Source organism: Cherax quadricarinatus, chromosome 22, assembly GCF_038502225.1.
Source record: "Cherax quadricarinatus isolate ZL_2023a chromosome 22, ASM3850222v1, whole genome shotgun sequence".
In the NCBI taxonomy this organism is placed as follows: Eukaryota; Metazoa; Arthropoda; class Malacostraca; order Decapoda; family Parastacidae; genus Cherax; species Cherax quadricarinatus.
In genome coordinates, this window is record NC_091313.1 from 24,561,286 (window position 1) to 24,630,573 (window position 69,288).

The 69,288-nt window shown below is 36.7% G+C and overlaps 1 protein-coding gene across 1 annotated transcript; it reads left to right on the forward strand.

Annotated features, from left to right (window-relative positions):
* The first annotated feature begins 3,751 nt into the window (after positions 1-3,751).
* LOC128689695 (hemolymph clottable protein-like) lies at positions 3,752-59,090 on the forward strand. The gene is made up of 37 exons (XM_070087560.1): positions 3,752-3,908; positions 6,827-6,984; positions 7,670-7,813; positions 8,031-8,123; positions 10,489-10,574; positions 11,650-11,754; positions 13,109-13,322; positions 14,072-14,242; positions 15,356-15,466; positions 15,805-15,888; positions 16,423-16,601; positions 18,320-18,491; positions 18,619-18,825; positions 19,059-19,244; positions 19,449-19,654; positions 20,668-20,773; positions 21,232-21,345; positions 22,236-22,364; positions 25,712-25,814; positions 27,043-27,155; positions 27,836-27,930; positions 30,886-31,063; positions 31,731-31,853; positions 33,483-33,577; positions 36,426-36,532; positions 38,064-38,203; positions 38,525-38,621; positions 40,172-40,350; positions 40,771-40,917; positions 46,094-46,243; positions 46,407-46,537; positions 47,996-48,179; positions 53,363-53,560; positions 54,005-54,130; positions 56,241-56,487; positions 56,930-57,054; positions 57,609-59,090. Exons 1-37 carry the CDS (start codon positions 3,878-3,880, stop codon positions 57,744-57,746), a joined length of 5,172 nt encoding a protein of 1,723 aa, XP_069943661.1. The 5' UTR covers positions 3,752-3,877; the 3' UTR covers positions 57,747-59,090.
* The last annotated feature ends 10,198 nt before the right edge of the window (positions 59,091-69,288 follow it).

Genomic DNA, 69,288 nt, shown 5'->3' on the forward strand with positions numbered 1-69,288 from the left:
CACTTGTTTAATGGGAGATAATTAGGGCTGTTCAAAAAAAGATTACAGTAGCTCCAATTTCTTGGATCAAGAGCCCTTAACCAACATGAAGGGAGCTCGTTCGGAAGACATGACATTATTCGATAATGAATCTGCTATAAGGTAGGCGTACTGTACTCCTTAGAGCATAGGCGAGAAAGATACATCATAATCTACACCTGGAATATACTGGAGGGATTAATCTCAAATCTGTACACTGAATTTATTGATTATTATAACAAGAGGCTTGGAAGACTGTGCAGGATACCTTAAGTGAAAAGCGTGAGGACGATGAATACATCGAGAGCAAACTCAGTAATTGTTTAGGAACAATGACTCTTCAGTACCTTCCCTTCATGCATAAAGATTACTAGCAACCACCCCAGTCGCCTTCAAGAGGGGACGCGACAAATTCCTCAAAACTGTTCCTGATCAGCCGCGTTGTGGTGCATACGGATGGGGGTTAATAGTATAAAATACCGACACGATGGAAAGAGACGAGAATGCAGTATAATGCGATCCTTTATTAACATTGTTTCGTCCACACAGCGAGCGAAACGCTGATAAAGCCTACTGTGTGGGCGAAACGATGCCAGTAAAGGATGGTATTATTCTGCATTCATGTCACTTCCATTCCATGACGTACGTTGGACTACGGCGACAAGCACCAACAGCTTGATCGATCAGGCCAGCGACTAGGGAGCCTAGTCTGGGGCCGGGCAGCGAAGGCAGTGACCTGCAAAAGCGAATCTAGATAAGTACCAGACTGTGATGGATATGTAGGCCAGCGCGCCGCCAACAGCAACTGCCTGGCTGATCAAGCAACCAGCAAGCACTGATAATGGTATGCAACACCGACAAGTTGATAAGACGCATATACAACAGTTCTTTATTCCGAAATTATTCTACAGGCCGAGTGACTGACCACCTCAGAACTATATCTTCGAGGATGATGGACTGATGACATCGTCTTTGCACCTCTACTCTACTGCCTGGCTGGTGGAGTAAGAAAACTCTCGAGACCCAGCAAAGGTATCAGAGGTATCAAACTTTTGTATGGGTATGAGGCATAGACCTTAAATATTGTAGCGAAGACTAGGCTGGGAAATTGACAGCTTGTTTGAGATCTATGTATTTCATATATCTGAGGTAGTTGGAGCGTTTAGATGACCGAGCAAGGAAGGGTTTGGAGGATGTGAAGGACGTATGAGGGATAGGGATTTAAACATCTTGTGGCATGCAAAGAGTACGTAACCTTTATTCGGCGCATGGACACACCCTCATTTACAGGCTATCTCCCCCAACCAGCGAACCAGGTTGCTAAGAGTTGATGATGGGGCCCCATCGTTCAACTAGTGACCAGGTTCTAGCCAATAAGAAGGTGGGATTGACAATCTCAGAGGTTATGTGGATACCGCTCTCCTGTCTGCCCTTGTCATTCCCACTCTAGAGCTGGTTGAAGCACGGTCTGCTATCTTGTGGCTTCTATTTCTGCCTTGCTTACCGTGGAGTGCACTATATTTATCACTGTACATAGTGTACATATTGCTGTTATAATTGGTGAAGGATAATATAAGTCTAAACTTTTTCTGCTGTGTTTATTTGCTCCCATTACACCTGGGATAACAGGCCCTTTGAAATCCTAGGTTGTAATACATCTACAACAGGCAGGTGTAAGCGTTTTAAATCGGAGACGGCCAGTGATTTTTTTTTTATAGAATTTAACGTGTTGCTGGAGTATGAGCATTTTTTGCAACTGTGAAAGGATTCGTGTAACCAGTTAGGAGAACTTGAGTTTTGGAAGTTGGAAATAAGGCTCCTCATCCCGGTGAGTTGAGGTGGGATGTTATTTGTTGGTTTATCGTTGAATCGTAATGTCTTCTTCCTTTTTGAAAGACAGAAAGAAAGCAAGTTCTTGTGACTGTATCTTGTTTTTGGGTCGCTGTGTGTTAGTGGGAAACGACTCTCGAAAATAAATATATTGAAGTAAACATATGAGAGTTAGTCATTAACATAAAGGATATAAATAAGGTGCTGAAAAACCAAACCACCAATGTATCAAAACTAGAAGAAATCAGATGTAGAAAAGATATAGAAAAGCCTGTAGTTTAACAGGAGCTGAGTTGTAAAACAATCAGAGGAGTGGAACAAACGGCCACTTAAGGTCATTAAAACGTGTGCTTTGGGCAGCTTTAAAGATAGGCTCGACAAGTAGATAAGTGAACTGATTTGGTTAATGCGTATGACCTGTCAAGTGTGTGCCACTAGGCCTACTGCAGTGGTTTTGATCTCAAGTTATTATTAGGAACATTTTCGCCTTTCTTGAAGAAAACGTATTTTTTTCTATATCATCAGCTCCGAGGAACTGAAACGCAGTGAGATCACTGTTGAAGGGATGGGGTGAGGCGGGTAGCTGAGGGAAAAACAAACAATCCCACTGTCAACAGTGGGGTTGTACATGAGTACTCATGGTACGCTGGCTCTGCCTGGCGACAACACTCACTGTTACCACCCGCCTCGACAGGACGATTGTGACGCATTTATCTTATTTGCTTCCCTTATAAATAATAAATTTTTTAATCATGCACGATGTGTACCTTGAGAGGTATGTATATCTCAGTGTAGAAAGTTGGTAAGACTTGTGAATAATGTGTTCTGGTGGCCCGCTGGCATTAGCATGTTCCTGGAGGGGTCAAAAGCGTGTCATAAATTGAATAACTAACCAAAGTGTAACGAATACTTGTCAGTAATCAGTAACCCACACGAGGACAGAAAATCAGAAGATTAATTGGTCTGTATATTTCGATCTCCTTTCTGGGGTCCATTTCAACAGAAAAGTTCTCCAGCAGGGGGTCGAAATATACAGACCAATTAATTTTCTGTTTTTCTCTCTCTTTGTTGGTTATTACTGAGAACGTTACAAATTCTTTAGGATAATAATATATAAAATGACAATCGATTATGGAGTTGTCACGTTCTGACGTCTGGAAATGTTTGAGGACACAACGTATACACAACAAATAATTCAACATCTCTTGTATTATTCGGCGGCTTTATTATTTTCGGTTAATTTGTACAAATACATTCAGTTGGCTGTTTTACGAGATGGACCTACAAGTTTATCTAAGCTCGGCCCTAGTAATATTCATTTACAGAGGATATGCACCGAAAGGTGTATGTCTCTCGGTGTATATACGATGAAAGGTTATTTTAATTTTTTTTTTTAAGGAATTGAAGTATTCTTGACAGGTGGTGAACAGATTATGAACTATTAAGCTTTCGTGAACAGGTATTAACGTACGTATTTTCAGCGTGTCTTTGTCTTGAAGAAATGAAGGTAACTTGCAACACGCACTTTTATTCACATGTATTTTGTACACAGATGCCGTCCAGGAAATATAACTCACAGCAACTTAAGTAAATCATTTTTTATTTATCTTAAAATGCGTAGCATTCGCCGGTGACGAGACGTTTATACTTACTCATGCCTCTCTTTACATTAATTTGTTTGGATAATTTTTAACAATTTTTAAAAAAAAGATCAAGAGGCGAGTACTTCATTTAACTAACGATGACATAATATAAAAGGAAAAAATCATTACAGTTTGAAATGATTAGTAAATAAATGTTTTGAATGCTGGAGGTGGCACGCTTGACCTTAGTGCCCGCGATCTCTGGTACCAGCGTCCTAGACCTTGGCACTAGAACTAGAAGGTTATATAAGAACTGGCTGTGAACCCAGCCTCACTCCGCTGCACCGGCCGGGCCTCTCACCACACCGGCCGTTCATCTCACCACACCGGCTTTCCGTCTCTCAATACCGGCCCACCACCAGGACATCATCACTGCTTCCGTCATCATGAAGGGAGTGATCCTCCTTATGCTGTTAGGTAAGTGATCCAAGAATCATTCAGAATTCACATGCCGATAAAATTTCGAAATACCTCAGCCTATCCTTGAGGTCTCTTCCGCATACGAGCTTAATTTAATCGTTCAGGTGACCCGTAGCTCATCAGCAGTGCTTTCGGTTCCCAACCGAAAGGATCTGGGTTCGAGTTGAGACTTATTGCCCAGCTTTGCCATAAACCTACTGCACCATTTGCCCTAGCAGTAAATACGTACTTAGGAATTAGTCGACTGTTGTGACTGGTATTTACGCTTGGGAAGAGAACCGGAGAAAATATGCCACACTGCTTGGTTATCTTGGGTTAATAATCCGAACTTTTTTCCTTAATCTGCATCATCACTGTTTTTCAATGCTGTTTTATAAGGACTCGTTCTATCCCAACATATTATATGACAATGTTTCTCGATAAGATATTTGTGACTATGGATTAAGACAAAGATTTTAGTGTTCTTTACCATGACCTCAGTAAGGCTGTTGACAGGTTCCTCAAGGAAGCGGTTAAATAAATTGGCAGAGCACTGAACTGTAGAAGAAAATACAGCTCACGGATGTCACACTGGCTAACATGCAATATAAATTATGATTCATGTAGAGCTCCACAGGAATTAGTGTTTGGATCATTATTGCTCCCAGTCTGCATAAACGAAATTGGTGAGGTGGGATGAGTCCCTACGAATCACCGTCCCCATCAGCTTGATCTCTACAGTGGACATCCTTCAAGGGAGGGTTGCATTAAGGTCAATGAAGGGCTCCTAAACCAGGAAACTGGAACTGTATTTTCCTTACTCTCTCAGTGCTTCCCTATGAAAAATCAGTAATAATAATAATAATAATAATAATAATAATAATAATAATAATAATAATAATAATAATAATAATAACAATTACAATTAATAACTGGCAAACAACTGCAATAATCTTTACGATAAAAATTTAATGTAGGACGTAATTCGAAGTCATTTTGATAAACATAATTTGGTTATTGAATCTCATCAGCTTGAGAGACTTAAGGAAGGATTTGGATAAGTTAATATTGTGGTCAGAAAAGTGAAGGTTGCTGTTTAAATTGGATAAGTGTGGAATCCTAGTCCTGGAGAAAAAATAACAACAACACTAGTAAACAATACAGAGCTTGACCACAACAAATGGTTAGTGGAAATCTGAAGCCAAAGCAGCAGTCCTCAAGTGTTTGCAATAAAACTACTTAGCTTACCTAAATTTATACCGAGAATTATATGCAACAGAGTTTTGAGCTTCTACTAAAAAGCTATACATAGTTTATAAGTCCTAATTTAATTTAAGTTGGACATACAATATACACCGAAAAGAACAAGAACGATGATAAAAGTAATCTCTGGCATAAATTTTTTTCCCTGTGAGAAATTATGTGGGTGAATTTCACAGGAACAATAATGAATTAACATTCCATATAACTGGGGAGAACTCTGGCACATCTAAGCGGATTACATTTACTTATATAAGTTATATCTCGGAGACAGGTGGGACTTTAGGAACGGTGGGTCACATCACTGTCTCTCCTTCAGTGCCCACCTTCTCAGCTCCCCAAACTCACACATGTAAATATATAGTTGTTAAATTATAAGAAAAAAATTTTGGCCATTAACACTGAGAAATTATGTGTGAACTATATAAAAATTATTATTAAGTATAATTATTACAACATGGGTGTTCATAAAAATTAAGACACCCTTGGACTATATATCCTAAAGCCTCTATATAAGCAGGCAACTAATATTTGACAATAAATAGTTACAATACTTATTGTGTGATAATTAAAACTCAATGGGAGGCGAAAACAGAAAAGCGAAAATCCAACAAGCACTTGATAAACTGGATTAGCGGACGACTTGTTGCCAAAGAATACCCATTAAATCAACACTAATCACTATTCTCAACAACTGCAACCAGAACATCGGTTTGTACAATTTAGCTGAATCTCTTGTGAAAAAAAAAAATGAACGCTCGGAAATTGGTGTGACCTAAGTGTTCCCCACTTGCACTTCACCTGACTGTTACTCTTCATGTGTACTTCACCTGACTGTTACTTACTCTTTATATATTGTTTATCTCCTTGCGACATAATGAAGATATTTAATTATTATTATTATTAGAAGTAGAGTAGTAGTATTAGTAGTAGTACAGCAAATTCATGGAAAAGTGCTAAATTCGTATGTGCTACACAGTACCCTAAGGCCAGATGAAGTGCTGCACTTTCATAAGTGCTAACTCGGATGCCTTGAGGATCATTCTTGGCTAACCAGTTGACTAGCTTGTTCAGTAGACCAACTTCGATGCTCTCTTTTCTTACGTTCTTACGTTTACAATGGTGTCAGTGTTCCAGTCAGACTGTCACGCAATTTCATAATAATTCTGGAACTGTTGGGAAGCTTCGTTGCGGTTATTGGAGGTTATGAGACTTTTGTTTAACGTATAATAATGCTATAATTATTTCTATGTTCTTGCAAGCCTATTGTGATTACAAAGTAGCAGTTTACTTCAGAATTTCAGTCTTGGAGGGCTTGCCCAAGGATTTCAGTCTTGAAGGTCTTACGCAAGTCTTTCAATCTTGGGAGGGGAATGTTAAAAATCATAAGATTCCTGAAAAAACATGAAATCGTTTTAAAAACATATGATTCTCATTATACACATGAAATTTCTTAAACCTTTTTCTCTTGGTCAATTTAATACAATGAAAATTGGTCATTAATCGAAAATAAAGTATTTTCATATGGTGGGGAGGGAGGCCTTAGGCCCATTAGCTCTCTCTTCCCTCCATCTATAAGTGGCTGTGCCACTTAAATGTGTTAGCCATTTTGCTCTTTTTTATGATTATTGATAAAGATGTCAGCGTGTTGAAATATCTGTTGTGTATATTCACAGGAGCTTGCTGGGGCTTGCGTCCTAACCTGGAGTACAAGTACCGGTACAGCGGAAGGGTTGCCTCCGGTATTCCAAGCCTTTTGCACCAGTTCGCTGGAGCAGGTCTCCAGGCTGATGTTACCGTCCAGGTGACCGGAGATCACAAGATATTTTTCAAGGTGAGTAACTAATGAGAGACATTCTGTAAAGATAGGGCAATTTGCGTGAGACACTCTACCAAGGAGAAAAATGATGGGATACATTCTTCCAACTAGGGAGGTAAAAAGACAATCTTGCAGGTGAGTACATTATATTAGATATTCTTTCAAGTGGCTAGAGGTGTATGACGATTCCAGAGCTGAGAATGATGGGAGATATTGATACTCTCTTTCAGACAGGCAAAGAGGCCTTTCTTCATGGGGCAGAAAGTGTGGAACGGTATCATAATATAACTGTGGATACAACACATATGTTAAGAATGCGAAAGTATTGTCACAGTGTTATCAGGTATCTTTCCAAAGGTGAGAGGGTTGTCTGAGTGTTGTCAGACATTTTTATAAGTGGTACAGATGATGTGATATTTTCCTGAAAATAAAAAAAAATGGCAGAGGATGTGACACGTTCTTTCAAGAGAAAAAAACTGGGGAGAAAATAATTCCATAGGGAAAAAAATATGAGACGTTCATCGATGTGTGTGAGGCAGGCGATGTGATACAGTATTCCTAGGAAAGAGGGAAACAATCTTCCAGGGAAAGAATGTTTGAGACAATCTTAAAGGGAAAGCCTGAGACAATCTTCCAGGTGATCAGATCGCGTGACTTCTTGGAGGTATGAACACCAAGCAATAATTTCATGTCTTTACAGCTGGACAACATCGGAGTTGGAGAATACCACGACGTACTGGAATGTGACCATACTCGTGCTCCTCTCCCCATACATTACCATCCTCTGGTGGAGGGCAAAGAACTGCTGGAGAAACCCTTTGAGTACCATGTTGGTGACCATCCGGTGAGTAAAGAGAGGGAGAGAGAGAGAGAGAGAGAGAGAGAGAGAGAAAGAGAAAGAGAAAGAGAAAGAGAAAGAGAGAGAGAGAGAGAGAGAGAGAGAGAGTGAGAGAGAGAGAAAGAGAGAGAGAGACCAGCAAACATACGAAAAATGACAAATAAAAAGTACAGCAAATGACATCAAAACTTCAAATATAAGCTTCTTTGTTCTTCCCATGCAGGATAAAGAATGTCTGAAGCTGCCCGAGGAGCCCGTGTGGATCACCAACATCAAGAAGTCAATTGTGAGGATCTTCGGGATCCCTCCCATCTTGGTGAGTGACCAATACAACCTCTGTCAGATGTGTCCTTTACAACAAAGACCTGACTTTTAACCGTGTACCGAGTAAAAAAAATTTAACCTAATTGAACCTAGGCTTGCTTTAGAATAACCGTGCACACATACGCATATATATATATATATATATATATATATATATATATATATATATATATATATATATATATATATATATATATATATATATATATATATATATATATATATATATATATATATGTCGTGCCGAATATGTAAAACTGGTCAATTAGCAAGAACTCATTTAAAATTAAGTCCTTTCTAAAATTTTATCTTATATGTTTAAAGATATTTTTTTTTCATTAATGTTGATGTAAAAATTTATAATTTTGCACCAATAGGAACTTAGAAAACTTACCTAACCTTATTATAACAAGAGCAATTTATTTTAGCCTAGCCTAACTAAATATATTTTAGATTTGTTTACAATAATTTAATACTAAACAAACACAGTGAAATATATTTTTGTCGTTAGGTTCAGAATGATTTTGGCGAAATTATTGCATACACAAATTTTCACTTGTCCTATATGGCAAGATGAACGTTGCTATTTAAGCCAAGATCGCAAGTTCTGCCTATTCGGCACGACATATATATATATATATATATATATATATATATATATATATATATATATATATACTGATACCTATCTCCAATACACCAGGGAGGAAGGAGGGGCAGCTGCCAGCTTTAGGGAGTCCCAAAAGTCTAGAAAATATGGAGAACTTGCCCATCATTATATGTTTGTTCCCATAGGCTCAGAGACCCTTGGCTCATGGGGAAAGAGTGCATCTAATTTCCTTAAGGAGTTGGGAAAAAGACTCATCAGGGTAACTAGGGATCCCAGGGCAGCTAGTTTTCTGTTCCAGCGGCTCAGTGCGGCTGTTCAAAGGGGTAATGCATGCTGCATTTTGGGCACACGCCCCAGCTCTGAGGAGCTGGATGAGATTTTCGCCTTATAATCGGTGATACACACATAGCAACATGTACCGTATATGCCACCTTTATATCAACAATGTATCTCTTAAATCTTCTGTGCCATATTATGTAATAATATATACATATATATATATATACATATACATATATACATATATATATATATATATATATATATATATATATATATACATATATATATACATATACATATATATATATATATATATATTTATATATATATATATGTATATAAATATAAATATATATGTCGTGCCGAATATGTAAAACTGATCAATTAGCAAGAACTCATTTAAAATAAAGTCTTTTCTAAAATTTTCTCTTGTACGTTTAAAGATATATTTTTTTCATTAATATTAATGTAAAAATTTATAATTTTGCACCAAAAGAATCTTAGAAAACTTACCTAACCTTATTATAACAAGAACAATTTATTTTAGCCTAATCCTACTAAATATATTTTATATAAGTTTACAATAATTTAATAATAAAAAAACACAACGAAATATATCTTTTTCGTCAGATTCAGAAAGATTTTGGCGAAATTATTCCATACACAAATTTTCGCTTGTCCTATATGGCAAGATGAGCGTTGCTATTTAAGCCAAGATCGCAAGTTCTGCCTATTCGGCACGACATATATATATATATATATATATATATATATATATATATATATATATATATATATATATATATATGTCGTGCCGAATATGTAAAACTGGTCAATTAACAAGAACTCATTTAAAATAAATTCCATTCTAAAATTTTCTCTTATACGTTTAAAGATATATTTTTTTCATTAATGTTGATGTAAAAATTTATAATTTTGCACCTAAAGGAACTTAGAAAACTTACCTAACCTTATTATAACAAGAACAATTTATTTTAGCCTAACCCAACTAAATATATTTTAGCTTTGTTTACAATAATTTAATACTAAACAAACACAGTGAAATATATTTTTTTCGTAAGGTTCAGAATGATTTTGGCGAAATTATTGCATACACAAAATTTCACTTGTCCTATATGGCAAGATGAGCGTTGCTATTTAAGCCAAGATCGCAAGTTCTGCTTATTCGGCACGACATATATATATATATATATATATATATATATATATATATATATATATATATATATATATATATATATATATATATATATATATATATATATATTATTAAAAAATTGCGAACAAGAGATACAAGATACAAAATAAACCACAAAAAAAATTGTTTTACAGAATGACAATTTTTTTTTATTAACACTGACATTAAGATTTATATTTTCGGACTAAACCTGACTTAAACAAATTCATAAAGTGAGGTAACATTAATTGTGGTGTTGTCTCTCAGGGCACCATTCGCAGGAATGTTGACATCTTTGCCAAGTCAACTTTTAGTGTGAAGGAAGACAGCATACATGGAGACTGTTTCAGTTGGTAAGTTGCTATTACTACATTCACTGTGCTAATACTTCTGCTATGACTTCTACTACTGCTGTATTAATACTGATGCTACTACTGCTACTATTACTGTAAAAAAGACATCATCAACTTGAGACTAATAATATTACTACTATTAATACTAGTACTACTGTTGCGGCTACTACAGTTACTGTCATTATTACCAATTTTTTAGCACTACCGTTGCTACTGCTATTACTAATACTACCACTTCTACTACTACTACTACTGTTCCTATATGTACTACTACTATTTCTATTACTGCCACTACTACTACTACTACTACTACTACTACTACTACTACTACTACTACTACTACTACTGCTGCTGCTTCTACTACTACTACTACTACTACTACTGCTAATAATAATAATAATAATAATAATAATAATAATAATAATAATAATAATAATAATAATAATAATAATAATAATGACATGGGGAGCATTTAAATCTGTAGGGGAAGGAAGGCGGGGTAGGGGTCGTCCTCGAAAAGGTTGGAAGGAAGGGGTAAGGGAGGTTTTGTGGGCGAGGGGCTTGGACTTCCACCAAGCGTGCGTGAGTATATTCGACAGGAGTGAATGGAGACGAATGGTATATGGAACTTGACGATCTGTTGGAGTGTGAGCAGGGTAATATTTAGTGAAGGGATTCAGGGAAACCGGTTATTTTTATATAGCCGGACTTGAGTCCTGGAAATGGGAAGTACAATGCCTGCACTTTAAAGGAGGGGTTTCGGGATATTAGCAGTTTGGAGGGATATGTTGTGTATTTTTATGCGTATATGCTTCTAAACTGTTGTGTTCTGAGCACCTCTGCAAAAACAGTGATTATGTGTGAGTGAGGGGAAAGTGTTGAATGATGATGAAAGTATTTTCTTTTCGGGGATTTTCTTTCTTTTTGGGTCACCCTGCCTCGGTGGGAGACGGCCAACTTGATTAAAAAAAATAATAAAATATTTTTGAGGAACGAGGGATGAATTTTCAGCAGATAACTGCTGGAATACATATTGACATATATGTCTCATGAATTCTTGTATCTACACCACCAGGTACTCACTTTTCCGTGTGCCTGAGGAAGAGGCGGCTAGGGAGAACAGGGAGAGGGATACAGAGGTAGAGCAAGACGTCCAGCGAGATGAACAAGATTTGGGAAGGTGAGTTTCATACTGTAGAATTTCTTCCTCATTAAGATTATCTTGCATCTTGAAGTGTTCAGTCCTTTGATGATGTTAACATTGCCTCAGGCAATTTAGAATGCAATAAAATCTCGTTGAAATGCTATCCTCGGAATCTCAAGTGAATGTTGGTATTACTCGAGCCCCGACTTCAAATGTGGCAAATGTTAGAGTCAAGAAATGAAAGAGGTTTTAGAAATAGATTGTACAGATAGTCAGTAATTACTGGTGTTAATAATAATAATAATACTGTCAAGTGGGTTTTCGATACGTGGATGGGTAAAAATACTCACGTAGGCTGGTAGTACGTATAATATATAACAGGGAAGTATGGGAAGCGCCAACAGCCGACCTGCCTCTCTCTGCTCCCTAACTTCGAGTGACTCTCAAAGTGCCTACGGGTGACGGGTGTTTGAAATCCTGCTATGGTCAGCAGCAATATGAATAATCAGTCAGTGATTCACGCAGACGGTTGGTAGTGAGTCATCTACTGGTACACTGGTTACTGGTAACTGGTACTACTACTGAGAATACTGTGCTCCACCATTTATGTAAAGTCTTTAGAATCAATTGCATTGATGCCGAAACGTTGATGGAGTTTAATAATTTGCAGCAGAATAAGATAAGGGAATCTCTTTAAATTAGTAATATTGTAGCAGAACGCTTCGCTCTTGTGTAGAACTCGACACAGCCCGATACGCTGGATTCATTGCGGTCTAGCGATGCCGTTTCACTGTCATTAGTGAGTTGTTGTGTGTTCCGATGTGTTCTGTGAACAGTTCTTGCTCTGTGGAGGAAACTGACAGTTCCTGTCATCTTTAAAGAAAAAGCTCTAAATCTCATCTTTTTCTTCAGCTAGTTTACGAGTACCATGTGTCGAAAATCAGCTGTACACTTACACCAGAACACTTTTATCCAAATAGACAGAGATTAAAGTAATCTCTTATTGGATATACTCTGAATGATACACACGTCCTATTGTATATACACTGCGTGATACACTTCAGTTAATGTATACTGAAAGATATATACCATGGAGGAATTGACACTAAGATATATATCACTTCAAAGTGTATTTACACAGATACACACGTCAAGGAGCACATACACTGAGACACCCAACTCAGGGTGTAAGTACATTGAAAGATACTTCTTGTGTTATATATAGACATACGCAGTTCTCCTTGTAAATACACTGATAGAGACACCCTCTGTATACATCCCATCTGCACATTATTTCAGAAACAAATTGTGAAATAGTCGTTAAACTGAGCTGGTGAGTGTCCGCTTTGCCTGATATGACGATTAACTAATTTTATATATTTTTTTACAGTTATACATCATCAAAGGTTCCTTCCAAGACCACTTCTAAAACCACAAAGACGACAGGCACGAAAACATCAGGCACGAAGACGACAGGCACAAAAACAAGCACAAAGACGCCATCGCCTGAAAAGTTAACAACGCCTGATCGAATCGACAACACACTCTGGTACCTGTCAAGAACTGTCGATTTCGATTCCTGTGAGGATCTTGTCAAATGGGAGGTAAGGACCTCCTTCAGTACTTCGAAAGGTGATGTGGATATGAATGCACACACTTAAGACATCTCTACTGGAACCTTGATCAGGATCCCAGGGTCGAAACGTCGTCAGTTAAGATGTTCTAAATGTATGCATTCGTGTCTCCTACCCCTCTAGTTGTCGGCATTTACTGGTATCTTACTACAAATATTCGGAATTTCCTTTATAATGCTAAGAGTATTTCAAAGCGGATATATCAAAGTACTTGTGAAGCAAATGGGTTCTTCATATGTATGGATTCTATGATGTTTATCCACACTTTTTGACTAATCCAAGAAAAAAAATTGCGGATCAAGCCTTTGCTGGAAGAAACATTCGTTAGGTGTAAAGCTTTATCAAGGTAGGGTTTGATAAAGCTCATTCAGAGAGAAATTTTTCAATTGAAGCGTGTTTTGTAGCTTCTTGTTGTATTCCTACCTCTCGGTACTTCAACCAGTTTTCGACTAGCCGTGATGTCAACTATCTAGTAGTAAAAAAAATGACTATCATTTATCTGGGATAACTTATATGAGTTATTACTGGGCCGGTTCATTTTTCTTACTCGTCATCGTTGTAGATTCAATTAGTTACAGTTTATCTTAAGTAACAATATCACTGTAGGAGATGCAGCAGTAGTTTTTTTATTATAGTAGCACCGGTAGTAACAGCAGGATTATTATTATTAATATTATTATTATTATTATTATTATTATTATTATTATTTTCATTTGCAGATCCACGGTAACACGAATACTGACCACAGCATCCGTCGTACCTCCATCGCCTCCTACCTCCTCCGTGGTAATCATAGAGACATACGTATCGAGTACGCCCTCATCGAGGGTTCTATTAGTGCGTTCACAAGCAGTGTTTCTGAAGAACATATCACAACCTTCACCAACCAGGTAATGTGGCTGTTACGGAGTACTGTAGAAAAATATGTAGGTACGTATATAAAATAACGCTCCATATATAATGTCATTTTCCGTGTAGTATACTGAAAGCGGACGTGTATTATTCCCTGAAAGCGAACGCGTTTTATTTCTGTCAGTCAGGCAGTGGCCAGGACAGGAGCAGATGAGAGGTGTGTTTAGATCAGTACCAGACGGGTGGTGACGGGGGTAAAGTCATCATGTTTGGGCGGTATTTTGAGTAATTTTGGTAAGCTTTTTTTAGTGTATATTATAGGTGTTTGTGTTTAAGTGTTCTCATGTTTATTTGTAAGGCCCTAGTGTGCAGAGGCCTGTTTATGCGAGAGTATTTGTAGATGAATGGTTCAGAGAACCGACATGTTGATAAATTAGACACAAGTGCAACTCTTGGGTATCTTTATTGAGGAAATTCTATTCAAGATTGATGGACTGAACACATCGACTCAAGGTTGAGGGACTGATTACCTCATTCTTCTCCTGTTCTTCAAGTTTCTCCTACGTATGGACTGATGAAGCCACTGTGTGGCGAAACGTTTCCTCAGTAAAGATACCCAAGAGTTGCACATGTGTCTAATTTATCAACATGCGAGAGTATTGTATAGTGTATATTGCCTGCTGGTAATTAGTCTACCAGACAGAAGTGAAGACAGGGGTGTGTATGTCATGGAGCCTCCCTGATGATTTACTTTGTTTAATTCATTACTAGCAGTGTGCTAGTGAGCTAATGTGAACTGGAGTGTGGTGGTTTTTTGTAGTAGTTATAAGTTGTATATAAGTTACTATTAATATAGATATATTTTTTTATATAGGTTAGTTTTTGTCCTTCCTTCCAAATAATAATTAATATTATTTAATATATGAGTACATGCTGGCCCAAGGTTTGCTGTGTATTTCAGTGCAATTTTATAACCCCTAGACAGCAGTGTGAGCAGCCTTTAGGAGCCAGGATCATTTTAATAAGTTACGACATCAAAATCGTAACAGTGGTTCTCCCTTACCCTGTCTGTCTAGTCAATAATTTTATATAATGTGTCTTTTCACGAAATGCGTCAGCATCACCTCACACCTCAACTTTGCGTCTTGCAGACTCTGGAGTTGAGAGCAGTACGACGCATCTCTCAAGTGTTTACCATCGACTACCCGTCGGTGAACCACAACTCCTTCCACTATGAAGCTGATCATCTCACCGACTCACAGGTACACTTCCGTCACAGGTATTCTTCCTTCACGGGTATTCTTCCCTCAAGATAGGAAAAGGTAATAAAAAAAGGTAAATCTCAAAGTCATGTGTGCAGCCAATTGTCGTATGTGCAACACGTGCAAAAAAAAGTCAAATGTGTAACACGTGCAAAAGACAAAACTAAATGTCCAACAGTAAAGCCATGTATTCATCAGTAGCTGTGTGACCCTAGTGGGTTTAGCGCTTGTTTTTTTTATAATAATAATAATAGCATGCGTCAGTAAAGCTATGTGCGCATCATTAATAAAAATAAGGAGTGCAGCATCACTACAGTTATGTATGTTTCCTCTACCAGGAACCAGGTCATGAGTTACATCCCAGCCTGGAACAGCTGGTCACTGGAGTCCCCATCGACGGTCATGGCATTACTGAAATCAAGGTGAGTGGGAACACTGATATATGTCCACTCGGGAAGAGGTGTACATGAAACCCAGGTGTTGTGTACATAACATCCAGATGAGATGTACATGTATGGTGAGGTGTGTACGCAATCTACGTAAGGTGTACGTGTCCAGCTAAAAATGCGTGAATCTTAGGTGAAGTGCACATGTGGCTGTGTAGTGGTGTATGTTACATTATATCATTTTATGTAAGTGGGAAGCAGGGACAGAAAGGGGGGAAAGGTAAAAGTGCTAATTGATCATTCTTCGACTGACTCATGTTTGGAACATGTTCTCATAGCAAATCCATTCAAGAAATCAAGTCACTTGAGCAAATCAGAGTTGTGGCTAGCTCGAAGTAATTTCTTCTTATTCACTATATGTTGCTTTAAAATAAACAAAAGCCAGTAAATTACTTCTGAAATGGAGGCTTTTTCGGACCAGGTTTTAATAAGAACTGAAGTGTTGTAACAACTTTGAACTAGTATAATTCAGGAAAATAATAGTAATCTTTATTAAATCACTCATTCCAGAATCTTATCATCAGTCACCTTGACGTGTTAGCCAAAAGAACAACAACATTCCCATACAGCAAAGAACCACTGGTGAAGGAACTGAAACTCTTGCTTGAAGCCGCAGGCTTTCTCAGTCGACCAGAGATCGAGTCCGTGTTTTCCCAGATTGGACATGGTGAACATCAAGCCAGGAAACAGTAAGTGAATCTCTGATGAGTCTCCACTTTAATATGGAAGAAAGATAGCATCTTTAATGCTGATGTAGAGCTCATTAGGAATGAATTTAAAGCCACCCTCACTTTTCCTTGGATCAAACATGATTTCCTCCCTACCTTCTTATTCCCCACGCTGTGTGACCCATACCGTTTCAACACTTTCCGGTTGTGATAATAAAAATCTGATCCAATATTATGCAATGACCTTCTGCAGGAAATTATGTAGAATATGACTCCTGCTTTAGTTGCTTTCACTGTCGGGGTCATTAGTAGCTTTTCGTCAATTCTCTTGATTCCCAATTAGTTGATTTTCTCATAACTGATACTACTTTTAAATAATTTTATTCATTAGACTTTCATCTGAAAATGATTGCTTATTGGCAATGAAATACCAAAAAGTACACTTGTAATCACAGCAAGAGAACTAAAACACCGATCAACGAGTACGTAAATCCCACAAGGAAGTTAAATCAAACATGGAGAAAACAACAACAAGCTGTCAGGGAGGCTCTAGTCTCCTGTCATATAGTCTGAAAGACAACAGCAATCCAGGGAGATAGTAGGTTAGTAGACATCAACCATTCAGGGAGGTATTTTTATGTGGGATAAAGACTAAGATGAACGGTAGCAAAAAAAAATCAATGAATTAATGGTTTTCTAAATAAATATATCTTTGTGTTTTTTTACTACTAGGTATTAATGCTAAACGTTTTGCACTCTGATACTAGAACATGTAAGACAGTAAGTAAACTTTACCTTAAATACCCAGGACGAAATACCATGAGATTAGCTTTGCTCTTGTAGCTACAAATAGGCAATAACAAAAAGGTAATTGAACTTAACCTTTAGAATTACGTTACAAACTCCTGGAGATTAGTAAGAGAAGGATGGCCAGACTTCATTTTCTCTTAGAGTGTACGAAAGCCTTAGACACTACCACATAAGACTCATAATTTCCTTGAAAACTACTTGTAATGAGCCTCTGTCTTTTTAATGGGGTGGAAAACCTACTATCACAATATGTGATAGTATATCCATATCCAGAATATCCATAGAGCGGGTCATCCCATCACTACGATCAGCGTCAGCAAAAATTTTATACATTTCAACTTACCCAAAATAAATAAATACTCCTGATGAACAAATTAGTAAATTATTCCTAAGTAACAGGGAAAGTACTACAATAATATCATTTAATGAAGATGTCTGGCTGTTAGTGAATCCTAGAAAAATTGAACAACCTTCCTCTTTCTTAACTTGAACCTGATAACCTCCGGTTTCCGAAGTAATTTTTGCAGCCTTAGTTATTTAGTGCTCCTCTTGCATATATTAACAAAAATCTAAACTTGAATTAATGACGAAAGAAAAACAATAATTTTCTTGGCTTAGTCAATAGCACATGTGTCTGGTGGTCGAACAGAGTGAATTTAGTGCAAACCAACAGAAAGTTAACAGGTACATGAGTGTATGTACAGGGCATCTCAGCCAGGTACCTACACTCACATCTCCCTTGTCGGAGTTCATAGGTTTGAACCTAAAAGCTTTACACACGGGAAACTACTATTCAAACCCACAAATTCTACTAGTTAATTACAACATGATAATTATACACAAACACTTACGCAGACTTTCTGATGAACTTTCAGACACATAAATGATAAGCAAATTTATATATCTGTAATTTAATGTTATACTTTTAGACGAATCTTCTACGAGGTGTTGATCTCAGCTGGAACTGAACCAGCCATAAGCTACATCTTGGAAAAGATCAGCGACCCATATTTCAGAAGAATGCATGATGCAGTTGCGCAATATTTCTTCGACACTATTCATCTAAGCGTCAAGAATCCGCTGCTTGTTCCCAAAATCTTCGTAAGTTTCAGTTGAAGTCTGCAGGTGTTTTGAAGTGAAAAATCTGTCTGATATAATTACAATTTTAATTGTTGTATGTTGTAAAGACAGATTTAAATTGCAGTCTCATTTTGTATGCCTTTTCAAGGATGTTGTAAAAGAACTTTCTTGGGAAGAGGAAGACAAACAGCTCGTAACTACCGCCCTGCTGAACTTCGCTACGCTAGTCCATGAGCTGTGTCTTTCTTCTCACAAGCGGGAGGTGTTTAGTGACAATACTTGTGACATGCAGCATACCTGTGACCCAGATATCGTCTTCGACAGCTACCTCCCAGTGCTGACACAAGGTATACAGGTAAGTTATTTAGCATTTACACCTCTTTGCTGCTCATTGGGAGTTACTGATGCCCTTATATATAAACGCTGATTCATGTTCATGGTCTAGTAAGCTGTCTCTCATTCCTCTTGCTCGTCAAAGTCTTATTCTAAAAAAAAGAAAAATATTTTGGCTCTGAATATTTTTAATTCTTAGACTAATGAAAGATGTGTTTCTTTAATTCAAGTTTCTAACATATTTCGTATTTACAGAATGAGGAGTTCCCTGTGTGGATAAGACTCGTGTACCTTCAGGCTGTTGTAAATCTGGGCACTCCTCAGATAATAGATGTTCTGAAGCCTATCGCCCTTGGAACCAATAAAGAGAACATTAACCTAAGGATAAATGCTATTGTGGGCTTGAGTGGTGTGTACCTTCCCAAAACCGCTCATAATGTGGTAAGACATACCTCTTTCCTAGATAAAATGAATGCTATAGTTATAAGAATCTGGATTGCATTATACGCTTCAAGAAGAATATGATGCAAGCCTCTTTCTCAGCTGATAAAATAAATTACATAATATTATTCTCAAACCTTATTAAATTGTTCCTAATTTCGCTAATATTTGATGGAGAATGTAATGACGATATGTCTCACTCAGGCATTCGACATCCTGATGCCAGTATTTGAGAATACTGGAGAAAACACTGAAGTTCGCATGACTGCCTTCATGGCTTTGTCATTCCTGGAACCCAGCATTGGTTGGTGGACACGAGTAGCGGTCTCTACCTGGCACGAACCATCCTCCCAAGTGGCCAATTACGTCTCTGCTACCATTACCGCTCGTGCGCATGGTACCTCTCCCTCGTAAGTGCCCAAAGCTATGGATTACAGTCCTATTATGTACTAAAAGTATTTGTTAAGATATAGCTTCTTCAGGACTGTACCAGATCACTAAAATTTCCAGAAACTACTGACACTCACCTCATAGACGTGTCAGTAAATAGGAATATCAGTCATTCTCTGATTCGTGGCCTAGCTTTCTTGCCTATCTCTAATAATTTCTAACTATCTTTTTATATACCAACGAATATAGAAATTATGAATCATTGTCATTGTTGTCATTTAATATGAATTGAGGATGAGGCAACAGATGGCTATGTATGTTTGTTACCACAAATTTTCAGACGTCTATTAATTAAAATGTGAGTTACAGCACAATTTGAATTTTGAGTACAAATCAAAGAATACCATATCATTGCCTGAGTTGGTATACAAAATTATAATTTTATTGAAGTTTCGAAGATTAAATTGTCGGTGTTCGAGTGACACTTGATTTTGGTCTCCTGATGGTAACTATTTCTGTGGATCTAAATAGTTTATTATCCCTTATTACCCCTTTCCAGTGAAAAGACTTTGTTATAACATAAAACGCAATTAGAGAATGCTTTTTTTTTTACCATGCTCTGAAAAATATGGATTATACTGTATCCAAGTGGTGCTGATGTTGCATTTATAACGAAAGTTCATAAAATAAATTGTTATTTTTCAGGTTCTCAAATTCTACATTTGTTTCTTAGTTTCAGAAATTTTTTATTTATGGTATTCCACATGTTTACCAATGTTACATTTATAGTACTTATCATGTACACAAATGTTGCATTTAAAGTACTTCTAAGGCCCAGAAATGTTACAGCTTTGGTACTTCTCATGTCCAGAAACATTGTAGTTATGATGCTTCACTGGCTCAGAAATGTTACATTTATAGTACTTCCGACGTCCAGGAAGATTGTATTCATTACGCTTCAAAGGTCCAACAACAACAACAACAACAGATACTGTCATTTCTCAGTGTCTGAATTATTGTACTTTACCCTCAGGTCCAAGAATGCTGCTCGTGTGGTTCACCTGATCAAACCTCCAGTCACTCTCTCCCTCAGTCACTCTGCTAGTATTTTCTTCCAAGACATTCTCAACAATTGTGAGGTAAAAAAAAGAAAAAGATTTAAAAAAAAATATTCAAATTTCATGAATAGAAAGAAACGATAATCCATTAACAGTAATAAGTGAATAATTATTTAAATATGAATTATATAAAATTTTATAATCAGTCTTTATTCTTCATGTGACATTAGAATGCTTAAACAAAAAGATTCCTATAATGGGTTTAAAAAGACAGATTATGCACAACATCGTGCGAGTGTATATATATATATATATATATATATATATATATATATATATATATATATATATATATATATATATATATATATGTATATATATATATATGTGTGTGTGTGTGTGTGTGTGTGTGTGTGTGTGTGTGTGTGTGTGTGTGTACTCACCTATTTGTGGTTGCAGGGGTCGAGTCTTAGCTCCTGGCGTGTGTGTGTGTTTGTGTGTGTAATAATTATATTTTTATTTCTTTTATTAATACTCAGGAGGACTCAGTCTTGTCCATCGCTTGGTTGACGAGTGCCAAAGGTCTCTTCCCATCAAAGATCTTCTACCGTCAGACAATAAAACTTTTCTTCGGTTTCGGCGCAGAATCAAAGGTATGTGTTTATATATAGTATATATATATATATATATATATATATATATATATATATATATATATATATATATATATATATATATATATATATATATATATATATATATATATATATATATATATATATATATATATATATATATATATATATATATATATATATATATATATATATATATATATATATATATATATATATATATATATAGATAGATAAATAGACAGATAGATAACAAGCCATTAGAGAACTGAAAAATAGCTCATGGATAAATCTGATAAATGAGTCAGAAAACAGACAGCAACAAGACTGCTGGAAATGTTTAGCACTATAATAATAATAATAATAATAATAATAATAATAATAATAATAATATAATTGAGTCTCTAATAATTTATTTGCTTTGTAGAACTTAATTTGGAATACATACACACACAGTATATGCTGAGATTTGGTAAAACTCGTTTGTTGAGAGGCTTAAAGGCCCAGCGAGTACACACAGAAGACAGTATATTAACTATTGATCAATGCCGGCCTAATAAATTCATCTAACACCCAAGCTTCTTCACACACCATAGACATGTTACCATGGGCCCCCTTGTCCCATCATGTTAGCATGGGCCCCATGCTAACATGGTGTCTCGTTCATTTCTTATCATTCTAATGCTAAGTACAGTGATAATCTCAATTATCCTATCACTGATACTAGGATAACTTAGCTGGGTTCTTCATATTAACAATCTTAGTAGTTTTTGAACAGCTACTAATAATTCTGAAAGCCTCGTTTTCCATTGTCTCTAAGGACCGGAGAGAATATTCTCTTAGCAAACATTGTCGTAGGCTCAGCGAACACAAAGCAATAATTTTTAACCTGTTGATTGTCTTTCCAGATGCAAATTGGCCAAGATGAGATCAATGCACTTATCAGGAGATTATACGGACTTCTTCAGATAGAAAGTCACAAGGATGCGAGAGGCAGCGAAGGGGAAATCGTTCAAGAAATGTTTGGTGAGATCTTGGTAAGTAAATGAAGGTTTTGAAGGTAAGAGAAGGGGATCATATGTGGCTTTTTTCAAAGAATTTGTAAATATTTTTTAGTAAGAAATTTAAGTATCTTTTTTTAGGTTTGCAGATAGTGCTATTAAAGAGCCTCTTTAATTGCAAAATAAAATCGTATTCCATATACATGTATGTTGTGCCAAATAAGCCAAACCGGCGAGTTAGGCTTAAAAAATCAAGGGTGTTTCTGTCGAATAAGCAGTTAAAAAAAATGTTATTCCATAAATCTGCGAAAATCAATCAGAACATAACGAATATATATATATATATATATATATATATATATATATATATATATATATATATATATAAATATATATATATGTATATATATATATATATATATATATATATATATATATATATATATATATATATATATATATATATTATATATCTGGAGAGAGAGTTCCGGGGGTCAACGCCTCCGCGGCCCGGTCTGTGACCAGGCCTCCTTAGGTCAGTGTCCCAGGATGCGACCCACACCAGTCGACTAACACCCAGGTACCCATTTTACTGATGGGGAACATAGACAACAGGTGAAAGAAACACGTCCAATGTTTCTACTCTGGCTGGGAATCGAACCCAGGCCCTCACCGTGTGAAGCGAGAGCCTTAACCACCAGGCCACCAGAGCCTAATATTATTATTTATATATATATATATATATTATTTATGTAGATATATATATATATATATATATATATATATATATATATATATATATATATATATATATATATATATATATATATATATATATATATAATGTCGTGCCGAATAGGCAGAACTTGCGATCTTGGCTTAAATTGCAACGGTCATCTTGCTATATAGGACAAGTGAAAATTTGTGTATGCAATAATTTCGCCAAAATCATTCTGAACCTAACGAAAAAACTATATTTCACTGTGTTTATTTAGTATTAAATTATTGTAAACAAATCTAAAATATATTTAGTTGGGTTAGGCTAAGATAAATTGTTCTTGTTATAATAAGGTTAGGTAAATTTTCTAAGATTCTTCTGGAGCAAAATTAAAATTTTTTACATTAACATTAATGAAAAAAATGTATCTTTAAACGTATAAGAGAAAATTTTAGAAAGGACTTAATTTTAAATGAGTTCTTGCTAATTGACCAGTTTTACATATTCGGCACGACATATATATATATATATATATATATATATATATATATATATATATATATATATATATATATATATATATATATATATATATATATATATATATATGTCGTGCCGAATAGGCAGAACTTGCGATCTTGGCTTAAATAGCAACGCTCATCTTGCCATATAGGACAAGCGATAATTTGTGTATGCAATAATTTTGCCAAAATCATTCTGAACCTAACGAAAAAAATATATTTCAATGTGTTTGTTTAGTATTAAATTATTGTAAACAAATCTAAAATATATTTAGTTGGGTTAGGCTAAAATAAATTGTTCTTGTTATAACAAGGTTAGGTAAGTTTTCTAAAATTCTTTTGGTGCAAAATTATAAATTTTTACACCAATATTAATGAAAAAAATATGTTTAAACGTATAAGAGAAATTTTTTGAAAAGACTTTATTTTAAATGAGTTCTTGGTAATTGACCAGTTTTACATATTCGGCACGACATATATATATATATATATATATATATATATATATATATATATATATATATATATATATATATATATATATATATATATATATATATATATATACATGTATATACATATGTCGTGCCGAATATGTAAAACTGGTCAATTAACAAGAACTAATTTAAAATTAATTTCTTTCTGAAATTTCCTCTTATACGTTTAAAGTTATATTTTTTTCATTAATGTTAATGTAAAATTTATAATTTTGCACCAAAAGAATCTTAGAATACTTGCCAAACCTTATTATAAAAAGCGCAATTTATTTTAGCCTAACCCAACTAAATATATTTTAGATTTGTTTACAATAATTTAATGTTGAACAAACACAGTGAAATATATTTTTTTTCGTTAGGTTCAGAATGATTTTGGCGAAATTATTGCATACACAAATTTTCACTTGCCCTATATGGCAAGATGAACGTTGCTATTTAAGCCAAGATCGCAAGTTCTGCCTATTCGGCACGACATATATATATGTCGTGCCGAATATGTAAAACTGGTCAATTAGCAAGAACTCATTTAAAATTATGTCCTTTCTAAAATTTTCTCTTATACGTTTAAAGATATATTTTTTTCATTAATGTTAGTGTAAAAATTTTTAATTTGCACCAAAAGAATCTTAGAAAACTTACCTAACCTTATTATAATAACAATAATTTATTTTTGCCTATCCTAACTAAATATATTTTAGATTTGTTTACAATAATTTAATACTAAGCAAACACAGTGAAATATATTTTTTTCGTTAGGTTCAGAATGATTTTGGCGAAATTATTGCATACACAAATTTTCACTTGTCCTATATGGCAAGATGAGCATTGCTATTTAAGCCAAGATCGCAAGTTCTGCCTATTCGGCACGACATATATATATATATATATATATATATATATATATATATATATATATATATATATATATATATATATATATATATATATATACACACATATATATATATATATATATATATATATATATATATATATATATATATATATATATATTGTATATGTTATATATGTTATATATGTTATATACAATACTGTGACTAGCTGGGGATCGATCACGCCTCCCGAGAAACTCTCCAAAATTCCGATACTCTTTGGTCCACTTGGCCATCAGTACCTCATACATTAGTTGCTTAGAATCACTGGACATGTTACCTTTGATGCAAGCACAGTCCTGGCCTTGTAGAACAGATGAGGAGAATATGGGTCTAACAACATCAAATAATCATGAGGCCCCTTTTGCATAATTAGCAATCCAGCGATTTTGTATAGCACCCTTGTTAAAGACTGTGTATAACTTACTCTGGTAAATAGCACGTACAGTCTTAAAAAAGGTTGCTTTACAAAATTGCCGGTTTACTCTGGCTTGTTTTGCTTCTGGTTTGCAAATATTCGAACCCACACTGTCTCAGCCATAAGAAAGGCACACGATTAGTGTACTCAGCCGCGGTAGAGGGAAGGTTCTTCGTTACGGTATGGCCATCTAAATATCTCTATTGCTGTTTTTGTTGTTATTAATGCGCTTTATTTTATTTGTATAATAATAATAATAATTGTTAGAAGTAGTAGTACTAGTAGTAGTTGTTTTAGTAGTAGTAATAATATTTAGTATTTTTATTGTGTTAACAGGAGCAGCTGGGTTTTGCTCACACGGCTACGAAATCGGAGGTGTTGATTTATCTGAAGCTTATATACAACATCATCGCTGTTCCAGTCCATGAAGACTACTCACGTGTGTACAATTATTTCCTACACTAATAATTTCCGTTTGATTGCTACATCTGCGCAGTATGGGATGAGCTTGACTTCGTTAATACTGGCATGTACGAAGTATCAACATTGGCTCTTATTTTTATTTGTGAACTTTCATCCACATTTAATGCCTATTCACTCCTTTGTTCTATAGACTCTTGTCTTCTAAGTTCATGTCAATTGAACCTTCGTCTATAAAACCTTCGTAATTAAAACACAAACATATTCACTAATCGTTTAAGTAGCATGAGGGAACAGAGTAGGGATCAGAGTATGTTGCTTCCATGTCTCTAAAGCTTTGTATACGATATTAAATTCGTAGGATATTACAAATATATCCTGTCCAAACATTTTACTGTCTTCCCTGGATTCTACAAGCCAGATTTTTGGCAAAAACGAAAATAAAGTAGTGAAGTTTGATTTTTCTCTACTGAGAAGACGGCTTCTTAATAAATGGAATTACATCTAGGCAACTAGACATTGTTGCAAAATAGAATTATTTGACAAGTTATCACAAGAAACATATCTTCCTTGCCGGAAAGTAAAGTGTTTTAATCACAAATAACAAAAAAGGCACAATACCGTGACTGGAACAATACACAAATAACTTGCACATAAAAGAGAGGAGCTTACGACGACGTTTCGGTCCGACTTGGACCATTTGCAAAGTCACACCTTAGTATCTTAATATTACACCGTAAACAACAGCCCTGTTGATCCAGATCACAATGGCATTCATGCTGATTGCCTCATTAACAAAATGCTCTTCTTAAGTTTGTTAAAACTGATTTGTGTAAACCAAAAAAAAAAAAAATAATCCAAATTGTTATGTAAACTTGCAAATTATTTTAAGGTTGCTCGAAATGCTCTGCATGACAAGGAAATTTCCATAAAGCAATTTATACATGTTAATTAACCCAGTGTCATGTTTATACTATATTGCATACTACATTGCATAGAAATAATGTGGTTAATGTCATTGTCATAAACATAAGGGCAAAAGGGGTAGTTGTTCAAGGTCCTCAGATATGAGAGACCCCAATGATTCATTTAAAAAGAAATAACTTAAAAGAAATGTGATTCTATATTTTAAATTGATTTTAGAAAAATTTATAATGTATTATTTTGAATACTTAGAAGTATGAGTAAATTTTAAAGCATAAATATTCTACAGACACAGTGAACCTAGATAATTTTTCTCATGACAGAGGTCTTTCGAGCGGCATCATCATCGCTGCAAGACAGTGTTCCTAGCATAGAAAGAGAATTTGACTTCTCCCTGGTAGTGCCTACCGACCTTGGTCTACCTTTTATAATCGAGGTGAGTGCTCTGCTGATTTATCTGGTAACAAATGATTTCAAAGGGTTTTGACTGACACCATGACCTTTGCCGGATGCTTTCTGGTCCAGGGTCTTGACTGCCACCTTAATTCTAACAGATATTCGTGACCCCAGGTCTCAACGGTCAACACCATGACCTTTGCCGGATGCTTTCTGGTCCAGGGTCTTGACTGCCACCTTAATTCTAACAGATATTCGTGACCCCAGGTCTCAACGGTCAATTTACAGTACAAGTGGCAGAAGTTGGGCAGTATTACAACGTCCTCATACTTCACTGTCACTTTTCTTCGCTATTTGGTACAAAATATATACATCGTTATATAACAGACCTTGTTCCTTTTCATGGAGGATTTCAAGGCAATGCTTTTAATTCTTTGACTGTCCCATCAAGAGAGCTACATTTATGTCAGGGAGGAGCTCTTGATGCAAGGAGCTGGACCTGTCCTTCCCTTCTGTGATCGAACCTCATTGCTGCCTATTTTCCTCGGCGCTGTATGAATACTGCTGGTTCAGCCCATCCCCATAAATATATTAATATAAAAGTAATATTTCTTGACTTGTGACTCTGATTAGGTCATAGTACAGCACTGGAATCTAGTTATATTTTTGCTAATATAAAAGACACTTTCCGTGATTTGGTTTTCTCTCGTTTATTTACAGTTCACTTCGGATAAGTCTCAGTGGATTGATGGAACGTCAACGGCTACCCAGTTACATCCTGCTAAGACTAAAAGTACCTTCACATTTATATTCGAGTAAGCTAAATCTATTTTTAGTGCATCTTAGTTGTATGTTCCATTGTCTCTACATGAAATTCCACATTCAGTGAGATTATTCCTTTATAAAATAATCTCTTCAGTTAGTTACGTGTTTTCAGTTTGTGCAAATTAACTTTTTTCTAGAACAGTGCAAATATGAAGAAGAACAGGATGTGAGTGTGGAGAGGTGCGTGATGCATTACGTAGAATGAAAGGGGGTAAAGCAGCCGGAACTGACGGGATCATGACAGAAATGTTAAAAACGGGCAAGGATATAGTGTTGGTGTGGTTGGTATTTTTGTTTAATAAATGTATGAAAGAGGGGAAGGTACCTCGGGATTGGCAGAGAGCATGTATAGTCCCTTTATATAAAGGGAAAGGGGACAAAAGAGATTGTAGAAATTATAGAGGAATAAGTTTACTGAGTATACCAGGAAAAGTGTACGGTAGGGTTATTATTGAAAGAATTAGAGATAAGACAGAATGTAGGATTGCGGATGAGCAGGGAGGCTTTTAGAGTGGGTAAGGGATGTGTAGATCAAGTGTTTATATGGAATCATATATTTGAACATTATTTAGATAAAGGTAGGAAGTTTTTATTGCATTTATGGATTTAGAAAAGGCATATGATAGAGTGGATAGGGGAGCAATGTGGCAGATGTGGCAAGTATATGGAATAGGTGGTAAGTTACTAAATGCTGTAAAGAGTTTTTATGAGGATAGTGAGGCTCAGGCTAGGGTGTGTAGAAGAGAGGGAGGCTACTTCCCGGTAAAAGTAGGTCTTAGACAGGGATGTGTAATGTCACCATGGTTGTTTAATATGTTTATAGATGGGGTCGTAAAAGAAGTAAATGCTAGGGTGTTCAGGAGAGGGGTGGGATTAAATTATGGGAAATCAAATACAAAATGGGAATTGAAAGTTACTTTTTGCTGATGATACTGTACTTATGGGAGATTCTAAAGAAAAATTGCAAAGGTTAGTGGACGAGTTTGGGAGTGTGTGTAAAGGTAGAAAGTTGAAAGTGAACATAGAAAAGAATAAGGTGATGAGGGTATCAAATGATTTAGATAAAGAAAAATTGGATATAAAATTGGGGAGGAGGAGTATGGAAGAAGTGAATGTTTTCAGATATTTGGGAGTTGACGTATCAGCGGATGGATTTATGAAGGATGAGGTTAATCACAAAACTGATGAAAGAAAAAATGGCGAGTGGTGCGTTGAGGTATATGTGAAGACAAAAAACGTTATCTATGGAGACAAAGAAGGGAATGTATGAAAGTATAGTAGCACCAACGCTCTTACTTGAGTGTGAAGCTTGGGTTGTAAATGCTGCAACAAGGAGGGGGTTGGAGGCAGTGGAGATATCCTGTCTAAGGGCAATGTGTGGTGTAAACATTATGCAGAAAATTCGGAGTGTGGAAATTAGGAGAAGGTGTGGAGTTAATAAAAGTATTAGTCAGAGGGCTGAAGAGGGGTTGTTGAGGTGGTTTGGTCATTTAGAGAGAATAGGTCAAAGTAGAATGACATGGAGAGTGTATAAATCTGTAGGGGAAGGAAGGCGGGGTAGGGGTCGTCCTCGAAAAGGTGAATTGGGCAGCAATGTGGCACATGTTGCAAGTGTGTAGAGTAGGTGGTAGGTTACTGAAAGCAGTTAAGAGCTTTACTGAGGATAGTGAGGCCCAGATTAGGGTATGTAGATTATTTAGATTTTATTAAGGCTTTTGATAGAGTACCGCACCAAAGACTGTTAAAGAAAGTGGCAGCTCATGGCATTATTTCCCAGCAAAAGCAGGCGTTAGACGTGGATGCATAATGTCACCATGGTTGTTTTATATATCTATAGATAGGGTTGTAAAAAACTAAATGCTCGGGTTTTGAGAAGAGGTATGGGATTGGAAGATAAAGAGTCTAACACAGTGGGAATTCTCACAGATGCTTTTTCCTGATGACACTGTGCTTTTGATAGAATCTAAAAAGAAGTTGCAAAGATTGGTGGATGAATTTAGGGAAGATATGTAAAAGAAGGAAATTGAGGGTTATTGAGGGTAACAAATACTTTAAGTAATAAAAACCTGAATATCATGGTTGGCGTAAGTTAGGAGGGAGTAAATGTATTCAAATATCTGGGAGCTGACTTGCCAGTAGATGGGTCTGTTGAAGGAAAAAAGGTGAGTGATGCACTGAGGCGTCTGTGTAAACAAAGAACGTTACCTATGGAAGCAAAGAGAGAAATGTATATGAGTGTGAAGCATGGGTGGCGAATGTTGCAGAGAGGAAGCTGGAGGCAGTGATGTCGTTTCTGAGGGCAATGTGTGGTGTGAATATTATGCAGAGACTTCGTAAGTTGGAGATCAGAAGAAAGTGCGAGATTACTAAAAGTATTATCCATAGAGCTGAAGAGGGGCTGTTGAGTCGTTCGGACATTTAGAGAGGCTGGAACAAAATAGGATGAGTGACTTGGAAGGCTTATAAATCTGTAGTGGAGGGAGGTGGTGTACTGGTCATCCCAGGAAAGGTTAGAATGAGGCAGTAAAAGTTGTGTGTGAGAGGCTTAAACATCCAGTAAGGTGTGTGAACGTGTTAGGAGTGAGTGGAGGCCAGTGGTTTTGAAGAGTTGACATGCTGTTGGATTGTGAGCAAGGTAACATTTATAAAGGGATTCAGGGAAACCGGTAAGGTGGACTTGAGTCATGGAGGTGGGAAGTACAGAGCCTGCACTCAGAAAGAGGGGTGAGAATACTCTCAGCTTTTAACTGTAGTATTGGCACGCCTCTGGCAAAACAGTGATGGAGTGATGGTGAAAGTATGTCTTCTTTTTGAGACACGCTGCCTAGGTGAGATACAGCAGGGGTGCTAATATATACATTTACATTTGTATAAGTGCATATTCATAAACACCAACACAAATACTGTACATTGTTTCAATTTGTGTTACTCTTCCGTTTCCTTAGAGTGAGCCAAGATAGAACCCTTCTCACCAAGACGCTTCTCCCGTGGTCAAAGAAATTCGCCGTTGGGGCTGGACTGCACAATGTATACTCCGTGATTTTACCTCTTAAGGGTTACTTTGTATTTGATATTCTAAAACATGAAATCAAATTGACTTTCGAGGCTCAGGACAGCAGCAAGGTAGGATATAAATGCACTAAAGACGCTCAGTTATAGAAAACTAAGCTCTCGACACCCTAGAATAAGTTATTTATAATTTAAAATGGAATAAATTTTCTACACCCTAAACTGTTTCGTGCACCCAGACTAAGCTTCCTGCACATTATAATAAGTTTCTTATTCTCTTAAATAAGATGGTTTACAATGGAGGAAATTAGGAAAGCACAACAGCACTTCTTTGAGTTCATTGGAATTCCAGGAATAATTATAAGCACTGTTAAACTATGTAATACCCACTCTGGTAAGTGCTGCGTCCATTCCTAGCTAAGTAGATGTATAGCTGTATAAAGTGCTTTCTTAAGTTCTCTCTCCACTACAGTAAATGAGACTTCACATTTCACAAATAGCTTTGATAAATGATTTTCATGTATCCAGAAATTTAGATGAAAAATGAGAAATCACTGTGACAGAAAAATGAAACACGTTTAAAAGGACCTGGCCTCGGAGGCGCTGACCCCTGGAATACCCTACAGGTAGGTAGATACCTGAAGATGAAAACGTCAATCAAATACCGTCTTCAACCAAAATATCCATATGTGTTTCATTTTCTGTCTAAATACTTCATCGTTCAATGCTTGACTCCTAATTCAGGCATAAATTAAGATATTCATCCTGTTTTGTTTTCCAGGTTCTATTGGAAAATTCTCACAACTTCCCATACACTGTGGTGACCGGGCCCTTCCCCACTGCTCTACACCCTCAACAAAGTGATTACAAGAAGATCAGGATTACTAAAGAGGAGACCTTCCAGGTGAGAACCATTACTGGGAATTCTCAGAATATCTCAACAACAAACGAATAAGCCCAAGGCCCTGTAATTCCATACATATATAATTAAAACCAGAAATGGGGAAGTATCCAAATCATGATCCTGATAGTGTGTGCATGCGCTAATGTAGTAATGTTTACTTATTGGGGAGAGGGAAGATTTAAAGAAGTATGAAGCGTGAGAAAGGTTAATTGTCAGTGTAGAGGAGGAAGCTGAAAAACTTGAAGGGTTAACCTTTCTGGTACAGTACAAGTCTCAGTTTTTGAAGGACCCGGAGTCGAGGTAAGTTACGTTTAATCTTTTTCTTAGGTCTGCTAAATTATTTGTATTCATTTCACTGTTCTTTTGTGCAATCTATCATGGAGGTCTTTTGCATTCAATGTTTAGTACTGGGTGATGGGTGAGTAGTAATAGTCGCCTCATTGTTAACGTTATCTTCGTCATTTAATCTGTTGGAGGTTGTTGCTGTGGGTTGTTTGCTAGAGGTTGCCTTTGTCGTTGATGAGACTTCAGGAGTCGGTGGATTGCATATTTTGTGGCAATTTAATTTCTAGGAGATTGTTGAAGAGGAATTCCCATATGATTGTTGTGTTGAAGGAGTTTGGGCTGCTTTTTGATGACCTGTAAGATCTTCTGCATGTTATCGTAAAATTGGTTCTTTCTACACTACACAGGTGGGGTTTCCGGGCATGTTGAGGTATTTCTTGGGTTCTTCTTTTTTTCCTGTTTACCAAGTCTTCCCTTATGGAACACATAGCTGCTAGTGTACGGCAGTCACCTGTACCTTCAGTGACTACTTTTTTGTAGTCACTGAAGGTATAACATTCCTCTGCACATTAGAAAAGAATTAACTGGTTTTTTTTCATTGTAGCATAGTGGTTGTATTTGTAGTAGCTGTAGCAGAGGTTAAGTAGCAATGTTCGTCTTTTCTGTGGTCCTTGGGTGTACATGGCTCCATCTCCTGAGATTGGTAAGGCTTGAATATTTCCTCTAACATGGTCATCATAACACAAGGTATGTTGCGTAGCATTACAATTTCCTCTACTCTGGCCTATGAACTGCGATATTCTGTGTCAGATATAAGGCTTTATTTAATTTCTTTACCGAGGTCTGCATCCAAACTTGTCCAGATCGTTTTCATGGGTTTCAATGGTGGTGATAGTATAACTTCATAGTTCTTGATTTTTAGTAACTTTATAACAGGGTCAATATAAGCATTGCTCAAACAATCAGGAATGAATGAGCCTTTGACAGCTTGAAGTTTAGTCATATTCATTTACAGGTCACTGGGTCACTGGTTTTTGTATTGATCTGTTATTTACTCCACTTCTCGATTTGTCTGTGTGCTTGCATCGTGCTGGTATCTCCGACCACTCGAGGACAGCAGGGAGAACATTTCTCATAGGAGGATATATGGCTAGACTGTGAGATGGGAAGATATATGGCTACACTGGCATGTCTATTTGATTGTAATGGTGATCAAAAATCTATCCAGTTTTATTACCCTATGCCACATGACCTTTTCAGCCATGTTGCATAGGTTAACGATCCTGGTTCTCTGTCTTCTCACAGTGTTTTTTTTTTCTATTCTGTATATTTATGGTTTTGCAGCGACGTACTCAGGGGTTACCAGAAACTTATGGCATCTTTATAGAGACTTCATGGTCAGCAGACTTCGAGTACCCTGAAGATCTGCGCACTTACAGGTAATTACAGATTATTTTTAAGGGCATGTTTTACATTATATTTACCTCGTGTATATATATATATATATATATATATATATATATATATATATATATATGTCGTGCCGAATAGGCAGAACTTGCGATCTTGGCTTAAATAGCAACGCTCATCTTGCCATATAGGACAAGTGAAAATTTGTGTATGCAATAATTTCGCCAAAATCATTATGAACCTAACGAAAAAAAAATATTTCACTCTGTTTAGTATTAAATTATCTTAAACAAATCTAAAATATATTTAGTTGGGTTAGGCTAAAATAAATTGCTCTTGTTATAATAAGGTTAGGTAAGTTTTCTTTTTGTGCAAAATTAAATTTTTTTACATTAACATTTATGAAAAAAATATATCTTTAAACGTATAAGAGAAAATTTCAGAAAGGACTTAATTTCAAATGAGTTCTTGCTAATTGACCAGTTTTACATATTCGGCACGACATGTATATATATATATATATATATATATATATATATATATATATATATATATATATATATATATATATATATATATATATATATATACATACGTATATATGTATGTATGTATGTATGTATGATATAGGGAGGTACCACCTCTAGAAATTGACTGGGAATCCTCATCCTCAGAGAAGACAAGAAACGTACCGCAAGGAAAACTCAAGGTTCTTCCCAGAGCTGTTTGGATATTTCCTTCTCCTACCACCCCCTGTATTTTATATTTTATATGAACTTTATTAATAGACAGAATACATTGACAGAAAACACAAACATGAATGCATTGGTACAGTATATCAAAGATTATGAATCTCCTCTCCTCCGAAGCCGGACGTGAACCCAGTAAGCATTTTCCCTCTGGATGACCATGCTGAGGCGCTGGAACATGAAAGTGGCTGCCCTTGGGTCCCTGGTGGTGTCGATGAGTCTGGAACCCAGTTCTTTAAGGAAACGTATGGTATTTTTTCCCCATGATCCCAAGATCTCTGATCCCACTGGGACAAATTGATATTGTTGGCTTATGTCCCTGAACTTTCTGATCTTGTACTCCTCCCTGTGATCAGCTGCTTCTCTCTGTCGCCCGACACTGTGATGGATGTAGGTGTCAGCCATCGTCGACACACAGGTATTGTCACATGCTAAGAGCTTGCCATATATATATATATATATATATATATATATATATATATATATATATATATATATATATATATATATATATATATATATATATATATATATATATATATATATGCAATAAGATCATAGTAAACAGGTGATTTCAAAATATGCAAAACAACCACTCTGAAAGAATAGAGAAATTCCAAGCGCTTTCGTGACTACTCACATTATCAAGGAACTTGATAATGTGAGTAGTCACGAAAGCGCTTGGAATTTCTCTATTCTTTCAGAGTGGTTGTTTTGCATATATATATATATATATATATATATATATATATATATATATATATATATATATATATATATATATATATATATATATATGTATGTATATATAATATATATTTATATATATATATATATGTCGTGCCGAATATGTAAAACTGGTCATTTAGCAAGAACTCATTTAAAATTAAGTCCTTTCAAAAAATTTCTCTTATACGTTTAAAGATATATTTTTTTCATTAATGTTAATGTAAAAAAATTTAATTTTGCTCCAAACGAATCTTAGAAAACTTACCTAACCTTATTATAACAAGAACAATTTATTTTAGCCTAACCCAACTAAATATATTTTAGATTTGTTTACAATAATTTAATACTAAACAAACACAGTGAAATATATTTTTTCCGTTAGGTTCAGAATGATTTTGGCGAAATTATTGCATACACAAATTTTCGCTTGTCCTATATAGCAAGATGAGCGTTACTATTTAAGCCAAGATCGCAAGTTCTGCCTATTCGGCACGACATATATATATATATTTATATATATATAATATATAATAATATATATATATATATATATATATATATATATATATATATATATATTCATTATATATACATTATGTATATATATATTGTTGTAACCACGAACGAGTGGTATTGATCAATAACAACACTGCACTAGCCAAGGATTCGAACCCATGTTGTATTGGCCTGCCTCATGGTAAGCGAGAACCACATGACGCTTTAAACCACAGGACCACCCGTGGTTAAAATAATATAGAAATGCTGCTCGTGAGGATAGTACACCAAACTGGGATGAGAATGAAATTAGCTTAGAACCTCCCACACCTCCGAATGCCCTCGTACGGCGGCCCAACATCTAGCTGTTTGCTGGCTGTACTATTTTTGTAGAGTTTGGTGGTCCTGTCGTTTAAAGTGTCATGTGGTTCTCGCTTACTATGAGGCAGGCCAGTACAACATGGGTTCGAATCCTTGGCTAGTGCAGTGTTGCTATATATATTTATATATATATATATATATATATATATATATATATATATATATATATATATATATATATATATATATATATATATATGTATATATAAATAATCAGTATTGCAGCACATTATTTCAGTGATTTCTTTTAACACGTCGGCCCGTTTCCCACCGGGGCAGGGTGACGCAATAACAAAGAACCCCTCCTCCCCCAACAAAAAAGAAAAAACTTTCATCATTCAACATTTTCACCATCACTCTTACATAATAACTGTCTTTGCAGAGGCGCTCAGATACAATTTTGAAATCCCTCCAAACTCTTAATATCCCGAATCCTTCCTTTATAGTGCATTCATTGGAAAATATTAATACCTGTTTTTTGATATAAAAACAGACTATTTTTTATCAAATATATTTTTTTCAGAATTGGTATACGTCCGTTCACTCCATCTTACAAGAGCTGGGATTACCGTCAAGAATGGGACCCTCGAGCCTCCACTACCAAGAGTATCACAATTACACTAACATATGGTAAGCATAAGTAATTTAAGTATGTCTTTATGTCTTTGTTGGTGTTTGAAAACTGTAACATGTATTGTTTATATATGTATATATATATATACATATATATATATATATATATACATATATATATATATACATATATATATATATATATACATATATATGTATACATATATATACATACATATATATATACATATATACGTATATATATATATACATATATGTATATATACATATATATAAATATACGTATATATATATATATACATATATATATACATATATATATATTTATATATGTATGTATGTATGCATGCATGTATGTATGTATGTATGTAAAGAGAAATGAATTGGCTAGGAAACCATATAAACAAGATATACCAAGATGGTATCAAACATTTTCCACCCCAAATTGCATAAAAATATTTAATTGTAGCCACAGAACTATGAAAAGTAAGTAAATAACTTGCAGTCATTATGGAAAATGTTCCTCAATAAGTACTTAGAGAATCAAATAAGGCAGTAATATGTAAAGTTCAGTAGGTTAGTAGAGAGAAATCTTGGAAAGGTTAAGAGAGGAATAGTTGACAAGAGCAAGATATAACCAAAATTTTATGAAGTGTTTGTAAAAGTAATTAAAAAAGTGTGAGAGGGAGAGGGGGTTAGATACAAATATGTGAGAATGACGATAAAGTCACAGAACTGGAGAAGGAAAAGTGACCAATGGTAGACTAAATGTAGTGTGTATGTGAGAGAGATAACTTTAGATGGAATCAACAGCAAACAGGTAATTTGTTAATTAAAGATACGTAGATATTGAAAATCTTGAATTTACTACGTGTCATCTTGCTGACTATTTTTCAGTCAAATGAAATTGACGACATTTAAGTATCTGTAGAGGGATTAAAAATATTACTGAAATATGAAAAAGAATAAAAAACAGGACTGAACGAGAAGGTAACAGGGGATTTTAAAACAAGTAAAGTAGGAACCAAGGTACCTGCCATTCTTCTGGAAAGTTACTCCAAACTGGTGATAAATAGTAAACAGTACACACTGTGCTGATATCTGGAAGAAACTGAAGGACAGGAAAAAATTCTTTCAATTAAATATCTCTTACATGGACAAGTTTCCTTCTTCCGAGGTACCATAATGGTGGTGGAGTGCCAATGATCCGTAGAACTGGGCTACTCTCTCTCATTTCTTGGATCAACACCTGATTACCTTCCATTTGTCAGGCAATGTATAAGGTTTGCAGATATTTTCTCTTCCCCCTTAATAGTGCAATAATTTATTATGCTGCTATGACAGACCTTGATACTGCTGAAGACATCTTGATCCAAAGTAACAGAGCAACTTCCTTCTTGGGATATAATCTAATTACCTTCTCCAGGATATGTATCACTCCTAAAGAGTTTCCTCATAAAACTAATGTAAAAATAAATAATAATAATAATAATAATAATAATAATAATAATAATAATAAAAATAATGTTAATCTACATGAACTTTATCTACTTCTCTTATCTTCCAGTGACTTCGGAGAGCTCAGGGGAATCAGAAGAGTTAGTGCAGGTGGGCCAAGAAACACAGGGAGCTGCAGACTTTGATGACTTCTCACAGGTTTCTAATGGAGGAGAACAAGAGTTCCAGGAAGGATCTCAGGACTTCCAGGTAAGACTGCATGACTTCCATGTAGGCTCTCAAGACTTCCTTTGATGGACCTTAAAACTTCCAAGTAGTCTCTAAAAATTTCAAGGTAGGTTCTCAATGCCTCTAAATAGAATCCTAAGACTTTCAGAATGGATCTCACTTCTTACGGTACACTCCATAGACTTCTAAAGAGGATTTCAAACCTTCCAGATAGGCTTTACAGACAGATTCAAAATGAAAGTGCCTTTAGAGAGTTACATAAGTTACATAAATGTACTAATTCACTCATACACATATTACGTATAAGTATTCAACACAGATTTATAAATGATCTTCCAACAGAAGATTGGTGACCTCGAACTGGAAATGTTTGGACAGCAACAACAGCAGACAAACTATCGGCAGCGTATTGAAAAACTGCAAGAGGAAGTTATGCCTAGTAAGTAACTCTGCACTTTCTGACTTTTTGATTGTATTGTTTTAAGGCACATTTATTTCCCGATATAGTTCATTGTTTATCCAATTAGGTTAATGCTCCTTTCTTCTGAGTGATTATTTTTTCTTGTAAGTGGCTCCTTTTCTCTTCCAGTGGTTGTTTTGCATATATATATCTATATATATATATATATATATATATATATATATATATATATATATATATATATATATATATATATATATTTATATATATATATATATATATATATATATATCATGCAATAATATCATGCACTCATAAACGCCAACACACACACACACACAGACACACACACACAGATGTTAGGAAGTATTTCTTCAGTCATAGAGTAGTCAAGAAGTGGAATAGTCTAGCAACTGATGTAGTGGAAGCAGGAACCATATATAGCTTTAAGACGAGGTATGATAAAGCTCATGGAGCAGGGAGAGAGAGGACCTTGTAGCATTCATTGAAGAGGCGGGGCCAGAAGTTGAGTCTCGACCCCGCAAGCAATATATATATATATATATATATATATATATATATATATATATATATATATATATATATATATATATATATATATATATATATATATATATATATATATATACGTATATATATATATATATATATATAAATATATATATATATATATATATATATGTATATATATATATATATATATATATATATATATATATATATATATATATATATATATATACGTATATATATATATATATGTATATATATATATATGTATATATATATATATATATATATATATATGTATGTATATATATATATATATATATATATATATATATATATATGTATATATATATATATATATATATATATATATATACATGTATATATATATATATATATATATATATACATATATATATACATACATACATATATATATATATATATATATATATATATATATATATATATATATATATATATATATATATATATATTTATTTATTTATATATATACATATATATATATATATACATATATATATATACATATTATATATATACATATATATATATATATATATACATATTATATATATAAATATATATATATATATATATATAAAGATTATATAAATATATATATATATTGCTTGCGGGGTCGAGACTCAACTTCTGGCCCCGCCTCTTCAATGAATGCTACAAGGTCCTCTCTCTCCCTGCTCCATGAGCTTTATCATACCTCGTCTTAAAGCTATATATGGTTCCTGCTTCCACTACATCAGTTGCTAGACTATTCCACTTCTTGACTACTCTATGACTGAAGAAATACTTCCTAACATCTGTGTGTGTGTGTCTGTGTGTGTGTGTGTTGGCGTTTATGAGTGCATGATATTATTGTTGATATTTTTAAGGACACATGTAATATTAATGTTTTAAAAAGTATCAGCTGATATCGGCCGTTTTTCAACTCATATTGATAACGTGAAAATGGCTGATATCGATATTTTGGTGCGATGAATCACACTCGGCTTCAGTTTCAGGAGGGTACGTGAAGAGCATCAGCATTGGACTGGATCTTCAGGGCTCCACCAGCAGAAGCTTCGAGACAGTGTTGACGTGGGCCGTCGGTTCTTCTGCAGGTCAGCATTCCACCAAGATCCACTTCACTATAATCTCCAACCCCCCAGAAGGCACCTTCGAAGACCCTCATGCTGTAAGTCCCTTTGCACAGTCCTTTTTTTTCATTTTTTGTTCCAGCTAGAATAAAATAGAAGAGGCACGGTTTATTTGGTATTAATTACAGGGTCATTAAATTTTATAGAAAAAACTCAAGAGTGACTCAAATCAGGTGTCATAAGATCCCTCTTTCAGACATTGGAAGAGGGAATCTCTATACTCATACATACCAGGAGGCAGTACTCTGCCCTTCTCATACTATTATTTCTATCATGCAATCTTCTCTTTTCATGTTCTTATGACCCTCATTTCCTAAGTGGTATCAGACGTTTTTGAAGACTAAGAAATGAATTTCGCTTAAACCAAAATCTCAAGCCTTCAGTTACAAATATTTCATAAAAATATTTCACCTCTACACAATGTATTTAACAATATAAGGCATATACATTTCTTCCAGGTTTGCTTTGACGTTTTGGTGCTTAAGCCGATGTTTACGCCCCTGACCACTGTTGAAGACTTGTTGGCTTCCAACTTACAAACCATCATCGAGGCTCAAATTCATGATGGAGTATCATGTAGAGGCTCACCTGTACTTGAAGGCCAGGTAACGTTGTGTGTAATTAGCTATGAGAAGTATTCATATATATATATATATATATATATATATATATATATATATATATATATATATATATCTATATATATCTATATCTATCTATCATATATATCTATATATATCTATATCTATATATATATCTATCTATCATATATATCTATCTATCATATATATCTATATATATCTAAATATCTATATATATATCTATATCTATCATATATATATATATATATATATATATATATATATATATATATATATATATATATATATATATATATATGTCGTGCCGAATATGTAAAACTGGTCAATTAGCAAGAACTCATTTAAAATTAAGTCCTTTCTAAAAAATTTTCTTATACGTTTAAAGATATATTTTTTTCATTAATGTTAATGTAAAAAAATTTAATTTTGCTCCAAAAGAATCTTAGAAAACTTACCTAACCTTATTATAACAAGAACAATTTATTTTAGCCTAACCCAACTAAATATATTTTTAATTTGTTTACAATAATTTAATACTAAACAAACACAATCAAATATATTTTTTTCGTTAGGTTCAGAATGATTTTGGCGAAATTATTGCATACACAAATTTTCACTTGCCTATATGGCAAAATGAGCGTTGCTATTTAAGCCAAGATCGCAAGTTCTGCCTATTCGGCACGACATATATATATATATATATATATATATATATATATATATATATATATATATATATATATATATATATATATATATATATATATATATATATATATATATATATATATATATCTATATATATATATATATGCAAAACAACCACTCTGAAAGAATAGAGAAATTCCAAGCGCTTTCGTGACTACTCACATTATCAAGGAACTATGAAAGTAAAGCATCCAAGGAAGCTATATAAGGGGTCTGGCCAGCACCTCACTATCAGATCCCACAACGGTTAAACACCTGACGCGCGCCGACCCAACTTGGATAGGTCCTTTGCACAACTCACCCCACAAACTATTCTACCCAAGAAAATTTCAAAATTATTTGTCCAGTGTATTATTAAATTCTTCCCAAATTCTATTAATTATAAATGGATCTAATTTATATAAACCAAAGGAAATATTCATATTATTGTCAAAACTGTTTTTTATGAAACAAGATTCAATTATATTCCTGTCGACCATGGACTTGCTTGATACTACTTTCTCAACTTTTTGAAAATCAATTGGATGGTTAAAATCTTACATGAATAAATAGAGCATTGGAATCTTGTCCAGATCTAATGCTATATTTATGTTGTTTTAATCTTAGTTCGAGATTTTTACCAGTTTGACCGTAATAAACTTTATCGCAAATTTTACAAGGAATCTTATAGACACATCCATCAGCATTTTGGGGGGAATTCTTTATCAAAAGTTTTTTTTACTGTATCAAGATTTTTGAATACAACTTTAATATTAAAAGTCTTAAGAAGAGAAGGCATATCAACCAAGTTTTCATGGTAAGGGAGAACCAACATATTTTTAGTTGAATAAGGCTGGTTGTCCCTTTTTGGATTGTAAAAAGTATTTCTAGCAACTTTAAAAGATTTATTAATTACATTTCTTGGGTATTTTAAATCATTACCTATTTCATAAATTTTGGATATTTCCTCATCTATGAACTCAGGACTACAAATTCGTAAAGCTCTCATAAACATTGATGAGAAAACAGACAGTTTGACTCTATCTTGATGCGAGGAATAATAGTGGACATAGGAACAGTTATTTGTAGGTTTTCTGTAAATTTTAAATTTGAATTCATTATTACCCTTAATTCAAATTTAAAATTTACAGAAAACCTACAATACGATGTATTCTCATAACTGTAACCAACAGGTAAACAAACAAGCTGCAAAGCCATCCATTGCGGCTTCCATATATATTCTGGTGAAATAATGGCTTAAATTTTATTTAAATATAATGCATGTTTTTTTCTGTTTTTTGGACGATAATTTTATTAGAGCTGTAACTTAAATGTAACTTGCATTTTGATTAATTCTAAGTCTCGCAGAACAGGTGGGGTTCAAACCCACGACAAACCAGTCCTAGATTCGCTTTATTACAATTTTGCGAGTCACTGATGCTGCTACATGTTGTCATCAACATGTATGAAGGTTATTTTACAGGTAGGCAGAATGACATTTGAATCTTCTAGCAAATTGCATTTATGTAATCTTCTGGTGATAACTATGTGTGTGTGTGTGTGTGTGTACTCTCGTAATTGTGGTTGCAGGGGTTGCGACTCAGCTCCTGTCCCCGCCTCTTCACTGATCGCTACTAGGTCCTCTCCCTCTCTGCTTCCAGAGCTTTGTCATACCTCTTCTTAAAACTATGTATGGTTCCTGCCTCCACTACTTCACTTGCTAGGCTATTCCACTTCCTGACGACTCTATGACTGAAGAAATACTTCCTAACATCCCTGTGACTCGTCTGAGTCTTCAGCTTCCAGTTGTGACCCCTTGTTTCTGTGTCCTCTCTCTGGAACATCCTATCTCTGTCCACCTTGTCTATTCCCCACAGTATCTTGTATGTCGTTATCATGTCTCCCCTGACCCTTCTGTCCTCCAGTGTCGCCAGTCCGATTTCCCTCAACCTTTCCTCATACGACATTCCCCAGAGCTCTGGGACTAGCCTTGTTGCAAACCTTTGTACTTTCTCTAACTTCTTGACGTGCTTGACCAGGTGTGGGTTCCAGACGTTGGTTTGCGTGCAGCCAGCAGTAACAGCTTGGTTGATCAGGCCCTGATCCAACAGGAGGCCTGGTCACAGACCGGGCCGTGGGGGCGTTGACCCCCGGAACTCTCTCCAGGTAAACTCCAGGTAAACTCCAGACTGGTGCTGCATACTCCAGTATGGGCCTAACATACACAGTGTACAGTGTCTTGAACGATTCCTTATTAAGGTATCGGAACGCTCTTCTCAGGTTTGCCAGGAGCCTGTATGCTGCAGCAGTTATTTGGTTGATGTGTGCCTCCGGTGATGTGCTCAGTGTTATGGTCACCCCAAGGTCTTTCTCCCTGAGTGAGGTCTGTAGTCTTTGTCCACCTAGCCTATACTCTGTCTGCGGTCTTCTTTCCCCTTCCCAAATCTTCATGACTTTGCATTTCGCAGGGTTGAATTCGAGAAACCAGTTTCTGAACCACATGTCCAGCCTGTGCAGGTCTCTTTGCAGTCCTGCCTCATCCTCATCCGATTTAATTCTTCTCATCAGCTTCACATCATCTGCGAATAGGGACACTTCAGAGTCTATTCCTTCCATCATGCCGTTCGCATATATCAAAAATAGCACTGGTTCTAGAACTGACCCCTGTGGGACCCCGCTCATCACAGGCGCCCACTGTGATACCTCTTCATGTACCATGACTCGTTGTTGCCTCCCTGTCAGGTAATCCCTGATCCATTGCAGTGCCCTCCCTGTTACATGCGCCTGATCCTCCAGCTTCTGCACTAATCTCTTGTGCGGAACTGTGTCAAAGGCCTTCCTGCAGTCTAGGAAAATGCAATCAACCCACCCCTCTCTCTCATGTCTTACTTCTGTTACCTTGTCATAAAACTCCAGAAGGTTTGTGACACAGGATTTGCCTTCCAGGAACCTATGCTGGTTTTCATTTATAATCTTGTTCTGTTCCAGGTGTTCCACCACTCTCCTCCTGATAATGTTCTCCATGACTTTGCACACAATACATGTCAGAGACACAGGTCTGTAGTTTAGTGCCTCATTTCTGTTTCCTTTCTTAAATATGGGAACTACATTTGCTGTCTTCCATTTCTCAGGTAGTTGCCCAGTTTCAAGGGATGTGTTGAAGATTGTGGTTAGGTGCACGCACAGCATCTCTGCTCCTTCTCTAAGGACCCACGGGGAGATGTTGTCCGGTTCCATTGCCTTTGGGGTATCAAGGTCACTTAGCAGCTTCTGCACCTCCTCCTCGGTTGTTCGTATGTCATCCAACACTTGTTGGTATATACCCTCTTGATGTTCCCTTCTGTGCTGTCTTCCCAGAGCCCTTCCTGTCTCTACTGTAAAAACTTCCTTAAATCTCCTGTTTAGCTCCTCACATACCTCCTGATCATTTCTTGTGAGTTCTCCACCTTCGGTCCTCAGTCTGATCACCTGGTCTTTGGCTGTTGTCTTCCTCCTGATGTGGCTATACAACAGTTTCGGGTCAGTCTTGAATTTCGATGCTATGTTATTTTCATACTGTCGCTGGGCCTCCCTCCTTACCTGTGTATACTCGTTCTTGGCTCTGCGACTGATCTCCCTATTTTCATGTGTTCTCTACCTTCTGTACTTTTTCCATTCTCTATTGCATTTTGTTTTTGCCTCCTTACACCGTCGGGTAAACCAGGGGCTCGTTCTGGTTTTCCCATTGTTTCTGTTGCCCTTGGGAATAAACCTTTCCACTGCCTCCTTGCATTTTGTTGTTACATATTCCATCATTTCATTTACTGGCTTTCCTGCCAGTTCTCTGTCCCATGGAACCTCCTGCAGGAAGTTCCTCAACCCTATGTAGTCCCCTCTTTTAGAATCTGGCTTTTCCCATTCAACTCCTGTTACTCTCTCCACTTGCAACTCTACTGTGTATTCAAAGCACAGAACCACGTGGTCACTAGCTCCTAGGGGACTCTCATATGTGATGTCCTCAATGTCTGAATTGCCCAGGGTGAACACAAGGTCCAATCTTGCTGGTTCATCCTCCCCTCTCACTCTGGTAGTGTCCTTAACATGTTGGTGCATGAGGTTTTCCAGCATCACATCCAAAATCTTGGCTCTCCATGTTTAGGGACCCCCATGTGGCTCCAAGTTTTCCCAGTCAATCTCCCTGTGGTTGAAATCCCCCATAACCAGCAACTTTGCTCTGCTGGAGTGAGCTCTTCTTGCCACCTCAGCAAGTGTGTCTACCATTGCTCTGTTGCTCTCTTCATATTCCTCTCTTGGCCTCCTGCAGTTCTGTGGTGGCTTATACATCACTGCAATGACCACCTTGTGCTCCCCAGACTGAAGTGTACCTATTATGTAGTCCCTTTCTCCTGTGTGTGTGTGTGTGTGTGTGTGTGTGTGTGTGTTTAGAGTCTGTGTAGCCCTCAATGTCTATTATTAATATTTTAACCTATATCTTACCTCTATCATCATTCAGGGTTACTTGGACGCGAGCGAGGCAGTCATAAATCACTTGAAGGAGGAACTGGCCAAGGAATGCGACCCTGACACCTCTCATCTTAGGTTAATTGACATCATCACCTCGTCTCTCTATGACCGTGCCCACTTCAAAGCACAATGGACAGAGGTATAGAACACCTGTGTATGATTTATTTACAAATTGATTGTTTTCAGTTAACACTCACTTCGAATATCACATGACCTGCACACCTTGAATATGATAATAATTAATCTCAGTTCCTTGTATATATATATTATCCTTTACCTTATATGTTTCTCTTCTGACACAGGACTACCCATTGGTCCTGAGGAACCTAAGTAATCACTTGAATGACTTCTTTGAGGGTATTCTCTTCCCACTTGTTTCCTACGACCACACCGCCACCAACCCCGAGCACACCAGGGAGATCGATGCTACTAAGTAAGTTACTTGGTAGCTATGAATATACCAATTTACTTTTTAGTTTGGACAAATATACTTACATAAAAGACACTGAAGGTTTAAATCCTAGAACATCCTAAACTCTAGGAAGAAGCGGCATTGTGATGGAAGTGTTTGACGAGTGCTGTTCTAAAGTTCTTCACTGGGACCTGTACTGTTACTGATAAATGTAAATGGCAGGACTGATATCATATGGCCTGAGTCATGTTCTTTCACATAAAAGGGGGAAAAATATTAGATAAGACATATTCCTACCTTATCCCAGAAAAATACAGAGTTGATAGGAATTTAAAAGGAAGAATTATTAGTATTTCTAGCGGGGACACCAGTGACCATACAGTTGGTGGGATGATGGAGACAGCACAGGCTGCATCAAATGACAATTTAAAAACTGTAAATTAAATACTGAAATCATGACACCACGAGCTTAGCTCTTCTCTTATATCTGCAAATAAATATTTTAATTTGGCACTTTACTTAAATTACTGTTATTTCTAAGGAATGGAAATCTAGGTTTTCTAAAAAAAAAATTGTTATCTGAACTTGAATTCTTTTAAAACTGAGATATTGTAGAGAACGTGTGTGTGTGTGTGTGTGTGTGTGTGTGTGTGTGTTTATTGTGCTGAATAAGTAAAACTGGTCAGTTGGCAAGAACTCATTTAAAATTAAGTCCTTTCTAAAAAATTTCTCTTATTCATTTAAATATATATATTTTTTTAATTTATGTTACTGTAAAAATTAATAATTTTGTACCAAAAGAACCTTAGAAAACTTACCTATCCTTATTATAACAAGTCCAATTTAATTTAGCCTAATCCAGCTAAATGTACTTTATATATGTATAAAATAATTTAATAATAAACAGACACAATGAAATATATTTTTATCGTTAGATTCAGAATGATTTTTCCCAAATTATTGCATACAAAAATTTTCGCTTGCCTTATTCGGCAAGAAGAGCATTGCTATTTTCAGCCAAAATCGCAAGTGTTATCTATTCGGCATATAAATGAACATTGGCGCTCGTATATCAACGATAATAAGTAACAGGTAGAAGTATGGAGGAGTGCTCAAATGTGTAAAGTATATTGTTCGCAATTCTTAACAGAAAATTATTAACAAAAACTTCATTGTACTATTTGCCTCAACTAAATGATCAAGATGTTTATTAAATGACATTGTTAGTTCAGTAGTTTGGGATGAAAATTTTTTCTTAGAGAATAAAAGATGTTTTTTCAATGTCTTTAGAGGAAATATTTAGAAACAAAAATTGTGTCATTAAGGTGCGATAAATGGTCAACTGAGGCAGCAAAAAAGTACTGCAAATAAATAACATTTCATCCCTTGGATCGAGTTTTTACACAAGTGTCTACAAAGAGACTCTTCTAAAGTGTAAACATCTGGAAGGATCAATAGTTTTTAGTAATACTCTTGCAGGACCTTGGACACTAACCGCTGGACAATAAGAGACGTTAGACCACATCTTGTGGCAGTCACCCATGACCTGAAACTCCCTGCAGTAATCGAGGAATTCCTTGGCCCAGCACAGATTTATAAAACTTTCACCTACAAATACATCCAAGGACGAACGTCTTACAAATGCAGTATTGAAACAACAAAGGTGAGAACATTTAATGAAGTTAAAACTGTTTTTTTTTCTCTGTGTTTTAACAGTATTCTGGCTAAGCCAGTTATATGAAAATATTCAATTTATTGTTATAAACATTAACTCTAGCACTGAATTATGGATAGTTATTTTATATCTTATGGTTTTACAGTGCAGTCATAACAAATATACTCACATTTCTTCGTTAACGAAGCATTGAAATTAATTTTGAATACTATACCAGACAACAAAAACACCTTTATTTAAATATATTTTATACGTTTTTTGGCAAAGTGTGTGTGTGTGTGTGTGTGGGTGTGTGTGTGTGTGTGTGTGTGTGTATGTATGTATGTATGCATGCAAGGAATTCGCAAGAGCAGGCGAAATATACACAAACACTGATCTCTGGCTGAAGGAGACTCGAAAATACGAACCTTGGAACAAGGTACACAGTGCTTTACCAATCTACCCACACTGGACCAATACCTTGGAGTCCAGCTTGCGCTAGACTTTGATCCACGGCAGTCAGCTTTCAGGGAGAAGGCTTACAGCTTTTCATCTCATCCCCTGTATGCATCAGCCTTACTAGATATTAATTCCTTGCATTGTTAATATCTCTAGTAAGGCTGATGCATGCAGGAGATGAGATGAAAAGCTGTAAGCCTTCTCCCTGAAAGCTGGCTGCTTTGGATCAAAGTCTAGCGCAAGCTGGACTCCAAGGTATTGGTCCAGTGTGGGTAGATTGGTAAAGCACTGCGTACCTTGTTTCAAGGTTCATAGGTTCGAGTCTCCTTCAGCCAGAGATCAGTGTTTGTGTATATTTCGCCTGCTCTTGCGAATTCCTTGCATTGTTAATATCTCTAGTAAGGCTGATGCATGCAGGGGATGAGATGAAAAGCTGTAAGCCTTCTCCCTGAAAGCTGGCTGCCTTGGATCAAAGTCTAGCACAAGCTAGACTCCAAGGTATTGGTCCAGTGTGGGTAGATTGGTACAGTACTGTGTACCTTGTTCCAAGGTTTATAGGTTAGCTTCCCCTTCAGCCAGCTATCAGTGTTTGTGTATATTTCGCCTGCTTTTGCGAATTCCTTGCATTGTTAAAATCTCTAGTAAGGCTGATGCATTCAAGGGATGAGATAGAAAGTTGTAAGCCTTCTCCCTGAAAGCTGGCTGCCTTGGATCAAAGTCTAGCACAAGCTGGACTCGAAGGTATTGGTCCAGTGTGGGTAGATTGGTAAAGCACTGTGTACCTTGTTCCAAGTTTCGTAGGTTCGAGCCTCCTTCAGCCAGAGATCTGTGTTTGTGTATATATATATATATATATATATATATATATATATATATATATATATATATATATATATACTTATTTTTATTTTTTTTTATTAACACACTGGCCGATTCCCACCAAGGCAGGGTGGCCCGAAAAAGAAAAACTTTCACCATCATTCACTCCATCACTGTCTTGCCAGAAGGGTGCTTTACACTACAGTTTTTAAATTGCAACGTTAACACCTCTCCTTCAGAGTGCAGGCACTGTACTTCCCATCTCCAGGACTCAAGTTCGGCCTGCCGGTTTCCCTGAATCCCTTCATAAATGTTACTTTGCTCACACTCCAACAGCACGTCAAGTATTAAAAACCATTTGTCTCCATTCACTCCTATCAAATACGCTAACACATGCCTGCTGGAAGTCCAAGCCCCTCGCACACAAAATCTCCTTTACCCTATCCCTCCAACCTTTCCTAGGTCGACCCCTACCCCACCTTCCTTCCACTACAGACTGATACACTCTTGAAGTCATTCTGTTTTGCTCCATTCTCTCTACATGTCCGAACCACCTCAACAACCCTTCCTCAGCCCTCTGGACAACTGTTTTGGCAATCCCACACCTCCTCCTAACTTCCAAACTACGAATTCTCTGCATTATATTCACACCACACATTGCCCTCAGACATGACATCTCCACTGCCTCCAGCCTTCTCCTCGCTGCAACATTCATCACCCATGCTTCACACCCATATAAGAGCATTGGTAAAACTATACTCTCATACATTCCCCTCTTTGCCTCCAAGGACAAAGTTCTTTGTCTCCAGACTCCTAAGTGCACCGCTCACCCTTTTCCCCTCATCAATTCTATGATTCACCTCATCTTTCATAGACCCATCCGCTGACACGTCCACTCCCAAATATCTGAATACATTCAGCTCCTCCATACTCTCTCCCTCCAGTCTGATATCCAATCTTTCATCACCTAATCTTTTTGTTATCCTCATAACCTTATTCTTTCCTGTATTCACTGTTAATTTTCTTCTTTTACATACCCTACCAAATTCATCCACCAACCTCTGCAACTTCTCTTCAGAATCTCCCAAGACCACAGTGTCATCAGCAAAAAGCAACTGTGACAACTCCCACTTTATGTGTGATTCTTTATCTTTTAACTCCACGCCTCTTGCCAAGACCCTCGCATTTACTTCTCTTACAACCCCATCTATAAATATATTAAGCAACCACTGTGACATCACACATCCTTGTCTAAGGCCTACTTTTACTGGGAAATAATCTCCCTCTTTCCTACATACTCTAACTTGAGCCTCACTATCCTCTTAAAAACTCTTCACAGCTTTCAGTAACCTACCTCTTATACCATACACCTGCAACATGGGCCACATTGCCCCCCTATCCACCCTTTTCCAAATCCATAAATGCCACAAAAACCTCTTTAGCCTTATCTAAATACTGTTCACTTATATGTTTCACTGTAAACACCTGGTCCACACACCCCCTGCCTTTCCTAAAGCCTCCTTGTTCATCTACTATCCTATTCTCCGTCTTACTCTTAATTCTTTCAATAATAACTCTACCATACACTTTACCAGGTATACTCAACAGACTTATTCCCCTATAATTTTTGCACTCTCTTTTGTTCCATTTGCCTTTATACAAAGGAACTATGCATGCTCTCTGCCAATCCCTAGGTACCTTACTCTCTTCCATACATTTATTAAATAATTGCACCAACCACTCCAAAACTATATCCCCACCTGCTTTTAACATTTCTATCTTTATCCCATCAATCCCAGCTGCCTTACCCACTTTCATTTTACCTACTGCCTCACGAACTTCCCCCACACTCACAACTGGCTCTTCCTCACTCCTACAAGATGTTATTCCTCCTTGCCCTATACACGAAATCACAGCTTCCCTATCTTCATAAACATTTAACAATTCCTCAAAATATTCCCTCCATCTTCCCAGTACCTCTAACTCTCCATTTAATAACTCTCCTCTCCTATTTTAACTGACAAATCCATTTGTTCTCTAGGCTTCCTTAACTTGCTAATCTCACTCCAAAACTTTTTCTTATTTTCAACAAAATTTGTTAATAACATCTCACCCACTCTCTCATTTGCTCTCTTTTTACATTGCTTCACCACTCTCTTAACCTCTCTTTTTCTCCATATACTCTTCCCTCCTTGCATCACTTCTACTTTGTAAAAACTTCTCCTATGCTAACTTTTTATCCCTTACTACTCTCTTTACATCATCATTCCACCAATCGCTCTTCTTCCCTCCCGCACCCACTTTCCTGTAACCACAAACTTCTGCTGAACACTCTAACACTACATTTTTAAACCTACCCCATGCCTCTTCGACCCCATTGCCTATGCTCTCATTAGCCCATCTATCCTCCAATAGCTGTTTATATCTTACCCTAACTGCCTCCTCTTTTAGTTTATAAACCTTCACTTCTCTCTTCCCTGATGCTTCTATTCTCCTTGTATCCCATCTACCTTTTACTCTCAGTGTAGCTACAACTAGAAAGTGATCTGATATATCTGTGACCCCTCTATAAACATGTACATCCTGAAGTCTACTCAACAGTCTTTTATCTACCAATACATAATCCAACAAACTACTGTCATTTCGCCCTACATCATATCTTGTATACTTATTTATCCTCTTTTTCTTAAAATATGTATTACCTATAACTAAACCCCTTTCTATACAAAGTTCAATCAAAGGGCTCCCATTATCATTTACACCTGGCACCCCAAACTTACCTACCACACCCTCTCTAAAAGTTTCTCCTACTTTAGCAATCAGGTCCCCTACTACAATTACTCTCTTACTTGGTTCAAAGGCTCCTATACATTCACGTAACATCTCCCAAAATCTCTCTCTCTCCTCTACATTCCTCTCTTCTCCAGGTGCATACACGCTTATTATGACTCACTTTTCGCATCCAACCTTTACTTTAATCCACCTAATCCTTAAATTTACACATTTATATTCTCTTTTCTCCTTCCATAACTGATCCTTCAACATTATCGCTACCCCTTCCTTAGCTCTAACTCTGTCAGATACTCCAGATTTAATCCCATTTATTTCCCCCCACCGAAACTCCCCTGCCCCCTTCAGCTTTGCTTCGCTTAGGGCCAGGACATCCAACTTCTTTTCATTCAGTAATCATCTGTTTCTTGTCATCCGTACTACATCCACGCACATTCAAGCATCCCAGTTTTATAAAGTTTTTCTTCTTCTCTTTTTTAGTAAATGTTTACAAGAGAAGGGGTTACTAGCCCATTGCTCCCGGCATTTTAGTCGCCTCATACGACACGCATGGCTTACGGAGGAAAGATTCTTTCCCACTTCCCCATGGACAATAGAAGGAATAAAGAAGAACAAGAGCTATTTAGAAAAAGGAGAAAAACCTAGATGTATGTATGTACTATATATGCATGTGCGTGTCTGTGAAGTGTGACCAAATGTAAGTATGAGTAGCAAGATATCCCTGTTATCTAGCATGTTTATGAGAGAGAAAAAGACACCAGTAATCCTACCATCATGTAAAACAGTTACAGGTTTCTGTTCCACAGTCATCTGGTAGGACGGGAGTACTTCCCTGGGTGGTTGCTGTCTACCAACTTACTACCTATATATATATATATATATATATATATATATATATATATATATATATATATATATATATATATATATATATATATATATATATATATAGATATATATATATATATATATATATATATATATATATATATATATATATATATATATATATATATATATATATATATATGTATATATATTTATATATATATTTATTTATTTATTTATTTATTTATTTATTTAGACCGATATCATAATAGTATGTACATTTTTTATTGTTTCAGGTGAGGACGTATGACGGTGTGAGTTTCCCATATCAGGCTGACAGCTGTTGGGTAACCGCTGTCCTGAGTCATTCAGGAGCAGAAGAGACACAGTCCTATGATTATGTTATCTCAGTTCGCTTTACAGAAGAGTGGGAAGTTCGGGTTCTGTGGCCCTGGGCTGGATATAACTATGATATCACCAAATCCTTACTGCTGGTACGTCCATTTTGCAGTACTCTATTAGTTCATCCTGCTAGAAGGTTCAGTTTGAAAAAAATCTCTGCTGCATTCTTTCAAAAATTTTGTAATTAATGTAAGTTGGATATCAAAATTATGCATCCTGGTATGTCCTGCACCTTCCATCATCCCCAGATTTATGTACCTTCTGAATCAACCGATCTTTCTAAATGGCAGTTCCATCTCGACAACTTCTCCATACTCTGCATTATAACTTTTTTCACTCCTCATTCTCTGTATAACTTTAAAACTATATATTAATATCAAGCACGACATGTCTGCTGCGTCTAGCTTTAACAATAATAATTTGAAGGAAGCATTATTAATGAAGATTTGTGTGACCAGAAATATTTACTTCATGAGATAGAGCAGTGTAGTTGCTGTAAGAAAATAAGTATAAATAGTTTCTGCTTTTATCAACAGGTGAACGGTGAGGAATTCAAGAAAGAAGACAAGTTTGTTAATTTCATTCAGCAAGAGACGGGCAGTCTGATCATTTTCAAGCGCCTTGGATTTTTGATCATAATCTCTGAGAAGCTTACAATTGGGGTAAGTGTTTAATGACTATACAAAACATTTTTATAGGTAATTATACTAGAAGAGTAGTTATGTTTAGCTGCAAGAAATGATGGCTCTGTACCATCGAGGAAATGTCTGAATTTATAATGTCGATAGTTTGAACTGCCATACTCTTTCATGTACTTGATGCAGTATTTTTATGAATGTATCCCCATTGACACCTAGGATCTATCAACCCCACTATTTTCTCCGGTATCTGGCTTATGGGAGTGCAAAGAATCTCCAGGTCGAGCAATGACTGCTATCATTTGATAAGAATGATTCCACCCATGTTCTGAACTCTTCCAAGGAATACTAATTTTCTTCAGATTCTGTAAAACACCCTTTTATCATTTAATTTTACTTTCCTCACTGAAGATGAGGCTTCCTCTGTTTGTGATAAACAGTGCAAAACAGTGAAGTAGTGAAGTTTGTCATGTGAATGTAACGTGGTGTTTCTTCTATACTGTTTCTTTCTAAAGTTGGTGTCTATAATAATACCAGCCGCCAATTCTAGTATTTGTGTTATAAACAAGTTCCCGAGACTACTCTTGCCAGAATAAGAACGTATGAACCTAATAAAGAAGGAACACTGGAACACTCCTACTGGCCCATGCGAGGCAGGTCAAGTCACCTCCCGACTTAAACCAATGACCCACCTAGTCAGGTAAGGTCACATGCACTTATGGAAAGGTCACAGCATCAGACATATTGGCACAAGCTAATCAGATCCAACTCACACCCACCCACACCCACTCATGTATTTATCTAACCTACTTTTAAAACTACACAGCGTCTTAGCGTCTATGACGGTACTCGGGAGTTTGTTTCACGCTATTTATTTATTCATGTTTTCCATTTATACACCTCAGTCATATCACCCCCTAATTCTACGCATTTCTTGAGAGTACAGATTCAGGGCCCTCAGTCTATCCTCATAGGGAAGATCTCTGATACATGGGATCAACTTTGTTATCCTCCTTTGTACATTTTCCAGTGCATTAATATCCATTCTGCAATATGTTGACCAGAACTGTGCAACATAATCTTAATGAGGCCTAACCAAAGATATATAGAATTGAAGAACAACCTGAGGACTCCTATTATTTATGCTTCTTGATATCAAACCAAGGATTTTGTTTGCTTTATTGTGAACACTTATGCACTGTTGTCTTGGTTTTAGATTACTGATAACTAGGACTCCCAAATCCTTTTTGCAATCAGTAATATTAAGATCTACAATATTTAGTTTACATGTGGCATGGCTATTTTCTTGTCCAATGTTTAGAACTTTGTATTTGTCTATATTAAACTGCATCTGCCACTTCTCCGACCATTGCATCAGTCTATAACAGCGGTCCAGCAGCAGGATAAGTTTCTCAGGTCTTGGTAGTAATTTCTAGTAGCTAATTATTATGTATCAGTGTGAGAAATTATGAAAGTGTCTGCTTTTCTAATTCCTAAGCATAAGGGACTTAAAAATAAGTAGCGTAGTGTACAGTGAAATATATTTCCATTCAATTTTATTCCTTCTGTCTCTTGTGAAAAGTAAAATAAATTCTGTTAGACTTTTTTCTCTTTTCATCCTGATAACTCTGTAGCTTTTTCTTCCTCTGATGAAGTCAAAATAGTCAGCTCTTTTATTTTAGCTCTTAGGTTGAATGATTTCATCATTTTATTAATGAGGAAACAATAAACCTGCACCTGCAAGGATTATGCTTTGCCTTAGGAACAGAATTGGTTACGATAATTAGTTTTGATTCGAAGGTAGGGGATCCTTCAATTTCTTGAATCAAGACTCCTTCACTAATGTCATGACAGTCCCTTGAAGGGTCTTCCCTGATGTTTGTTTAATTCATTTAAAGCGCTGAATTCATTTGGGTCGTTCACCCGTCTGCATTTTTTTTTTGGGGGGGGGGGCTCTTTGAGGCTCGAACCAACATAAAGATTTTTTTATCTTTTAATTAATTATGATACTGCAGTTTTTTCTTACTGCCTTGAAGTTGCTCATTAAAGTGGTATTTGATAACAAAAGTGAATTTGTCAAGCAAGAATTAGTATTGTTCTGAATTAAGGGATTAGCAAATGGTGTATTTTGCAGAAACCAAACGAGTTAATAGGGAACATCAATGGTCTATGTGGCAGAATGGACGGGGAGAAGAGACACGACCTGGTGGGACCCACTGGCTGCATCTTCACCAACCCGAGTCTCTTTGCTCTGTCCTGGACCACTTATGGTGAAGGCTGCTCCCTCTTTAGTCTACGATCAAAGAAGCGAGGTGTAACGCAGTACCAGGAGGCATGTCCTCGTGAGGACTACATCCCCACCGCAGTGTCTCATTCCAATGGTAAGTCTGTCAGTCTCGAGCACCATTGTTCTAACAATGATTTACATCTATACATTAGTTCAGAAAGAGTTCATGTACAGATTTTTTAAACAAATCATTGATGTTGAACATGTGAATATTAAAAACATGTGCAACATTTGGAGACACTTTGAAGATATCTTCGCTCCTCAGGAAGTTTTCCTTTCCAGTGATTGAAAAAAAAATCATAGTGAGCTAAACTCAAATTTATAATAGATTCCAAAAGTTGCACATATGTAATTTGTTCATCTGTAGGTATTATCTATTTTGTGTGATACGGTCCTAAACATAGAGAAGCAACGGTAAAGTGGAGCATCATGATGCTTAAATATCATACGAAAATATATCGCTTATTAAAACTTTCACACGTAACTTGCGAATTCCTCTAACGTGGAAGAAAAACTACTGTCTTCTTACATTGCAGTTGTGTATGACTGCACGGAATGGGAGTACAAGGAGCGCACCGTCGGAAACCTCGTATGTAACGCCATTGAGCCAACTCCATCTTGCAAACCTAACTGCAGGAAAACGAGGGACATCAGCAAACATGTAAGTACTGTTGACTCGTGGAGGTCAAGTAGACATGAGGAAATAGAAGGTAATAAGGTTTAATCCAAGGAAGGGAAGGGTAGTTCCAATTACTAAAACTCTTTGTTACACAACAACAATGATTTTTTTCGTACTGGTTTTATACCGTCCAGTACATACTGTAATGTACAGTATATTTTAACAAGAAATGTAGCAAAATAGGCATAAAGAATGGAAGGATGAATATAAATATCATTGTAATATTTAGATATTATTTTTTTTATCAAATACAGTATGAGCATACAGCTAATGTGACATTAATAAGAATGAAGTTACTAGATACTAATAACTTAATAATATTTATATTATTATTATTATTATTATTATTATTATTATTATTATTATTATTATTATTATTATTATTATTATTAACAGTAGTGGTAGTAGAACAATTCTTGATTCTGCAATAGGAGCACTATAATTTTTTTTTATGTATCTAATACTGAATATTTTCTATAAACATCTGGAATGCAGAATGAAGCCATTTTATTATATCCACTTTTTGATTTCTCCAGATTAACTACGACTGTAAGAAACTTGTATCTACCCATACTGGAGATTATTGTCAGCAAAGTCAGGGAAGAAACCTCACCAGGGAGTGCCACCCACACACCCTGCTTACCACCTACCCCGCCTCCTGCGTGCCTCAGTGATAAGCACGTCACCACCTTCTCCGCCTCCGCCTTCTGCGTGCCTCAAGTGATACACGCTGGTCACACACTTCGCCTCCTGCGTTCCCCAGTGACAACTTATGGATGCCATCTATTAGACCTTCGTGATTCCGCTAACCTACTCGGCCATCTGCATGCCCTAGAGTGACATAATACCCACGTTATTATTGAATTGTGCCTCTTAATAGGTATATTTTCTCAATCATGACAATGAACGAGTGTCACCAACCCACCCATCCATTCACTCACCTTTTACGTCACACATTCTGCTTCTCCGCGTGTCTCAGCTTGAGTCTCAAGGATCTTGCATCACACGGGAACTTATGTACTACCTAATTGGTTCATTCCATCTCATATTTGTTTTAAGAGTTATAATTATTTAATGTCCTCTTATTTCTTTCGCTTTTCCTTTCTTTTGTGAGTTATGCATTTGATGCTTAAGCAAGAAACTTCTCTGTATTTTAATGTGGCTTGGTGACAAGAGCTCTCGCTTCACACGGTGAGTGTCCAGGTTCGATTCCCGGCGAGGGTTGAAACATTGGGAGTGTTTCCTTACACCCGTTGTACCTATTCACCCACCAGTAATAATGGGTACCTGGGTATTAGCCGATTAGTGTGGGTCGCATCCCGGGACAAAATTGACCTAATTTGCCCACTTGGATTTGGATGAGAGGGATTGGATTTGAGTGGGACTTGCACATGAGTAAATAGAATTATCAGAGCTTATTGCTTGGGTAGCACTGAAAATTGGGATGGGCAAATATTCTGTTAATGGAATGGATTCTGAAAGACCTGCCTAGTATGGGCCAACAGACCTGCTCAGTGTTCATCCTTATATTCTTATGAAATGCTCTGGATAACAAGCAGCTTTCTTTGTAGTAGTATATCATTGAAGTCAGCTTGGTCTGTGTACCTTGTACACCTACTTTTAGAAATAGATGTTATTATTCTTATTATTTGTATTATTATTTTATTATTATTATTATTATTATTATTATTATTATTATTATTATTTTTATAATTATTTTATTATTATTATTATTATTATTATTATTATTATTATTATTATTATTATTATTATTATTATTATTATTATTATTATTATTATGAAATGGAAGTTCAGTTTTCACTTATTCTCCGTTTCTTCTTCCCATTTTCTTTGTAATCGTTCTTTGTGGGTATCATAGTTATTTCTTTGACTGTGGTCATCATAAACTATAAAGTTATTATCTATTAAGAAACTTTTAACAGGTAAAAAACTACTTAATTTTTTTTCTCCTTATTCACACATTAACTTCACTACTGAATAGCTCTTTTTCTTAATAATAAAAGGAATAAACTCAGGTATTTTTACTGAACACGTATCCCTACATAAATTTTAAAGAGATACTGTGACTCTCTGATCGCTGGTTCTATCCCCGTCTGTGGTATGACTTTTTTTTAGATACTGGAGAGAGAGTGAGCTCGTATGAGCACATGCAAAGGACTCGATACAATCAGATGCCCTAACTTCTCAGTACTACTGTCCAGTCATGAGTACTAATGTTTAAATCTGTGGTTCTTAACCTATTTGTGTCTCACCCACCATAGCAATTGGTCCTCATCTCCACGCACCGCCCCCCCCCTCCCCCTCTTTCCTTCATGAAAAAAATTATAAATGTAAAAATTATCAAAAAGTCCTCTCTCTTCATTTAAATAGGAAATTTGAGAAATCAGCCATTTGAAAAGAGTCTGTTTAGGGAGCAAACTGCAGATACACAACATATAAACCACGTTTTGGGTAGGGTTTGAAACCATGTCGAGTGAGTTGTGATACTTCAGGCCAGTAAGTATGGGTTCAAGCCCCACCCGTGCCGTGGTTTGTTTACAGTCGTGTTATTGCGATTTCGTGAGTGACAACATATAAAATAAGAACACATTTAGTGAAATTTATGACACTGTGAGCTACCAGATCCACCAGTACGTAGACACGTGTCACAGAGAGCACAGCTCAGCGTCCTTTAAAATATGAGGTTTACCTAAATTTTGTCACTTTTAGCAGAGTCTCACATCTTTTGAACTATCCGCGGTGAGAGAGACACCACCCTCCCTCCATCCCCCCATGAAAATCCAAATGAGGACATACAAAAACATGTGTGATGAATGGTTTGAAAAACCGACAAGTTGAAGATTGAGACACTTATGCAGCATATGGGAATCTTTATTCAGGAAACGTTTCGCCACGGCGAAACGTTTCCTGAATAAAGATTCCCATATGCTGCATAAGTGTCTCAAACATACAAAAACATGTTAAAGCCATTCCCTATTTTTTGTTCTGGGCTTGCGCCCCCCTTCCCTGGAAATTACTCAAGCCCTCCCTACGGGGGTAAGGCTTTCCCCATCCCATTTAAGAATCGTTGGTCTAGACAGATGAGATCAGTCAATGCAGCCACAGTGCTGGAGTGAAGCAGCAAGAGAATTTCCATACCATCAACCAGAAACATTCAAATACAAAATACTCCGAGAATAAATTTAACAACATTTTCAACATTGAATTATTTGTTAAACTTGCCTCTGTGGAGAAGCAAAACCAACTTGGTGCTCAGAATATTCGTTTACATAAACATTTTCACAGCATGTTATTATTACTATTATTATTATATTAAAAAAGAATAATGGTAAACTCATATGGGTCATACACCTCAGTTATTAGAGCAGGAGGTAATAAATTTGAAGGTTAGTGAAGATTTAAAATTAGTATCAAAACTGTTACAATACCTGGTCTTTTACTGACGTCTTTCTTCTGATTTCACTGAGAAACACAATACGGTTCAGAATTCAGTGGTGCTGCCATATTATTATTCTCAAGCAGTTACTTAGCTTCTTTCTCTGTAATTTCTTGCTCTTCTTCTAACTTCTCTCTTTTCATTTGTTCTTCACTCTTTCTAGTTTTCTCACACCCTTGTACTGTGTTTCTCTCTCTCAATCTTTCGTTGAACCACCAGCCCTAGTTTTCTTTTCCTTCTTTTCTTCCGGATATGAAGTTTTCTTCCTCTTGGGATGTGTGTGTACTCACCTATTTGTGGTTGCAGGGGTCGATTCATAGCTCCTGGGGCCGCCTCTTCACTGGTCGCTAATAGGCCCTTTCTCTCCCTGCTCCATGAGCTTTATCTCGTCTTAAAGCTATGTATGGTTCCTGCCTCGACTGCATCCCTTTGACTCATCTGAGTCTTCAGTTTCCAATTGTGACCCCTTGTTTCTGTGTCCCATCTCTGTTCTGTGTGTCTGTGCACTCACCTATTTGCATTCACCTATTTGTGGTTGCAAGAGTCGATTCACAGCTCCTGGCCCCGCCTCTTCGCTTGTCGCTACTAGGTCTACTCTCTCCCTGCTCCATGAACTTTATCGTATCTCTTCTTAAAGCTATGTATGGATCCAACCTGCACTGCATCACTCTCCAGATTGTTCCACTTACTGACAACTTCATGACTGAAGAAATACTTCCTAAAAGCTCTTTGACTCATCTGTGTCTTCAACTTTTAGTTGTGTCCCCTTGTTGCTGTGTCCCGTCTCTGAAACATCCTATCCCTATCCATCTTTTTCAATTCCTCTCAGTATTTTATATGTCGTTATCGTCTGTCCCCTATCCTTCTGTCCTTCAGTGTCGTCAGGTTGATTTCTCTTAACCTCTCCTCGTTGGACATGCCCCTTAGCTCCGGGACTAGTCTTGCTGCAAATCTTTGCACTGTGTGTGTATTTGTACTCGCCGATATGTACTCACCTATTTGTGGTTGCAGGAGTCTAGCCTCTGCTCCTAGCCCCACTTCTTCGGTGATCGTTAATAGCATCATTCTCTCCTGGCTTCGAGAGCCTTCTCGAAACTCTTATTAAAGTTATGTCTATATACTGCCTCAACCACTTCGTTTTCCAGGTCGTTCCACCGCCTGACTACTACAGGACTGAAAAAATACTTCCTAACATCTCTGTGACTCTTCTGTGTTTTCAAATTTCAGTTGTGCCCTCATATTCTTGTTTCCAGTGTCTCAAATAATCTGTCCCCTGTCCACTCTATTAATTATTCTCAGTATTTTGTATGTTCTTATCATATCACCCCTAGTGTGTGATTACCTATTAGTAATTGCCTATTTATAGCTACAGTAGCAGAGCTATGCTCGTGGTGTCACATCTGTTCATCATTTTTTTTTAATTCCAATGGCTGCAGCATTTACTATTTACAGATGTATGTCTATAAGTTCGAACCTATGGACACCTGTCAGGTAGCAGAGACTGCCTGGACCTTCCCGTGAAGCCTAATGTAAATAAAAAAAAATTAGTGAATACACAAATAACCCCTTACATAGGAGAGAGGAGCTTACAACGACGTTTCGTTCCGACTTGGAATATTTACAAAATCACACTAACAGAAAAGAGAAGTTAGGTAAGGTTTCGCAGGAAACAGGGCAAGTGTCTCCTGACGTGAGTCTTAGATGACCCAGCGTTGGAGCTTTTGGTCATCTGACCGAGGCCTTCCACTAGCTTATAGATCCACCCCTCAAAAATTATGGTCATTATTGTAACCATTTCTAAAAAAAGAAAAAGAAGAGAGATGGAGCCAGTAATATATAGGCCAGCTGGCAGGGATAGAACAAGATAGGTGAGTGGATTATTATTATTATTATAATCAAGGGGAAGCGCTAAACCCGGAGGATTATACAGCGCCTGGGGGGGGATGTGGAAGGCATTCAGGCTTAATTCGGGGAACTGGAGCACAGATCCAATTCCCTAAATCAAGAGCCCCTCACCAACATCAAGGAACCTTCCTTGAGGGGATAGGTGAGTGGAGTAGCAGGGCTAGTTGGAAGGCAGGTAGTGGAGGTAGAAGTAGCAATGACAGTGTAGAGAGAGTGGTTCGTGGGACAAGAATAGAAAGGGGGGGGGGGGAGTAGTGAAGGGAAGCAAAAGTGTAGGGGGACAAAGGTAGAAGGAAAGGAAATAGTGGTAATAGCAGTAGTAGTATTGGAATCAAAGGCCAAGAAAGAGGAGCACTGCAGGAGAGATAAGGGCCCACAAGGGGTAAGACCAAAAAACAAAGCAGTATGTTGTATATTTGGACTCTTGATAATGTTTGGGTGTGGTCAGTGGATCTTCGCCTATTCACTGTTCACTGTGACAGCTGTTAGCCTTGGTGAGGAACTTTGACTCCGGGAACCCTTGTTACTGTTACAGGGGGTGAATGAGAGAGTGAGAGAGAGAGAGAGAGAGCGAGTGAGAGAGAACGAGCGAGCAAGAGAGAGAGACAGATGCTCTACAAAAAGTTTCCCTTCACTTGCAAATGTTAGACATAAACTACGATATCTTTGCAATTAGAAATCTCAGCCACTTTTATGTTACATGAGGAAAAAAATAAGAACAGTTTGCTTGTACATTTTGTGTATCCATGTGCGCTTAGATCGCTAATGTACTTTGCTGGTGAAAATCTCTGTTAAATGGTGACAGTATCAGTGTAGCCCGTTGTTGTACTGTTACGACAACTTACTGTTGAGTCGTTGGCTGGGTGGCTGGATGGCTGCTTGGCTGGGTGGCTGCTTGGCTGGGTGGCTGGATGGCTGCTTGGCTGGGTGGCTGCTTGGCTGGATGGCTGCTTGGCTGGGTGGCTGGATGGCTGCTTGGCTGGGTGGCTACTTGGCTAGATGGCTGCTTGGCTGGATGGCTGCTTGGCTGGGTGGCTGGATGGCTGCTTGGCTGCTTGGCTGGGTGGCTGCTTGGCTGGGTGGCTGCTTGGCTGCTTGGCTGGGTGGCTGCTTGACTGGGTGGCTGCTTGACTGGGTGGCTGGATGGCTGGGTAATTGGATAGCTAACTGAAATTATTGTATATTTTCTGTAGAATATATACAATAATGAATATGTACTATCGTATATACACACAGGGATGCATATTTTATCAAATATACACCGAGAATTTGCTATAATTCTTACTATACGAAGTTTACGTAGTAAAGTACTTTACGAAGTAAAGTTTTCCTGATGTATGCACTATATGCAACTCTAATAACCCTCTTGCTGTGGATAAGCTTTAAAACTAAGAGAACAATCATCAGATTGGTAGTTTGGAAGTTAAAGTGGACGATAAAGCCAAAATATGTATATTGTTACTATTATTATTATATTTTTAACGTACCGACCGTCTCCCACCGAGGCAGAGGTGACCTTAAAAGAAAAACGAAAGTATTATTACTATTATTAGTAGTAGTAGTAGTAGTATTTTAAAAAAGAAAAGTGGTAAACCCATATGAGTCAAACAACACAGAGGTGGCATAGGGTAGGAGTTATTAAATTTCAGGGTTAAAGATGAAAATTAGCATGATAACTGTTACAACACCTGGCCTTTTACTGACGTTTTTATTATGTTGTCACTGAGAAACACATTACGCTCTTGCTGCCATATAAATATTCTCAAGCAGTCACTTAACTCCTTTCTCTCTGTAATTTCGTTTCTGGCTCTTTCGCCTCCTCTCTTCTCCTTTCTCCTTCACTCTTTATAGTTTTCTCATACACTTGTACTGTGTTTTTCTCTCTGAATCTTTGGTTGAACCGCCAGCTCTCCTTTTTTCTTTTTTTTTCTTTTTATCCTTATCTTCTTCTGGGTATGAAGTTCTCTTCTGCCTTTGGTGTGTGTGTGCGTATGTGTGTGTGTGTGTGTGTGTGTGTGTGTGTGTGTGTGTGTGTGTGTGTGTGTGTGTGTGTACTCACCTATTTGTGGATGCAGGGGTCGAGACTTAGCTCCTGGCCCCGCCTCTTCACTGGTTGCTACTGGGTCCTCTCTCTCCCTGCTCCACGAGCTTTATCAAACCTCGTCTTAAAACTATGTATGGTTCCCGCCTCCACTACGTCACTTTCTAGGCTATTCCACTGCCTGACAGCTCTATGACTGAAGAAATACTTCCTAACATCCCTTTGACTCATCTGAGTCTTCAACTTCCAATTGTGACCTCTTGTTTCTGTGTCCCCTCCCTGGAACATCCTGTCTTTGTCCACCTTGTCTATTCCGCGCAGTATTTTATATGTCGTTATCATGTCTCCCCTGACCCTCCTGTCCTCCAGGGTCGTCAGGCCGATTTCCCTTAACCTTCCTTCATAGGACATTCCCCTTAGCTCTGGAACTAACCTTGTCGCAAACCTTTGCACTTTCTCTAATTTCTTAACGTGCTTGATCAAGTGCTGGTTTCAAACAGGTGCTGCATACTCCAGTATGGGCCTGACGTACACGGTGCACACTGTCTTGAACGATTCCTTACTAAGGTATCGGAACGCTGTTCTCAGGTTTGCCAGGCGCCCATATGCTGCAACAGTTATCTGGTTGATGTGTGCTTCCGGAGACATGCTCTGTGTTATACTCACCCCAAGATCTTTCTCCTTGAGCGAGGTTTACAGTCTTTGGAAACCTAGCCTATACTCTGCGGTCTTCTGTGCCCTTCCCCTATCTTCATTACTTTGCATTTGGCGGGGTTAAATTCGAGAAGCCAATTGCTGGACCAGGTGTCCAGGTGTCCAGTCTGTCCAGGTGTGTGCGTGTGTGTGTATGTATGTAGGTGTGTGTGTGTGTGTGTGTAAGTGTGCGTGCTCACCTAGAGTATATGTACTCACCTGTATGTTTTTGCAGGATTCGAGTTTCTGCTCCTAGCCCAGCTTCGGTGATCGTTACTATGACCATATATCCAAGAAATTATTATTATTATTATTATGCTTATTATTATTATTATTACTATTATTATTATTATTATTATTATTATTATTATTATTATTATTATTATTATTATTATTATTATTATTATTATCAGTAGTAGTAGTAGAAATAGCAGCACTATTATTATTATTTTTTATTACTATATAACGGAGTAACGCCAATCCTTGTAAGGATCATTCAACGAATGGGAAATCTAAGGTAATCAAATCTGATTCAGGAAATGGGAGGCTAGTTCCCTTTCCTTGGGTAAAGAACCCTTCAGCAGCATCAACGCACCTTTCTTGCAAGGCAGGATTTGCCTGGAGGAATCTGTTATACAGATACAAAACAACCTTGAACAAATTTTCCTCGTGCGTAAATCCTTGAAAAAACATGGCTTACCACGTGACCTAGTGACGTCAAGGCAAGTCCTCGCCGTAGCCTTCACCCATCATAGACCTTGAGACTGGTTAATGGATTTTGATCCAATGAATTGGAGCTACCCTCCACTTTGATAAAACGCGACTGCCTCCCAAACCACAGGCTATGTATTACGCTTACGGATTTCACGCTTCCCCGTTAATGTAAATAGTGGAATATCAATCTCTCACACCTCATACCTTCCAGGAAAACTTTCTCGCTGCAATGAGTTATAAAAGTTCATATATGTGTCTTTGTATACAATATGCATACACACAAAATGTATATCTCCGTATTTTTGTTTGGTATTGTATAAATAAAATGCAGCCTTAATGACCTACGTACAGCCGAAAAGCTTTAAACCTAACAACCCAACCAATCACTGTAAATCGGATAACTTTCAGCATCGAAGAGGGCTACGGGCCACTCTTTGTAAAATAAAATTGTTTACAGTGATCTTGTGATCTTAAGGCCAAACTAAAAAATAAAGAAGTAAAGACTCGCAAAGTGATTTATTTTTTTACCACTGACGAGCAAAATATTAGCAATAAATCTGCGTTGGTACGATAACGCACAGCGGCAGGTGACACTATGTTATTTCCTGACGAACCAAATACCAAGACCAACCTTTAGTGGTCATTATTTCGTATAAGAATAAAGCTCACTCTTATGCGAGACGATGTCCGCTAGAAGCTTGTCTTGGTGGTAATATATCTTCGTCAGGAAACAGTAGAGTGCCTCCTGACACGGGTCATCAGACGTAACCCGTTACAGTAATCATATTTTCAACCAGTGTGTTTTTGTTTCACCAGATTTTTTTTAAAATCTCTCTCTCTCGGTGCAATGCTCATGAACAAATCAAAATAATTCATGTCATGCGCTAAGCCTATGTGGGCGATTCAGCGTAAGACGAGTGCAGGCTTCATACTCCGTCTGCTGAGTGCGAGACGTGCACTCTCACATCTCCCTAGTCGGAATTCATTAGTTCGAAACCTAAGCAATGAATTCCGTCGCAGTCTCTCGGCTGTGGGACGTCACTCAATTCTAACAGTTCTCACAAGTATACACAGTGAGAGGTGTACACCTCTCACTGTGTATACTTCAGATATGTATACCTCAGGTGTATACCTCAGTGCATATATGCTGAAAGTTTTATTAATTCCCTACTGTAGCGAATAGAGTAGTATTCTTGACTTGCAGTGTACAGGTGACAAGTAGATTTCATGACCCTCGTTTCATCGACTGATTTTTTTTACTTAATAAACCAACCATTCTAACAATTCTCAATGCAACTTAAACGATTAAAATCATTGTAAAAGAAATGTATTGTGCATTCCAACAGTTTTTCGTAAAAAAAAAATATATTTAAATTTTTCTTCCTAAAATGTATCTTAGTCTAACGATCGTCTCAAAATTATGTTTTTTCAATTAATTTTAAGCTACTAGTTAATGTAATAAAGTTGGTAGAATTACCGACAATATGTAAAGTAAAAGGACACAAGTGAACTCTGTGTTAATTTCAACTGTTTTTCTTTCAATAACAAGCTCTACAAACAAACCTACGGCATGGGAATGGGGTCCCCCATAAGTGCCGTCCTAGCCAACTTATACATGGAACACCTAGAGTCCGAACACTTCGCCATATCATCCCTTCAAGCGTCACTTGGTTACGTTACGTGGACGATGTCCTCGTAATAACTCCAAAACGTTTTGATGTATGGGATCTTCAGGCAAGGCTCAACGCAGTTGAACCGGCGATCCAGTTTACACTAGAAGAAGAGTCCAATGACAAGCTACCTTTCCTCGACGTCCTCATTCACAAAGTAGACAACAACCTAAGATTTCAAGTTTATCGGAAACCCACCAATAAAAATGATCTCACACACTTCTATTCCAGTCAAGATACCAAGACCAAAAGAGGCATCATCATCATCGGGTTTTTCCTAAAAACATACCGAATTTGTAGTCCTGAGTTTCTTGACGAGGAATGTACATACATTCACCAAACATTCACTGAGTTACATTTTCCTTCTTTTTTCATCAAAGACTGCAAGAAAAGAGGTCTTCAGATCATTAATTCTCCACGCATCAACACCACTCCCAACAAAGTTATAATTCTTCCCAACAGCCAGGTTGCATTGAACGTCTCAAAAGTACTTTCACAAGCTAACACCAGTCGCCATCGCTTCTAGCACTTCAATAAAGGATCTAACCAGGACAAAATCCAAGCACCACGAACCAGTCAATGCAGGAGTTTACACTATACCCTGTGGAGGCTGTGACAAGATTTACGTAGGTGAAACAGCAAGAAACCTCGACACCCGCCTCAATGAACACATTTACGCATGTAGGAACGATAACTTGAACAACGCCTGTGTACAACACCGAAATTCCACCAATCATCTCATGAAATTCAGAGACGCCCAATTAGTGATCAATGAAACTAATTTCCGCAGACGCAAGTGCCTCGAATCAGCACTGATCGCTGTTTCAAATACAATTAAACAAAACAACGGCAGCTTCACCATCTCCGAAGTCTTAGCAAGAATCCTCCTGAAAACAGTAAACCCTGCCATCACATAGTCTCTCCTGTTATACTACACAAAGCACATTACAGAGAGTGAACACTGAAACAAGCTGCCTCTTTCCACTCTATATATTTGTCCAACCTATTTTTATGTTACCCAAGTAATAGCTTTTATATCCTTTTACTCATGTACGAATTAATTGCTCTACCATATTGTATTACTTTTGTCACTACCACTACTACTACTACTACTACTACCACTACCACTAGTGAACATCTAAATGGTACCTCACTAGTATTGCACCTCACTCTGAGCCTTTATATACCCTCTGTGTCCGTGTATTGTTTGTAATGGCTTGATAAAGCTCCTGGAGAGCGAAACGTTGCCACAATAAATGTCACATTAGTTGCACTTGTGTCCTTTTACTTTACTAGTTAATGTGTTTAAATCAGAATGACTTTGTAAAGTACGATGATCCAGGATGATGTGTACAGTCTTAGAGCACTAGTAGGTAGTGATCCTCTGCTCCATATATGTGGTTTGAAACCTAGCTCCGGTAAGCCAGCGGAGACGTAACTATTAAAGGATGATCATTTAACAAAGATTTGTGTCAGGAGACGCAAATGTCTGTTGAACAGAACACCACCACCTGTACGATGTAAAGATAGCAACTATCCTGAAATATCAGGGCCCTTGGTCTTGTCTACTTGTGCCGTTATGTCTTCGAAAATACATTATGTTTAATGAGTTTAAATGTGAAGGCACTCAGGGAAACTGGTTAACCGGACTTCTGGAAGATGGAAATACAGTTACTGCGCTCGGAGGGATGTGTCGTGTTGTTGCGATTACTCGAGGAAAGTATTTGATCAAGTCT

What these genes read in the sequence shown, in the direction of transcription:
- LOC128689695 (XM_070087560.1), top strand. Translation starts at nt 3,878, where the DNA reads ATGAAGGGAGTGATCCTCCTTATGCTGTTAG. An exon ending in TCGGGATCCCTCCCATCTTG is followed by an intron (nt 8,124 to 10,488) that starts GTGAGTGACCAA and finishes GTTGTCTCTCAG; the next exon opens with GGCACCATTCGCAGGAATGT. An exon ending in AGGCTCAGGACAGCAGCAAG is followed by an intron (nt 31,064 to 31,730) that starts GTAGGATATAAA and finishes TTTGTTTTCCAG; the next exon opens with GTTCTATTGGAAAATTCTCA.